The sequence below is a fragment of the Mirounga leonina genome, unplaced genomic scaffold (genome assembly GCF_011800145.1).
Source record: "Mirounga leonina isolate KUSES-001 unplaced genomic scaffold, KU_Mleo_1.0 Mir_127, whole genome shotgun sequence".
Classification (NCBI taxonomy): Eukaryota; Metazoa; Chordata; class Mammalia; order Carnivora; family Phocidae; genus Mirounga; species Mirounga leonina.
Genome location: NW_023270316.1, coordinates 4,260,530 through 4,332,618, shown reverse-complemented (window position 1 = coordinate 4,332,618; position 72,089 = coordinate 4,260,530). Strand labels below are relative to the sequence as shown.

Here is a 72,089-nt window from a genome sequence, read left to right as displayed (position 1 = left end):
AGAGCCATCTGACTTATGGGATCTAAGGCAACTGGAGCAGTGCCTCTGATTTTCTATATATTATGACACCTGCTGGTGTGCTTGCTGTCGAAGCCCGTATCGGGTGGTTCTAATCCTGAGTTCATTCTAGGGCAGTGTCACTCCTTTCATACCAGCCTCAGCCAGGACATCATTTTCCATGGCTTCTAAGGACACCATTTGTCTCTGGTGCCCACCCCCACACAGACGCCCATCAGAGGTCCTCCAGGGGGGCAGACACCCCCTTGCCTCTCCAGTCTCTATTCTGACTACCTGTCTATTGGAAACTGACATGAATGCTGTATAATTTGAAAACCCACATCAACAAAGCGTATGATGGGCACAGACCCTGAAGGGTTAGAGTAGAAAAAAGCTCATCTGCCTTCTGGAAAGAAAAACAAAAGCAAGAGAAAGCATCATTGAAGCTGACACAGTTGTTTAGGTGGACTGTTTTCAAACCAAAAACTCAGGTGCAAACGCAATGCTATAAACAAGAAGTAATGGCTGAATGAAAAATCTGCTTTTTATGTGATGATCAGCTTTGTATCATCATTTTACTTTTGAGAAAAGGATTGTTATGCACATGGACAAAAGACTGAGGTGTGACCTCCAAAGTTTGCTTTTCCTGGAACTTGTAAATAGAAAACGGTGCTTCATCTTTAGTTTCATTTTGGAGAGGTTACAAAATTTTCATTCCTTCTGAGATGTTAAAATAATAATAAAATGAATAAGCATTCACTTGTCACTTAGATTCAGCATTGGGGTATATTTTGCTTTACTTGTGTTACTCTGTTACATCCATTAAGTACCTATCTTTTATGTTGAACTACTGTAAGGTAAGTTGCAGTATGATGACACTTTATCCATTAATACTTCATTGTGCATCACCTAAGAACGAGGATGTCCCCCTGCATAAGCACATTATCAGTAATACACCTACGATGATGAACAATGAAGTAGCCAGTTCGTATTCAACTCTCCTCATCTTCTCCCCATATGCCTTTGAAACTTTTTTGTTTTTGAACTGGGATCTTCATCTGGTTGTACATTGCATTTGGGTTTGTATTTTATATTACAGAACAAACTATAATAAGTTAAAAATATGCAAAATCACCTTAAAAAGTAGAATATCTGTGAGCCAAGACTAACAAATCCAGAGGAAAACAATTCCTCAGTTAGAGAGAAGAGTGGTCAGGCACTAGGGTTTAGAAAGTGGAGTTCAGATTGTCGGCACATCTCCTGAGTGACCAAGGACATGGTGACTTAGAGAGTGTGGGTGTTAGAACAGATGTGCTCTTACAAAGGATGTAGGTTTGTTTTGCTAACACGGGTTGATAACAGTAACTATGAAATCAATCCAACTAAATCCCCTGGTCAACTCAGCAGCCTTGTGTTTCTAATTTTGCTTCACCTGTGTGTTTGCAAATGAATCATCATATTTGAGAAAAGTTGCAGATCAATGATCAAGAACTGTCTCTAGTTTTATTTTACCATGTAAATAAATAAGCACACGTTATTTTTTAAAAGACTTTGGAAATATATATATATATATATATGGGTCTTTGACCCCAGATCCTAAATCCCTTGGGATATTCTAGGTGATACCAGTGTCTTCTGTTCTAATGAGATGACTCTTGGTGGGCTCCTGGATGGGCCTGGTTACTGAAAAGACCAAGCTAGGATTAGAAGCTTGGGATTTTCTGCACCCTATCATCCCCCTTCTCCAGAGAGGAGAGAGGGGCTGGAAATGGAGTCAATGATCCATCATGCCTAAGGAAGCTTTCATAAAAATCCTAATAAGTATGGGGTTTGGAGAGCATAGAGGTGCTTGGAGAGTGGTGTTCCCGGAGAGGGCCTGGAAGCTCTGCACCCCTTCCCACTTACCTTGCCATGTGCACCTCTTCCATCTGGCTATTTCTAGGTATCCTTTATTATAACCTTCTGCAACCAACTGGTAAATAGGAAGTAGACTGTTGTCCGGAATTCTGTGAGCTGCTCTAGCAAATTAACCGAACCAGAGGAGGGGGTCGTAAGGACCTCTGATCTACAGCACCTCCATCAGAAGCACAGATGACAGCCTGGATTTGTGATTGGGACCCTTCCCCAGGTAGAAGGTGTCAGACTGAGTTAAATGGTAGGACACCCTGCTGGTTTTGCGGAGAATTACCGATGGGGGAAAGCACCCACACATCTGATGTCAGAAGTGTTGTGAGTGTGGTAGTCATGTGAGATAAAAGAGATACATGTGAAGAAGACAGAGGTTTTCTTTACAAGCAGATTTGAGCAAACACTATGTGTCTATCTGTAGCTTTATTTCATAGTGTAAACAAGTTAACATGTATGCTGTTTTTTAACGTGGTTTTTTAAAGAGCTTTAAAAATTTTCCATAGTTCTTCACTAATCAGGGAAATGGAAATCAAAACGACAGTGACATATCACCTCTCATCCATTAGGATGGCTACTATCAAAAAATAGAAAGTAACAAGTGTTCGCGGGGATGTGGAGACCTTGGAACCACTTTGCAGTGTTGGTGGGAATGCAAACTGGTGCAGCCACTATGGAAAACAGTATGGAGGGTCCTCAAAAGATTAAAAATAGAAATACCATCTGATTCAGCAATTCCACTTCTGTGTATATATCCAGAAGGATTGAAAGCAGGACCTTCCAAGAAGTATTTGCACAAGAACATTCTAGCAGTATTATACATAATAGCTCAAATGTGGAAGCCATCCAAATCGACCATCCTCCCTCACTGATGGGTGAGTGGATAAACAAAATGTGGTATTGCATCGGCCAGGGTTCTCCAGAGACACACAAACAACGGGATATGTACATGTATGCACAATATTCTAATACAAATCCGAAAGCCCGAGAACCCGGAGAGCTGATGCCGTAAGTTCCAGTCTGAAAGTTAGCAGGCTCCAGACCCCAGAAGAGCCAGGGTGAGTTCAAGTCTGAAAGCAGGAAAAGACCTATGTCCCAGCTCAGCAGTGAGACAGGAGGAGTTCCCTCTTCTTTGAAGGAAGGTCACCTTCTGTTTTATTCGGGTCATCAATGGAGTAGATAAGGGCTCTCTACGTTAATCACAGACATAGATACAATGGAATATTGTCCAGCCTTAAAAAGGAAGGAAATTCTGATATAAGCCATAACATGGATGAACCTTGAGGACATCATGCTCCATGAAATAAGCCAGTCACAAGAAGACAAATCAAATACTATATGATTCCACTTATCTGAGGATCTAGAGTGTCAACATCACAGAGACCGAAAGTAGAATGATGGTTATCAGGGGCTGGGGCAGGGTAGTTGTTAGTTCAACGAGAATAGAGGTTCAGTTTTGCGAAAAGTGCTGGAGATGGATTGTGGTGATGGTTGCCCAACAGAGAGAGATGGTAAATTTTATGCTGTATGTTTTTTGTCACCATAAAAAAAAAAATGGGCGCCTGGGTGGCTCAGTTGGTTAAGCGACTGCCTTCGGCTCAGGTCATGATCCTGGAGTCCCGGGATCGAGTCCCGCATCGGGCTCCCTGCTCAGCAGGGGGTCTGCTTCTCCCTCTGCCCTCTTCCCTCTCGTGCTCTCTGTCTCTCATTCTCTCTCTCTCAAATAAATAAATAAAATATTAAAAAAAAAAATGTAGGGCCAGAGGAGGCATTATAGGCAAAGGACAGTCCTGGGACTCAAAATACCTTTCTCTGTACTAAGTAGAGTGGAGTGGTCCACACACACATTGCCACCTTCTGGAGCCTGAGATGATGTATAAATCCTCTTTGTGCTGCAAAATCCATGACATGCAGAGGTTTCCCAAAGTGAAATAGGTTTCCTTGTCTGAGTTGGGGTGAAAATTATAAATTCAAAAGTCCAGCTATGTTAAAGAGAAATTGAAGAGTGCCTTTATAAAGGGTAAGGTGGTAAATTTTATGTTATTTGTATTTTAATGCAATTTTATGACCTATAGTTAATGATTTAAGGTTAGTGTTCTGAAATGGTGAAGGATTTTTTTAAAAAACTTTTATTTATTAAGAAATCTCTACCCCAATGAGGGGCTCGAACTCACCACCTCAAGATCAAGAGTCACCTACTCTATGGGCTGATCCAGCCAGGTGCCTGAAATGGGGAAGGATTTTAGTAGTCACCAGCAGATACAGTTTATACTTTATTCGCTTTCATTTGTCATCCTTGGTTAATTATCATGAGTACTGCTGGTTGATAAGTGACAATGAGAATTTCACAAGAATTTTGCACTGCATCGTGATTGCTTCTCCTGAGTGTGGAAATACCAACATGGGTCTGGATTGTGTTTAATTTTTGAAACTATTAGAAGCCCATTATTCAGTTTAAAATATGTAAACAGCTGAAGCCGTGAGATAACAGATTATGCTTTTGGTTAAAATTCTGGAAATCACCCTCTTTTTTTTTTTTACCCTAGTGGTAGAACAAACAGACCTATTTTTAAGAGGAATAGACAAAAAAAAATCAGTTCATTTTGAATGCAGAAAATACAGGAGTAATCAACAATAAGGCGAATTTTTACTAATGTATTAGATAAGTTTTATGACTCCCCACAATTATCTAATATAGCTTTTACAAATTTTCTCATAAATTTGTTGGGCAATCAGACTTGGTAATAAAATAGTTTGAGAACATGAGAGTCTTCAGCTTTATATTTTGAGTAGGAAAACAACAAAAGAAGTTGCCAATTGCCGATAAAAGACTAAACATAACGAGATTTAATTTTCCTTGAGACCCTGTCTGTCCGTCCTTTGCTACTCTTTCCTCCCCCCATGAATAAGTTCTCAGTGGCAGGACTGTTGAGTGGAAGTGCGAATGTTACTATGTTACAATGTTACTAGGTATCGCCAGAGTGGTTTCTAAAACAACTTTTTTATTTTGCACTTTTGAAAGAGTTCTTTTCTCACATTCCAACTAGCAATACATAATTAACAACTAACCATCAATGCTTATTACCTTTATTAACTTTCACTTCCTGGGTTATTTTGGCTTATTTTATTCCTTTTCTGATTTCTTCAGAATATTCTTGTGTTTTGATGATAGCTTTGTTTTCAGTGCTCTGATTTCATTAGTGACTAATGCCTTGCTGTTTTAATATAAATTGTTTTCCTTCCCGGTGCTTTCCAGGTAGTTTCTAACTTCAGTTTTGCATACCTCTTTGATTCAGATTTTATCTGATTGTAGTTTTACAGTTTCTAGGCCTTTTTTTTTTTTTTTAAGATTTTATTTATATATTTGAGGGAGTGGGGAGAGAGAGACAGAGAGCACAGAGGGAGAGGGAGAAGCTTATTCCCCACTAAGCAGGGAGCCCAACGTGGGGCTTGATCCCAGGACCCCGGGATCATGACCGGAGCCAAAGGCAGATGCTTAACCCACTGAGCCACCCAGGCGCCCCTGTAGTTTTACATTTTCAAGTAAACAACTCTGATCAGCTTTTTAAATGATTTCTATTACTAAACTATAATCAGTGAATGTGATATTTCAGTTATCTATTGCTAAGTGACAAACCACCCTAATTTATTAGTGGCTTATAACAGTGATGATTTATTATTTTTGTGATTCTGTGGCTTTCTGGCAGATGCATCTGCTGGTCCCACCTCAGCTCATTACTGTGGCTGCTTGTATCTGGGCTGCAAGGCTCAAGCTGGCCTCCCTCACACATTGGACACTAGATGCTGACTCTTGGCTGGGACACTGGGGTGCTTCTCCATGTGTCTGCCCATCCCCCAGTAGACACACTGACTCTCTTACATGGGGGTCTCAGGAAGGCAGCCCAAGAGAGTATAAACTGGAACTGGGTCGCATCTGCCATATTCTGCTGGTCAAAGCAACTCACAAGGTCAGCTCAGATTCAGGGGGCAAGGAAATAGAGAAACCTTTTGATAGGAAGAGCTAGAGTCTCATGGCAAATGGACTTTCACCAGAGGATTTGTTCTCACAGTTTTCCAAAGCTACCCATCACAGCAGCTTTTTAAAAACTCTACCTTTGGAGCACCTGGGTGGCTCAGTCAGTTAAGTATCTGCCTTTGGCTCAGGCCATGATCCCAGTGCCCTGGAATCTAGCCCCGCATCCGGCTCCCTGCTCAGCAGAGAGCCTGCTTCTCCCTCTCCCTCTGGCTGCCGTTCTGCCTACTTGGGCGCGCGCTCTCTCTGTCAAATGAATAAATAAAATCTTTAAAAAAAATAAATTTAAAAAAACTCTACCTTTTTGAAAGTTGTCAATGTTGACTAAATTTTGTGTTTCTTGTATGTTGGGAAAAAAAATCTCTTTTTCATAGATATGAGTCATTATCTTCCTGTTTTTTTGAATATCTTTACACTAATAATGTAATGTTAAATAATATAATGTTAAATAATATAAAAAAAGAAAAAGAAACTGTAAAATAATAAATATTATAGCATCAGTACTCATAAACCTAAACCACAGGAGGAACAACTGGAAATACACAAATAAAACATTCGTTGTAGGAGACTTTAATCCATCTCAGTTAGTCTGTAACAGATTACATAAACAAACAAACAAAGGATATTGTGGACTTTAATAAAAGTATGTGTGTTATAGTCACACAAATGAAAGTATTAATCTACAAAGAAACTTTAATTTTTAGAAACAGGAAGAGGAAATGATCATAATGCAGTACAATAAGTGAGAAATTAGTAAGAAAAATGAAAAAGAAACTCTGGCAAATTAAGACAAATTACCAAATATCTCTTTTTTGTTTTGTTTTGTTTTAAATTTTAAAGTGTGGGGTTTTTTTTAAATTTTTTTTACTAACATAATGTGTTATATGACAGGTCTGTGAGTCATCAGTCTTACACAATTCACAGTGCTCGCCATAGCACATACCCTCCCCAATGTCCATCACCCAGTCACATACCTCTTAAATGACTTCTGAATCAAAGTAGAAATCCAAACCAAGTTGTGAGATTTTCTTGAAAATAGTAATAATAAAAACATTGCTTATCAAATACGATTGAATTTTGCTAAGCAATGCTTTTAGGAAATTTAATAGCCTGTTTGTTTATATCAAATAAGAAAGGAAATGAATGATTTAAGCATTCAACTGAAGAAGTTAGAACAACAAAACAAACTTAAGAAAAGCAGAACGAAGCAAATCCTAAAGATAATAAGTAAAACCATCTGTTGATTACTTAGATAACAGTAACCAAATAAGTTTTAGCTATCTTTTCATGAAATAAAGGGAGAAATCATAAGTAGACAATTTAAAAAAATAGTAAAAAAAAACAACCACAGATACTAACGTTGAAAACCAGATAGAAACTATTTTGTATAAATCTATTATAGGGGCGCCTGGGTGGCTCAGTCGGTAAGCGTCTGCCTTCAGCTCGGGTCATGATCCCAGGGTGCTGGGATCGAGCCCCACATCGGGCTCCCTGCTCGGCGGGAGGCCTGCTTCTCTCTCTCCCACTCCCCCTGCTGGTGTTCCCTCTCTAGCTATGTCTCTCTCTGTCAAATAAATAAATAAAATCTTTAAAAAAAATCTATTATAATTTGAAATTGTTTGAAAAGGATTATCTCGCACAGCAGAATTTAACCTCCAGGAAACAGGAGTTTTCAGCCTTTCTTTTTAAATTTCTTTCTTTTCTTTTTTCTACCTTCTCTTTCTTCCTTTCCTTCTCATCCCTGGCACCTGGAGCATTAATGACGGACTGAATGGTATTTCATCCGCCGTGCTTTCCCTGCTTTATTATTTCATTTTTCTTGTACAGACAAAATATATACAAACTCCCATTTCCCCTTTTCATTACTGCAAAAATTTGTTCATCAAACCCTCTTACTATCTTTTTGGCATCTGCAGTTGCTCTAGAAATGTCCCATTTGTCATTTTTGTTAGTGTGAATTTGTACTTTCTTTTTTTCTTTGTCTTCCTAAAATTTACTCATTTTTTGTTTCACATAACCAGATTCTTTTATCCTCTCTGTTGTGTGGTTACTTGCTATCTATTCCTTTTTAAAAATATTTTATTTATTTATTTGAGAGAAAGAGAGCACACAAGCAGGGGGGAGAGGCAGAGGGAGAGGGAGAAGCAGACTCCCAGCTGAGCAGGGAGCCCTATGCGGGGCTCGATCCCAGGACCCCGGGATCATGACCTGAGCCAAAGGCAGAAGCTTAACTGACTGAGCCACCCAGGCGCCCCTATTTTATTCATATCTTATCTTCCTTTTATCTTCTATTTTTAAGCTTAATTTGCTGTGGGTTGTTTTTTTTTATTATTTTTTTATTTTTCAGGACTTTGGGAACTGTATGCTTATTTGCCATTATTTGCCATTGTATCATTATTTGCCATTCTTCTTTGCCACAGTGCTCAACCGGAATACTCTGCTTTCTCTTTAGATCACATAAATCTTCCACCTCTTACTAAAATACACAGTCGAAGCTGTCATTTCCCCGTAAAAAGAGTTTGAAGTGCATCTTCCAGGGTTTGCCGTATTTCCTGCAGGCCCCACAGACTTCGTTTGTGCAGGGATTTCAATAGGCTTCCTTGGGTCCGTTTTTCTTGGAGCTACCACTTGGTACACACTTTCACACTGGCGTTAGGTCTTTATTGGATTAAGAAAGGTTTTTTTTCCCCCTTCATGGTTTCACATCACTGTGTCTTTAATCCACCATGTTACGTCTCCTATCTTTTGTACTCCGTGTTCTGAGGTGTGACGTCCCCTCGGGCCTGCAGGCCAGTAATTCAGAGCTCCGAAGTGACCATCCTTGCCTTGGATTCATCTCTTAAACTGTTTTACTGGAAAATTACGGGAATCTTTCTCGGTTCCAAAAAAAAAGTTACCTGCAGTTGAATCTTCTATCAATTTTAAAAATTTCATGTTGTCTGCCCCTATCCCCTTTGTATATGTGCAGGGGGATTTCTGTGTCCTCTTTCTTTCTGGGACCGTTCACCTTTCCTAAACATGTCCTCGGATCCTTTAAAGGCATGGCATGGCTTCAGTCTCGTAGGCCCCGCTGGTGGGAAGCCAGCCAGCGCTGTACCTGCAGAGAAACTGCAGTCTGCCCCCGAGGCACAAGGGCAGGCTCGCCTTTCCTCTCATCTGCTTCCATTCTCCCAGCCCCAGGCCAGGAGGACTAAGTGTCCCCATCTAGTTCCTTCACACATGCTCAGAGGCCAGGAAACGTGGCCAGCTCCTGTGAGCTCTCTGCTCACCCTTCACGCACAGACCACTGAGCCTCCCGTCTCACATGGAGACTGTAAACCATCACTTGCAAGGAAAGCCTCATACCGTCTTTCTGTCTCAGACCAGTTAGAGCCCCAGGCATCACGACCATCCAGCTGCCTCTGGGACCCCTGCCCTTTGGCTCCCGAAACAGGTCCTGGGAGCTAGTAGGAAGGACAGAAGGATGGATTCACACTGTGTTTCCCTTTGTGGCTCCCCTTTGTGTGTTTGAGTTGCTCCCCTCCCCACCCAGAAACCTACAATTCTGATTTCATATTTTCCCTTCGGAACAGGTGACTGAATGTCTTCTGGTTCCACACAGAAAAGACAATCTGTGACCTACATCTCCACACGGTAGCACTTGTAAAGGTCTTGTTTTCTTAAGTTTCCTAACACTATGAAATAACAGAAGTTATCAAAAAATAACTTTAAGTAAAACTGGGAAGAAGACTCTTAATGAATGCATCTAGTTTTTTCCAGCTGTGGATGCTGACCTTTTCTCTTTATATTGTAGTTTTTAAAATGTGGACATGTGGAAAAATTCTGAAAGAACATTCAAAACTGTTCTGTACAAAAAGTCTTTAATTGCAGGACTATAAATATCCCCAAGCTAGCAGAATTAGTTAGGACATCTCTGGGAGGCTCAGCATCTAATCATGTAGCAAGTTGGCTTAAAGAAGAAGGAAAATGTATTACTTAATATAAGAAGTCCTCAAATACGGAACATGAAGATTGATTACTTCAGCAGCACAGTCATGGGGTTCAAGACCAGGTCTCTTCCATGACCCTGCTCTCCTACCCTCAGCCTGTCAGCCTAGGCATCCCAGCAATTGCAGACTGCTGGCACCATTCTCTGTTGTCCTGTGAGGACGTGTGACAGAGCGAGTGTTTCTTGTGTTTCTCTTTAAAGATGATGAACTCTTTCTCATGAGCCCACCCCCACCCCATCTGCTTGTAAGAAACCTTGCTAGTACGTCCACGCTTAGCAACCAAAGGCAATGTATGTGGAGTCACCAGAGCTGCCGTTCAATGATTAGGATTTAAGCATGCAATTGGTCAGAATCTCACAAAGACAGACGTCTAAGCAAAATCAGTTTCTACCCTACCACCCGGCAATGCACTCCTAGGTATTTATCCGAAGGATACAAAAATACTGATTCAAAGGGGCACATGCACCCCAATGTTTATAGCAGCACTATCAACAATAGCCAAATTATGCAGTAACCTCTTCGACCTCGGCGACAGCAACTTCTTGCTAGACAAGTCTCTAAAGGCAAGGGAAACAAAAGCCAAATGAACTACTGGGACTCCATCAAGATAAAAAGCTTCTGCACAGCAAAGGAAACAGTCAACAAAACTAAAAGGCAACCCATGCAATGGGAGAAGATATTTGCAAATGACATATCAGATAAAGGGCTGGTATCTGAGATCTATAAAGAACTTATCAAACTCAGCACCCAAAAAACAAATAATCCAGTCAAGAAATGGGCAGAAGACATGAACAGACACTTCTCCAAAGAAGACATACAAATGGCCAACAGGCACATGAGAAAATGCTCCACATCACTAGCCATCAGGGAAATACAAATCAAAACCAATGAGATATCACATCACACTAGTTAGAATGGCTAAAATTAACAAGTCAGGAAGCAACAAATGTTGGCAAGGATGTGGAGAAAGGGGAACCCTCCTACACTGTTGGTGGGGATGCAAGCTGGTACAGCCACTCTGGAAAACCTTATGGTGGCTCCTCAGAAAGTTGAAAATAGAACTACCCTACGATGTGGCAATTGCACTACTGGATATTTACCCCAAAGAGACAGATGTAGTGAAAAGAAGGGGCACCTGCACCCCAATGTTCATAGCAGCAATGTCCAAAATAGCCAAACTGTGGAAGGAGCTGAGGTATCTTTCAACAGATGAATGGATAAAGAAGATGTGGTCCATATATACAGTGGAATATTACTCAGCCATCAGAAAGGATGAATACCCACCATTTGCATTGACATGGTTGAAACTGGAGGGTCTTACACTGAATGAAATAAGTCAAGAAGAGAAAGACAGTTATTATATGGTTTCACTCATATGTGGAAAATAAGGAATAGCATGGAGGACCATAGGGGAAGGGAGGGAAAACTGAATGAGAAGAAATCAGAGAGAGAGACAAACCATGAAAGACTCTTAGACTCCAGGAAACAAACTGAGGGTTACAGAAGGGAGGGGGGGTGGGGGGATGGGGTAACCAGGTGATGGGTATTAAGGAGGGCACGTGATGTGATGAGCACTGAGTGTTATACACAACTAATGAATCGTTGATCATCAAAAACTAATGATGATTACAAACTAAGTTTCAACTCTTTAATATATCAGTATAATATAATCTATATTCCTTTAACCACAATCAAATTAAAGCATTGTGATATATTATTGCTAGCAAATGTTCTTTGCCCTTCAGAAGGGATGATACCTATTGATGCCTTAATTCCAAATTTTGCTATTTGATATGCTTTGGGGAATTAATATAGTATTTCAACTACATGGGAATTTTCTCTTGTATGTACAGAATATTATATAGGTTTTAAATTAACTAGATGAAATCTCACATAACCTTGCTATATTTATACATCACATTCTGAAATGTGTATTAAAATATGACATTCTATGTGGATTTTCCCAATTTATAATGAAATTATGACTTTTTTTGCATTATATACATGTGTATATGTAGAGGTCATATTTGTTGATATATAAAACACAAGAACTTATTTCTCTCATAAAAAAACTAATGATGTACTATATGTTGGCTAATTGAACATAATAAAAATATATATATATATATTTTAAATAGCCAAATTATGGAAAGAGCCCAAATATCCATTGACAGATGAATGGATAAAGAAGATGTATGTGTATATATATATATATATATATATACCCATATATATGTATATATAATATGTATATATGTATATATATAATATGTATATATATCATATATCGTATATATATGAATATTACTATATTGGACTATTACTCAGCCATCAAAAATGAAATCTTGCCATTTGCAACGACGTGAATGGAGCTAGAGGGTATTATGCTGAACAGAATAAATCAGTCAGAAAAAGACAAATACCATATGATTTCACTCATGTGGAATTTAAGAAATTTAAGAAAACAGATGAACATAGGGGAAGGGAAGGAAAAATAAAATAAGATTAAAAACAGACAGGGAGGTAAGCCAGAAGAGACTCTTGAATATAGAGGACAAACTTAGGGTTGCTTGGAGGGGAGGGGGGTGGGGAGATTGGGTAACTGGGTGATGGGCATTAAGGAGGGCACTTGAAGTAATGAGCACTAGGTGTTACATGCAACTGATGAATCACTACATCCTACCCCCCTGAAACCAGTACTACACTGTATGTGAACTAACTTGAATTTATTTATTTATTTATTTATTTATTTATTTATTTGTTTGTTTGTTTATTTATTATGAGAGAGAGCATGAGTGCAGGCATGCAGGCATTGGTGGAGGGGCAGAGGGAGCGGCAGAGGGAGAATTTTAAGCAGGCTCCACGCCCAGAGTGGAGCCCGGCTTGGTGTTTCAATCTCACAGCCCTGAGATCATGACCTGAGCCAAAATCAGGAGTGGAGTCGGATGCTTACCTGACTGTGCCACCCAGGTGCTCCTTGAATTTAAATTAAAAAATAAAAAATGAAGTAGTGCTGAAGTTAGAAAAAAAATCAGTTCCTAGATTTGGGGCAGGAAAGAGTCTATTAAGGTGGTGAAGTAGCCTCAGCTGGGCATGCAGACATGTCTGACCTGCACTCCCCACCTCCATCATTTTACTTCTAACATTTATTGAGCAAAATTTTCAAATAAGTTATTTTAAATGTTTGCGAGTTCTGCCTTACTAATTTTTAGAGGCAGAGAGTAATATTTCTTGCATGGGTAGAATCACTCTATCATTTCTCCCAATGTTTTTGAGGTGGGTTGAATCTGAGCAGCTTTTATTCAAGTGTTCCTAGGTGTCAGTGTGTGTTCTGTGTCTGTGTATGTGACATAGACAAATTCATTCATGTATATGAAATAGGTAGATGATTGCAATGACTGACACATATCCATCTTAATACTAAATAAATTTTTATTCGTGTTGGTGTTATAAAGGTAAAGAGGAGCAGACTATACTGCACTACCACTGAAAATATATTGAAGTCAACAGAAATTTCTTGAAAGCGCACCCTTAAACACTGTTACTCGAGAGCATTACATCTGAAAGCAGTCCCACAACAAACTAAAGAGCCATCTGCAGATGAAAATGAATACTGAACAAAAGTGGATGTTTTTCCCAACAATGACACAATTAAGCTCCAGTAAATGCACATGCTCCTATTTTTAATGTAACTGTTGAGAATTAGGAATCAGTATTGCCAGCTTTTTTTTTTTTTTTTGTATATGAAATGACCAGAAAACTATACCATTACTTCACAGTTAAGTTACCAAGTGATTAGCATTTAGCCTTACAAATCCATTTCACTGGCTGCATATATATTTCCAACAGAAAACAACGTGATTGTTTCTCAAAAGTAATAATTATTTGTATCCAACTGTTTACCATATTTTGAGCACTTTAGGAAGCCGGTTTTACCGAGATCTATTGTTATCTACATCCACATAGTCTAGAAGAGTTGTCTACCTGCTTGAGTGGTCCAAATCCTCAGGAAAGACAATTTGTCCTCAAAGAAGGGGTATAAGAGAGGTGTCCTAAAGGTGCTAACTCTTCACAATACTATAAGCCAGAAGTTTCTAATTAAGCTTTTTGAGTATTTTTGAGGTGTAAAAGCTGCAGGCAGCCAAAGAGTGCATGTTTGTTTTATTCTCTGGTTCACACCCTTGGATAAACTCATAACTTAAATTCTTTTCACATATACTCTCACACGTTCCTATCTGCCCAATCCTGAGTGGATGGGACAAGGAACATGGATTCATTTATTACATCTGGTAGAGCTGTATTACACGGGAATGTTTTCTATGCTAGGTGAGAAAAAGAAGTGGGTAAAAATAGCTCCATCCTGGCCGAGAACACTCTGTGGCTCAGGTACGCTGGCTTCCTTCCCTGAATAAACTTGTGGTATGGCGTGTTATTCAGTGAATGGCATGCTATTTGTTGAACAGAATTTCAGTTAAATTATTGTCAAACCGTTTCCTCAGCAGGAAACAGATCCTTGATTTATGGAGTAATAACTTCCTTTTGTTCCTCTAGTAAGAAACTCGGGAGCACATGACTGCCCCTTGGTTTCTACCCGTCTCCAGAGAAGTTCAGTGGTGGCATCGCTGTGGGCGACACGCACGTGGCCTTGGCCGCGAGCTCACACCTGGGTCGGGGAGGCCGCCGCCCTGCTGTCCTCTCCATGCTTAGGGTTGCCCACTGCTTGGTGCGAGATGAGATGCGAGTTGTACGCCGACCTGCACGAAGGCTGCTCAGTGGCTCTCTCGGGAGCCAGTCGGCCATGAAGGTCTCTGCCCCGAAGGGCGACGGAGGCAGGGCTAATTCTCTAACACAGTCAAATTAGTCCCTGTCCTTGGACTTTTTACAGCAGAATGTGGAGAAGCGTGCCCCCCCCCGGAAGTGGAAGAGGGTCGGCTCACAGGAAGAAGCAGCTGCAAGTGTCCTGAGTGAAAGAAGAGAGCGATGGGTTTCTAGCTCTGCCTTGAATTCTTTTATTTCTGTATGTATGTAGGTGATACTGATACACACACGGAACCTGAGTGAGTCTCCCTTACTTTCACACAGAGGGTCTGATATAGTCCCCAAACGAATTCTATTTTTTTCTGGAACGTTACCTACTGGGTGTCACCAAGATGGGCCTGCTGTCAGGGGCTGGGACAGAAGATGCGGTCATCTGATGTCTGGCACACACAGAAGACGTCCTTCCACCTCAGAGACTGGAGAACGGCTGATGTGGGGGAGCAAGGTCATCTCTGAAAGAACTTTGTGAAGTTTTTCTAAAGTTCTTTAAAAGTCATTTAAAAAGGTCTTAGCACTCACAGACAGAAAGAAAAAAAATAACAGTCCTAATAGGTAAAAATGAGTGTCTGATCGAACCATGAGAGACGATGGACTCTGAAAAACAAACAGGGTTCTAGAGGGGAGGGGCGTGGGGGGATGGGTTAGCCTGGTGGTGGGTATTGAGGAGGGCACATTCTGCATGGAGCACGGGGTGTTGTGCACAAACAATGAATCATGGAACACTTCATCTAGAACTAATGATGTAAGGTATGGGGATTAACATAAGAATAAAAAAATGAGTGTCTGATGACGTCACCCGTAGCGTGGGGAACCCCTCGGGGGGGGCTCCGTGGCTCCTGGTGAAGGTGAAGACGTGCCGACTCCCCGCAGGTGTCTGCTGTCAGACCCCTGCAGGCGTTACGGGGGGACACACACAGAGACGTCTGCAATAAAAACACTTGACGTAATGAGTGAACTTGGATGAGAAATGGAAGCAGCTTCAATATAGTTTGTTCTGCGTTCCTGTAAGGCTCGTTAGAATTCTCAGGGACAGCCATCCTCCCATTTCACAGATGAGGAGACATGTATTTTGCCCAGAGAGATTCGCAGCCTGGCTCGGGAGCCCTTCTCCTTGCTCACACGGTTCCTGCAACTTGCCCTTGTGAAGCTGACGCAGGAACGGGAGGGGCGCGGGGCACACAGAGGACTCATGTGTCCGGCCTCGGCTCGTGCCCAGGAATGCTGTGGAGGTGGGAGCTCCTGACCATAGGCCCGTGCTGGGGGCAGAGCAGCCGAGCAACGTCCAGAAGCCCGCCATCGAGACAGGGCAGGGCTGCCGTCTTTGCAGCCAGACCAAGTCCAGCGGCAGAGACTGGAAGCCAAAGTGTCTGTGGGCTGAGTCAGGTTGTTCGCACGCCCATGAGGTTGGGGCAGAGTCAGCCTAACAGGAACCGTAGGGAGAGAGCCGCTCCCGGTGGGGCTGGGCGGAGGCACTGGGAGCCGGAGAGAAGGCTGGGTTTCCCAGACCACGTTGCACTGAGCGGCCACTTGCAGCTCGGTGGGAGGGCTCGTCAGGGTGGCCAGTCCCAGGAGGAAGGGCGCGCACAGGTTTCCCCTCAAAATGCGTCCCCCGCAGAGCAAGAACGCCCCCGATGGACTCTAAATACACCTCCCAGATTCGGTCACATTCTGTGTGTTGCGTTGCCGAGACAATCATAAGGCGACTGTGCCCCAGTGGACTTCCATGCCTCCTCTGAGGACGTCTCGTTCTGTTTCCTACTTCGAGACCGTTCATAAATCATTCTCCAGCTGAGTACAGTTCAGGGCTGCCACTTAGCTTATCTGACCTTCACATTAATTATTTTTATTACAGCACCAGGAACCTCAGTGTTCTTTTCCCCCTGGCGCCCGGAGCCATGTGGCCCCGAGTGGGGCAGCCCTGCCATGCTCGTCCCGCACCTGCACGACCGCAGGGCTCTCCCCGGTGGGCCAGCCCACACCCCGAGTCCCGTCACGTAGGGGGATGCACGGGGCCCGTGTGTGCGTGTGTGTGTGTGTGTGTCTTGAGATGCCATTAAAATTCTTACAAAAACTGAAAGTGAAATGAGGAAATGATTGGGCAATCGGATTGAAGGGCCAGTGCCAGGAAGACCTATCATTACAGTGGGGGCCGGGATGCAGCGGGGCAGACGGCGGGAGGCTCAGGAGAGCTCTCCTGCGGGCGACAGCAGGGCCAGGCCCTGGAGTCAGTGCAGGACACCAGCAAGCACAGCTCACAGGAAATGATCCATTCCCTGCGCTCGCTCACCCGAAAGGCCCGAACCTCCAAAGTTCCAGGAGTGCCATGGATGGCTGCGCAGGCCAGCGGTCATGCCTCTCTCCCGGCCTGCGGAGGGGAGAAGAAATGAAACCGAGGGAGTGTGTCTCCATCCTCCCCCTGAAGGAAAGCCCCTCTGTCCCGTTCTCCAAAGATGGAGCGCTGCTGGCCGTGACCCTGCTGCTGGCCCTGACGGCCAGCTGCCTCTCGGTGCTGGCTTTCTGCAGGGTGGCCGCCCTTCAGGCCGAGCTGGGGAGCCTCCGGGCGGGGCTGCAGCAACACCAGGCAGAGCGGCTGCCAGGCCCCCCCCAGGCCGGAGCCGCAGCCCCCGGGGCAGCCGTGCGGGAGGCTCCAGCTGTCACGTCGGCCCTGAAAGTGAGTTGGCAGCAAGCAGCTGCAGCCCCAGGCGTGGGCTCGCCCCGCACCGCCGCCTCCCGCTCCTCGGATGTCTTTGCAGTAACTTGGGGTTTCTCTCTTCTTAGGGGATCTTCGCGCCGCCCGCTGCAGGAGAGGGCAACTCCAGCCAAAGCAGCAGGAACAAGCGTGCGCTTCAGGGTCCAGAAGAAACAGGTAGGTTCGGGCACAGAGGCATTTATGAGTCAGGGAGCCTGGCGCCCACAGGTGTGGAGGGTGGCCTCCGCTCTGGGGGCCCGAGAGCGGACCGGTGCACGGAGACTGTGAGAGTTGCCTCTAAACCGGAGGGGGCTTCCGGGCGCAGCCCGTGCACAGCACGTTCTGTCCTTCAATGAGCAGAGCCTGAGGGCTGCCCTGTCCCACAAGCAGAGCGGAGGAGGAAGGGGCCACATAGTCTTCCTCATAGATCATGCCTGTGTCAGAAACTTGTCTAGCTTCCAGGAAGAACTTCCTTGTCTAGCCCTCCAGGAAGAAAGCACCGCCTGTCTACCCGAGTCAGAGAAGGCCAGGTAAAGGGAAACGCTTCTCAGGGCGCATGGCGTGCCCTGCCGCCCAGGGAGGCTCATATTGCAGCAGGTGTGCGTTTGGGATTTATTTTGTTTGTTGCCTTCGTTTTTAAAAAGTTCATTTTACACACACACGTACACATGCAGGGGTTTTAATGCTTTTCCGGGAAATCCACAAGTTTAGGATCTTCTGGTAAGAGTTCTTGAGTGATTCCTGCCGTTGTTCATGTCCCACTCATTCCAAAGCGTCTTACAGATTCCTGAAACCTCGGATTGGGCAGGGCCTCCCCAAATGCTCAACTCTAGTTCCTGCATTTCAAAGAAGAAAAGGCGTATTTACATTACATTCCATAGCAACACACCTTAAGAAATCCTTGGGATTGTTTCTCTTTTATTTTGAAGGAACGTGTTTGGAGCCAGAATGTGCCAGGCAGGCACGTGCTGGGATGGTTATTGTCACCGCTACTGTGTCCTTAGCCCTCCCATTGACCGTGAGGTGAGCAGAACAGGTGCAGTTCTGTACATACAGGTTTGCACTTGTGAAGGGAAGTGCATGACTTACTGCCTAGGTGCTCTTCTTTTTTATTTTATTTTATTTTATTTTAAATGTTTTATTTATTTATTCATGAGAGTCAGAGAGAGAGAGAGAGGCAGAGGCAGAGGGAGAAGCAGGCTTCTTGCCGAGCAGGGAGCCCGATGCGGGACTCGATCCCAGGACCCTGGGATCATGACCTGAGCGGAAGGCAGACGCTTAACCATCTGAGCCACCCAGGCGCCCTGACTAGGTGCTCTTCTGTCGGAGAACACACACACACACACACACACACTCACACATATGCTCTCATCAGATGCTCTGGCTGGAAACGTATTTTTCACTAACTGCCTTATTCATGGACAAAATTCTTACCTATTTCATAAAGACCGTGATTGTAACATATGCTTTGTGTCAATTATCAGAAACAGTTGGATTGAAACGTATATAAACTAGGAAACACTAATCCTTTTACTCTACTCTAACACATAAATTATTTTCCTACTTTGCAGTTTGTCATCTGTATTTCCTACATAATTGAAAAAATACAGCATATATATAGTATATTTTTGTGTTCACTTATCCTTATACAATAAGCATTTTCCCTGTTTCTAAGTAATTCCATATTAGTTTGCTATATCATGCAGTTATTTAACGTGACCATTTCCAAAATTTTTGTGCAGATCTCTTGTTTCTGAGGAATTGTATGTTCCATATAAATTCTGTAGATAGACTATCAGAGCTAAAGAGGATGAACATCTTTACCACCCTCGCTGCCTCTTGCCATGTTGCTTTCAAAATGAGTTATAAATGTATGCAGTCAGAAATGCAGTGGACAAGTTCTCCACATTCTTACAGCGTTTTATCTTTTAAAATTTATTTTGGCTAATTTAGTAGTTGTAAAACAGTATCTCAGATGTAATTTGTTGCTTGCTTGCAAATAAGAATTAATTTCTTTCTGCATATTTGGGTAACTTCTAATTTTATGTTCTGCTAATTTTTATTTATAACTTCCCTCATCTGTCCTAATTTTTTTTTGTAATTTTGAAGAAACTATATTAGACATTCTGCCTATCAAAATTCTGCTGTAAATATTTTCGCAATATTTTACTTCTTTTTTTAACTTGTACAGAGATTTTACATCTGTGTATTTAATGTGATAAACTTTTCCTTTTGATCGTCTCTAATACATTACAGCTAAAAATGTATTTGTCCATAATCTCTTATATAGCCTACTCTATTCGCCGCTACTTTGACTTTTTTATAACTTAGTGTTTTAGTTTGGTACTTAACTCCTTAATCCTCCTGGCGTTCATTTGGTAGATCTTGTCTACTAGCTTTAACTTCCCCTTTCTTCTTTTATTTTTTCCTTCCAAATTACTGCTAGACATCTCAGCTAAATTTATTGGATGATTCTTTTTAACTTGTTTGCATTCGAAAGCTTACTGTATTATATTAAGTTTCTCATATATAGTTGAATCTATTTTGGACTGTTTTTGCATTAATTTATTATTCTATTTATCTGTATTAAATAAAATATTTTTAGTATTTTATAATATAATGAGCTTTAATATCCAGTAGGGTCAAAGTGCCTTAATCTTCTTCAACCTCTATGCTAGTATTTCCCAGCCTCTGCACATTAGTTTTACAAATAAACCTTAACTTTACCATCACAAAGAGGATATGGGCTCTTTATAGCAGATTTAAGAAGAAAGGACATTGAGTAAGCAATTAATTAACTCCTGGAGTCCCACGTCCCCAAAATACCCTCTATTATATTTTAAATTTTCCTAACGTGCAAATTTTTACAAATTTATGATTTTATGGCATCCAAAAGTTATATGCTGATTAAAAAGTTTCCCTAAATAATTTGTAACTGTTAGAAAGTTTGGAAAGTAACAAAAAATTCTATCAAGTGAATCAAAATTTACCCACTTTCCAAAGTCCAGATGTAATTGCTCTTGTCATTATCATGGTTTGCCTGAGATTCTTATAGACCTTTTATATAGTACATATATCTATGTAGTATACATAGATACGGTATGTATATGAACTTATCATATATATGTATAGATAACATATATATGCAGTAAACAGTACATCTCTCTCTACACACACACTCGTAACATTCATAGATCTGAGATGGAAGCCTTGAAGAGGAGAACCTCAGTGACAGGTCATATTTACTATTCCTCATTCATGAAACTGGCTTGAATGTTGTTTTAGATGCCATCCTTTTGTGCAAGGAAAATGTATTTTGTTTAGCACTACAAAATTAATGTGTCCATAACCAAGAAGTTTGTCTGAAACTCCTTGATTTTTTTTTTTTTTGTCTGTTTGGTACTGTCCTTTTTTTGGAATTGAGAAAATTACAGTTTGAATCTATGCAGCTTTCTTTGTTTTTTTCGTTTCTATTCTGGTTCTGATTTATTTTTTGAAGATATTTATTTGTGTATTTATTAGAGAGAGAGAGAGAGACCATGAGCTGGGGCGGGGGGGGGCAGAGGGAGAGGAGAAGCAGACTCCCCACTGAGCAGGGAGCCCGACTCTGACTCTGGTTTAATCCCAAGACCCTGAGGTCATGACCTGAGCCGAAACCAAGAGTTGGACGCTTAACCGACTGAGCCACCCTGGCGCCCCTAGTTCTGATTTATTTTAAGTAAGACTCAAAAACTTTAGGTTGTCCCTGTTACTTTCAAAGTGTCCAGCCATTCATGTTCTTATTTATTAATTTTCTATATCCATTCTGGAACCATTGACATTTTTTGTTGGAATTTTATAAAAATTGTAACTCTGAAGAAGAAAATAGAATTTTTACATGGTTTAATTTTATATATCCAGGAACACTTAATATCTTTATTAAATATCAAATTTTAAATTTCCCGATTAGATAGAATTTTCCTTTTATAGGTTTTACTCTTCTTTCATAGTTAAGTGTAAAAAACGTTTTGTTGTGATTTTGGAGTCCTGGGATTTTCAAATAGGCTGTTAAACTGTTTTAAAATGTACAGAATTTTCAACAAATAAGGCAGCATTCAATCAATCTCATGGTTAGTTTTAAGCCACATCAACACACTTACTGGATTTATACTTAATAGAATTATAGTATTGTTTTAGATTTTGTTTTTAGGATACTCTGCTTTCTGCATATCCTGTCATTTTATGTCAAAAAGTTTCAGAGCTAAGTACTGCTGAATAACACTCCAGAATGTTGCCCATTTTTATTTCTCTGTAAATCCAGCCTAAATTTCAGCAGGCACTTCAGTTTTATTGTGTGTTTGTTCAATTTGTAAGTAAACTCCAGTGTGTTGGGCTAGAAAGCCCCACGTCCTCAGCACACAGCACACCTGGTATTACATATATCACCTGGGGGAGGTGTGTACGCGTCCTGTCTGTCAAGCTAAAGAGGAGAGGATTCTGTGCTCTGGGTCCTGTGTCTTTGGCACATTCATCATGATACTTGTACACACTAGGTGTTCTGTGAATGTTTGCTGATCGATTTTGGGCTCACTCTGAAGTAAGATGCAGTGATCTGGCATCATCGGAAGGGGGGTTTTTCCCGTATTTCTTTTTTTTTTATTATTATGTTATGTTAGTCACCATACAATACATCATTAGTTTTTGATGTAGTATTCCACGATCCATTGTTTGCGTATAACACCCAGTGCTCCATGCAGTACGTGCCCTCCTTAATACCCATCACTGGGCTAACCCATACCCCTCCCCCCCTCCCCTCTAAAACCCTGTTTGTTTCTCAGAGTCCATATTCTTTCATGGTTCATCTCTCCCTCCAATCCCCCCCCTCATTTTTCCCTTCCTTCTCCTAATGTCCTCCATGCTATTCCTTATGTTCTTCAAATAAGTGAAACCATATGATAATTGACTTTCTCTGCTCGACTTATTTCACTTAGCATAATCTCCTCCAGTCCCATCCATGTTGATGTAAAAGTTGGGTATTCATCTTTTCTGATGGCTGAGTAATATTCCACTGTATATATGGACCACATCTTCTTTATCCATTCATCTGTTGAAGGGCATCTCGACTCTTTCCACAGTTTGGCTATTGCGGACATTGCTGCCATGAACATTGGGGTGCATATGGCCCTTCTTTTCACTACATCTGTGTCTTTGGGGTAAATACCCAGGAGTGCAATTGCTGGGTCATAGGGTAGCTCTGTTTTTACTTTTTTGAGGAAACGCCACACTGTTTTCCAAAGTGGCTGTACCTCTTCATTTCTCAGGTTTTGATCGGAGGCCGTGTTATGCAATTTTTTAACTTGACATTTAAAACAGCTAATTCACCAAAGAATGAGTTGGATAGCAAGGCTGGACTTGCTGGGAGAATTTGGGGGCCCCTTGCCTCAGACTTTCTTGGTTCATCAGGTAGAGGTACAATTTGGGCTCACTGAAGAGTCACAGAGAAACTGTCATATTCAACAACCTGTCTAATTAATTTTGTGGATTTCTTGTTTTATTTAATGTTTTGGTTTTAACTGAAGTATTATTTACATACGGAAAAGGGCACAGATCGTAAGGGTACGGTTTGGTGAGTATTCACAAAATGAACAGCAGTAGATGAAGGGGCGGACATCACCATCAGCCCACATGCCCACTTGGTGCTTCTCCAGGCCTCCCAAGGGTAAATGCTGCTCTTAAGTAGTTGTACATTTTGGGTATTTGGCTCCAGTTTTGTTTTTCTTAATTGTGTTTCAAATGGAGGTCTTATTAGGGTTCTGTGTTTCATAAGATAATTTCTGATTGTAATATAACAAACAGAAATGTGGGGAAATCCAGGATCAAAGAATTGCCAAATGGCTCATATTAGCCAAAAGTTCACTTTCAGCCCCTAAGTGTATTTGGAGATATTCCCAATTAAAACTAATAACTAAAGTGATCTGGCTTTGAAATATTCTTGTTAAAATTTCTTCACAAATGGAATCATCATGATCCCTACTGTCAGCTCTCAACTAACTATTCCATCCACTTAAAGAACGGAGAGATAACCATACTAAGAGCCCATCAGGAGAATGGGTTCTTTCAGATGGATTCCCACTGAGCTAAAACAAGGTTTTGTTAATAAAATCAAGTAACCTTTATATTTTCCTCTTGTTATTCAGTAGGGAATTTAAAAGTTATTAGAATTGCATGTGTTGTAGATTATAGAAATACAAAAATTACTTTTATTGATAGTGTGTATCATACTCATCTCAATTATAAGACTAAAAAGGTGTTGAAAACATGAACAAAATACAAAAACAAGAGTGGAGGAAAATTATCCATATTTCATCTTCTAAATATTTGTTGTAAGATTTTGGCCAATCTACTTTAAGTTATTTTTCTCCATTTTTAAATAAACGTTCTTGGTTTGGGATTATTTTAGAATTGCGGAAAAGTTGCAGAGGTAATGCAGAGAGTTGCCATATACCCCCCATCCAGTATCTCCTGTTGTCTTATATTACCATACTTTGTCACAACTAAGAAACCAACACTGGTACTTAACAAATAACTGAACTCTATTTTTGAGTGTTCTTTCTTGAAATCCATAGTCCATCTCCTTTGCAAGGAAAGATGGCAGGTCCGATGGGTCTGTAACATCCAGTCTTTGTTCATGGACATTTCTGGCTTTGCTGTATCTTACAAGACTGTAAAATGAGTGTTGAATGCATATGCAATATAAAGCTCAGTCATCCAGTTTGTACCAAAATTAGGTTAACTGGAACCTCCTCCCCAGTAAGGGTGTGTTCCTTCCTAGAACAGAAACAGCCGGTTGTTGTCATGGTGATCTTTGACCAGAATCTTCCCTGAGTGCTATGCCCCCTGCAGCTGCCTCAATAATGACTTCTTTTTCAGTGTTGCAAGAGCTGGCTTCTGTTCAGTTTCCAAAAAAGCAATAAAATAAAATAGGGACCTCACAACCAAATCTCTGAACCCTGTTCTTGTCAAGTTTAAAGTTTTGAGAAGCAGAAGAGCCAGGAAATGAGTCAATCAAAGCAGCCAAAAGTGATGTCGTGTATCTTCCATGTAAGCCACAGGCCCCTTAGGTCTCAAGCACTGTTCTAGGTGTTGGGTGTTGATCAGAAAACACAACAGATAAAAGTTTCCTGCTCACTGGAGATTACATTATAGCAAGGTGGAAAGACACAGAAAGTAGTCAATAAACACAATTAATGAGTAAATTACAGTATACTAGAAAATGGCAGACATCATGAAAAAGTGCAGTATCTCGGGCAGGGGTTCACAGAATGGGCAGCGTGAAGGGCGGGAAAGAGGAAGAGCGTGCGTCAGGGAGGCCGGGGTAAGTCTTTGTTTCTCCTCGAAGGCTCAATAATTCTTTACACTTCCAACTTAAAAAAAAATTTGCAGAAATGGGTTGATATTTTAAAAGTAAATTCATAATGTTGAGAAATGTGTTCTCATTAATAGTCCTATAGGAATGGATAATACTAGTTGTACTGTTTATTATTTTTGTAAGTCAAGTCCTATTTAAAAGAACCGTATTGGGCAGCTGCACTTTCGTTGTGGTTGGATTTTCTTTTAGAAGGTATTCTTGGGGCTCCTGGGTGGCTGTCAGTTAACTTTTGGTTTCCACCCGGGTCATGATTTCAGAGTCCTGAGACTGAGCCCCACATCGGGCTCCGCGCTCAGTGCCAAGTCTGCTTGAGATTCTCTCTCTCCCTCTCCTCTGCCTCTCCCCCGCTCGCGTGCACATGCTCTTTTTCTCTCTCAAATAAAATCTTTTTAAAAATTAAAAAATTAGGGCGCCTGGGTGGCTCAGTTGGTTAAGCGACTGCCTTCGGCTCAGGTCATGATCCTGGAGTCCCGGGATCGAGTCCCGCATCGGGCTCCCTGCTCAGCGGGGGTCTGCTTCTCCCTCTGACCCTCCCCACTCTCATGTGCTCTCTCTCATTCTCTCTGTCTCAAATAAATAAATAAAATCTTTAAAAAAAAATTAAAAAATTAAACAAATAAAAGGTATTCTCATTAAGAGTTAGAGAAGAAACAGATTTTGCTCAAAAATAGAGGAAACATCCAGTGTGCCAAGGTCTGAGGTGGCACTCCAGAATATACAGAAAAGGGGAGAGAGAAACTAAGCTATTGGATACGTGGTACGCACAAGCTCTGGGTTGGGCTCTGTGGGTCCATGATACCATTTACCTTCTCAGCAAGGTAAGAATTGGACACCTATTTTCCCTAAAGCATTAGTTACCTTCTCAGCAAGGTAAATGGTATCATAGACCCACAGAGCCCAACCTAAGGTATTAGGTTAGTGTTATTGTCTCCATTTTAGATGAGAGAATTAAAGCCAAGACATAACCAGTCCCTTACCTCAACAAGCTAAATACTGAGTTGGAGAAATTAAAGAAAATTAATGTAAATTTTAAAATAATAATCAACAAGCTCTTTAGTCTTTACAAAGCATACGTAAATCATGACTTCAGTTAGTCCTCACAATACTATGAAGCAGATATTGTTATTCCTATTATATAGATAAGAAAAAGATATTTTAATATTAATGGTAATCTCATGATTAAACAGCTAAATTGGTTTGAGAACTCATGTTTGGATTCATTATATACTGACTACAAATTCTGAGGTTTTTTTTCCATTGTGCGAGCTGTACGGGCTTAACGTTTGAATAATAATACATCAGATTTGACAAAAACTGTTGGGTCCCCAAGAGGCCTAGACTGTTACTAACATCAATACCAACAGGCCATCTAGCAATGGTATCCTAGGATGTGAGTTCAGATCACAGACTGAAAGATGATTGACACCATGATGGTTAAGAGCTGAGCTGGGTTTTGAGGAGTGAGTCGATTTGGGGAAAAGGAGACAGTATCCCACGGCGTGGCAACAGGGATGCAGCGGGAAGTAGAAAACACGCAAGAAGAGGCCTTATTGTAGTGGGTGGATGGGGCAGAATAAGGCCAACACCTTGACATTGTTCCTTTGCTTGGATTTTTGCAAAGGAGAACTGACGGAAGTGGTTTTACAAGTTCACGCTTCCTCCTCCTCGTCCTAGGGCTGGGCCATTTGGGATAGACGGGAGACCACTGTAAATAGCTACCTAGTGCAGCTTCTGACACCGGCTGAGAAGTCACACTTCACGGCTCAATCTGTTTCTCTTCCATCTGCTGCACTAGAACTTCTGGGAAATAGAGAGTAAGAAATTGTAGAGAAATACTACATAATCATTTGCTTCCAAAAAAAAAATATTATAGTGTGCTTTGGTTCTACAAATGAAAACTCGAAATCCTTCTTGTTGAGGGTTATTTGTTATGGAAAATGTTTTTCATATAACCCTGGGCCCAAGGACTTATTGTTAGAAGGTCCAAATATCAGTGTGTTGTTTTTTTTTATAGAACCTATTTTCCCTAAAGCATTAATTTAGTTTGATTTAACATGTATTATAAAGTTGGATATAAGGATGAGGTTTCTAAGAACCATTTGGAAAAGGTGGATATTGTTATGATGTCTGTTTTTGTTCTAAACTGTTGCACAGGTTTTCTTTCTTCGTTTTTTAGTCTGATGTAAACCAGACACTGTGCAAATTTATAAATGATGGTCCTTAATATCAAGTGACTGAGCCTAGAGAAAGAGACAGTAATAGAAACAATTAGGATGTATAGTGAAATGTTATTTCAGTAGATGTGTGCACAAAGTGTAGTGGGATCCAATATTTAGCTGGAAGGATGAGGGAAACTTGATATTTGGTCTGAGCCCTGAGGGATGGGTGGGTTTCACTAGATGCCAAGGCGGGAATATGTAGCCAAGGGAATGGCAGACATGCGGTCGCGGTTGGAGCTCCCGTTCTGCGAGGGGTGGAGGGGCTGAGGTCCTGGGGTCATGAAGGTAGATTTGGGTTTTGTGTACAGGGGAAACCCACTGAAGGAGTTAGAAACATTAGAAGGACAAGATAAAATTCAGGTTTAGGAAGGTCAATCTGGAGGAAACACAAGCAGTGGAGTAGAAATGGCAGAAAAGAGAAGAGGCACAGCTTGGTGGGCAAGTGCGATTGTCCAGAGCAGTGAGGGTGGAGATCTAAACGTGGCTGCCATGCGCGTCTTGTCCTTGTTTATTATTCTCCCCTGTCTCTGTCTGTCTGTCTGTCTCTCCCTCCGTTAGCCATACTTGCCGTGTCCCTCCAACCTCAGCCTTTGTGTATACTCTTGACACTTTCGTCTGGAATGTTCCTACCCCCTTCTTTCTTCTGACTTTAGTTTAAGCATCCCATTCTGAGAAACCTTCCTGATCTCTCTTGCAACTTCAATTCTGTGTTTGTGATGCTGATTCATACCTGTTCTCCATGGGGGTAGGGATGCTCCAGGGGGTAAGGATTGTGTCCCCTCTGTTTCTTTTCTTTTTTTCTTTTCTATCCGGAGCCAAACACATGACCTAAATTTAGTGTTCAGTAAAATTATTGAATGAGATAAGTGACAGACAGAATCCAAATTGAGCAAAAGTTGAAAGTTCAAACCATTAGAACTGGGTTATTTGCCGGGTTTCAAGATTACAGAGGAAGGAACTGGGCATGTTTACAAAGTTTCTCGGTTGGGCAGCTCAGAGGGTAGTTATAGCCAGTAAGAGAAAACAGAAGAATGAGAGGTGAGTGTGTGTGCGGAAGATAAATAGATTTGGGTCATGTTGAGTTTGAATTATCACTGTGACATTCAGAGAGAAGTGTCCAAGGGGAGGTTGAAGGTGTAAGAGCCAATTGTGCAATTCTCTGGTAGCTTTCTTCAAGCATTCAGATATATTTCTATCTTGGTTTTCACCTTCCTTGACTTCAAGTATGTTTGCATGTTGTGTCATGAAGCTAATTTTCTTCACTGGTAAGTTACTGATATCCAGTGCTTTATGAGTGTATGCCATTAATAATGAGAAATATTCTAAGGTAATGCAAAGAAGTCATGGCAAAAGAAAAAAATAACATGTCCCATGGAGATGGTAATGCAACTACAAAATTAATAATTTTAAATTAAAATAGTTCATCAATTATAAAATGAAATAACTTATGAAGATGGAATTTTGTTTTCCTGGGTTTTGTTTTGTTTGTATTTTTACTCTTGGTGTTTATGAGGCAAGACAAAGGGCTACCATTTTACATATCCTACAGTGCTTTAGACATAAAAGATACATTATGAGTGGTGCGTGACAATATCCAGTTAGTGCTTAGGACTCTGCACAAACTCTCTCTCTCTCTCTTTCTCTCTCTCACACACACACACACACCTTCCAATCAGATATCTTTCTTTACTCCTATTGACTATTGTGATTTCTATATTATTTTATCAACCTCTTTCCAAAACCCCCCAAACCAGCCCCCCTTTGGTACTGCCTCAAGGCCACAGTAATGCTACCATCTTTCTGAATTATCCAGAATTGAAAATTTGTTTTCATTATTAGTTTTTAATTCTTCAGACACATTCATTAGTCACAAACCTTTAATTTTTTTCCCACAATTTACCTTGGATGCTCTATTTATATAATTGCTTCTGGGATCAAATAATCCCTATATTATGTTTACTACCAGTCAACAGCTGAACCTTTGCTTTCATTCTCTCTGCGTGGCAACTGATTCTACACAAGAACACATGTGTGAGCTTTCTAAAGCACAACATGTATCAGGCGGGCCCCTCTCAAGATTAAAAATTCCTAATTTTTAAAAAAATTTCTGGTACATCAAATACATACTTCTCAATTTAGCTCTCTAGAAATACTTTTAAAACTCCATTAACTTGTATTGGCAAACTCTTTATCACTGGTCAAATAAAACTCTATAATCCAGTTTTTGCCCCTAAATTCCTATATTCCCATTCCAGTAGAAATGTTTATCCCAAAATCATGCTTTCTTCAATTTCTTCATAAATCTATGTCCCTCATTAGGTCAATATTTAGATCTTTATGGGATTTCTCCTAGTTAGACTTTTCTAGCCACTGATTATTTATTCAAAACTAGTTCAAGAAAAATCAAACTGTGTTTCTCATGACTTCCATATACTGAATTGTAAGGTATACAGAAATAGGAGATTGGCATCGCCTTCAAAAACTCTGATGCAGTAAAGTAAGAAGACAGAAGGACAAAGAAAGAGACCCAGGAAAATGCAGGAAGGACATCTCATCCAGACTAAAGAGGTTGGGAGTAGCTTGAATGAGATGAGTAGGAAGGACTACCAAGAACGAGTAGGTGTGCATCATATGGATGGGGCAGATGTGTTGAGAAAAGCTCTGTGTTTCCACTGGAGTTACGTGTAATCTGCAATAATTGCATTATTTATGGTAGTTTATATTAGGTTGAGCTTTGTTGAAACAATGTACAATAAACCCAACTCCAGTTTGAAAACGTTTAGTTCCAATTCAGAAAATAATACAGCAGATACTAGCAATCCCATAAACATTCAAATCCCTTTTCCTAATTAAATGGTGTTTGAATGTAATATGTGTCGTACTTCAACAGATGGCTTTCAAACTCAAAATGTTTTTCGTATGGAAAATATTTAAATGCTTTTCTGTGAGGTTGGCTGGATTTTATTATATCAAATATTGAGCAATAGCAAATTATTTTTGTTCTAAAAACTCTTATTTTAGGAATTCTCCTTTGTAAACTATTTTTGCCATCAATATAATATTTTTGTTTTAGAAATATTTTACAGGGGCACCTGGGTGGCTCAGTCAGTTAAGTGTCTGCCTTTGGCTCAGGTCATGATCCTGGGGTCCTGGGATGGAGCCCCACATCGGGCTCCCTGCTCAGCGGGGAGCCTGTCTCTCCCTCTGCCGCTTCCCCTGCTTGTGTTCCCTCTCTCTCTTTCTCTCTCTAATAAAAAAACATAGAAATATTTTATACAAAGTTTAATGTTATGAATAAATATTAAGCTGTAAATTTGTACTTACCAAGATTAATTATCCTTTTTTCACACATTATTATAATATAAAAAAATATATATATAGAAATATGTGTGTCCCCATCAGACACAGAAAGGTTTTAACGCATGTTATCATGTTGTTTAGTTAAAAAGATAAATTATCTCAGACTCTCCAAATTCCCTTCAGTTGTAGTAGAGGGAAGGTTGTACGCAAGACTTTTGAAAACCAAATACAACTGATGAGCATTATAATTGTTACCAGCATTGTGTTTCTTACATTAGACTGTGCATTCTCAAAATTCTCATGGCTGGCTGTCTATGCTACTTGGAGATATGAAAAAGCAGTATTGCTATTTTGACTCACTTTTTGTGAGCAATAATCTATACTTTAAGATCAGATCTGTGTTGAACCGGAAAGTCTTAAAGGATTGTACTAGAGATAAGATGATAACGGACATCGGATTTCCTAAAACGGAAGAAAGTGAAAGAGGTAAACAGCACTGCTGAGGTTGATGGGACCTAAGCAGCATCTCATGAGGCCAGAGTGGGAGTCCTCAAGCTTATTTCCAGCAACACTCCTTCAAAAGCCCAGTGACTTTCTCTGGAATAGGAAAAGTTAATGAATGGCACTGGCTTCAGCAAGTATAATTCAAACACTATGATCGAACGTTTATTTGAATAATCCACTTTCCTTTCTGAAGAGTATTTCTTGAAATGCACTTTTCTCCCCGCAGTGTGTTTTCTTCTAGAAGTTCGATTTCTGCTACTACGTGATGGAATAGATTTATTGTTTTTTTAACATGTAGGTTGTAGCCAACTCCAGTGGGGCTGCAGAGATTAAGATTCGGATGTTTTCTTAGCAGTTTAGTAGTATCAAGGCTCACTCTAGGGACATCTCTTTCTCTAAATAGAATGTGTAAGTCTCCTATGGGGTGTTGGGTAAACGGTCAAGGAAAGGGTTCATTGAAATCGTGAGTAACAAACATCTTACAGTTTTCCTTGTTTCTCTTTATCAGGTTCATCTGGCCTTCACAGCCTTCTAGTGCCCTTCCTTTATGTGCACAGTTTATTGGGTTCAATACTGTGAAGAACAATAATGCTAGCACCTCCCACTATAATGGCCAAGATCGATCTCGCAAGTATTGTGGGCCAGGAATAGTTCTAAATATGCCACATGCATTATCTCATTTAATCTCTGTATGCACGTGCACATACAGCCCAGGAAAGAGGGAACATTTGGAAATTTAACCTTTTTGTCAACATCCTCTTCTGTGTGGAGGGAAGATTCAAGGTTCCCATGCTCTGCTTGAGCCTTGCATCCCTCACAGAGCTTATCACGATGCCCTGTGAGCAGTAATTCCTTAAGAAGTGTTTGCGAGAAGGATAGGAGCACGTTTGAGGTAGGGCTGGTAGCGCTACTCGAGAGACTGCCCCTGCTCTTTAGACTCTCTCTCTGCTGTGGGTGTTTTGTTTCTCCTTTCTTTCACGCCGTCCTTATTCACGACCCTTCTGCCTCTTAATGATGCTTTTACATATTTTTGGTGGCAGAAGGTCTGCCATAGTAACAGAGCTAATGAGTCACATTTTCCCTGTGGCACAGACATGGCCATCGTGGTTTTGCAGATCAACCAAAGAATCACGGGAATGTTCTGCTCCTATTGAAATGATCAGATAAACGTAAAAATATGTTAGAAAAGTTTCAGAGTTATAAAGGAATTGCAGCTTTTTAAAAAAGATCTTGTATGAGAGAGAGAGAGAGATCAAGCGCACGCACAAACGGGGGGCATGGGGCAGAGGCAGAGGGAGGAGCAGACTCCCCACTGAGCAGGGAGCCCCACGCGGGGCTCAATCCCAGGACCCTGGGATCATGACCTGAGCCAAAGACCTACGCTTCACCGACTGAGTCACCCAGGCGCCCCAAGAATGGCAGCTTTTAACATTATATTCCCACTTTGGAATACCAAGGGGGAACTTCTTAACAGATTTTCTGATGTGCTTACTCCCTGCAGCAGTATTCTTCGAAGGCCTGTGTGTCTGCACAGCTTGGGAATAGCTTGTAAGTCTTACATCTGTTATTAGGTGCTGTGCTATTAGGTATTAGAACTCAGAACGTTTTCAATTAATAAGGGAAGCAGGAATTCACTGTGTCAAACTCTTAAAATGTGAACATAGAGAGGCATGTTTTTAAAGTACTTCTTCAACTCTGAATAAAATACTTGCTAGATAATAAGAGATCTCGACTCATATTTTCTTAATTTAAAATAGGCACACTTAAATTGCTTTGTCGTATTTCCCATAGATATTTACTGCTCCTTTCCCCATAGACAGTGTTCTCATTTTGCTTTCACCTGGAGGCATCTGTCCTTATTTAACAGAATAGTTCTCTGTTTCCTTGAATGCTATCTGGAATATCGTACATGTGATATGTGATGCAAATTGATGCTTCCCAGAAGCTTTACTGATTATGCGGTTTCAGGGAAATCTCCCATTTTATTTTTAAAGATGCTCTCTCTCTTCTCTTCTTGGTCCAAAATATTGTACCCAAAGCCTGACTTTGGCTCTGGAGTGAAACAGGCCTGGCTTCAGTTCTGGCCCCATCACTTTCCACCACAGGCCCCGAAATAAGCCGTTTATACTTGCCAGGACTTAGTTTCTCGTATGTAGTTTTGAGGATTTTTGTGAGGTTGCCTGTATTTATATCTGCTCAGTAAATGTTAGCAATTGCTTTTATTTTCAGTAGTGGTAATTTTATTAGCAGTAACCGTGAGTTACTATTTAATGTTGGCTTTTTTTGTTTGTTTCTGTTTTTGTTTTTTTGATAGAGAGTGGGGGTGAGGCGGGGAGGGGCAGAGGGAGAGGGAGAGGAAGAATCTCAAGCTGGGCATGGAGCCTGACGCTCGGCTCAATCTCACGACCCTGAGACCATGACCTGAGCCCAAATCAAGAGTCAGGCGCTTAACCGACTGAGCCACCCAGGCGCCCCTTAATGTTAGGCTTTTTTTAAAAACAAAAAATCACTCTATAGTATTCTGGTAGTTTGGCTTATACGTGTGACAGACTGGAAAGACACATGATAATCACTAAACTCGCTTTCTGTCCAGGCATGACACCTTAAGGCAAGTGAGGTTGAACTCTCAGGATGATATACTTACCATGTTTCAACAGCACATAGAGTTTCTCTAAACCGAATTTCAAGGCCATACCATATTTTAAGTAAAACTTATGATAAAAATCTGTGTGCAGTTGTCATAAAGCAGTTTTAGAACAATGAGCAGGCTCCGGAGGAAGCGTTATTGGTTCCGTGGTTCTGGAAGAACAGCTCTGTAGCTTTGTGCGGTGCGTTCAGGCATCTTACTTCCCTTTCGGTTCCTATTCAAGTAACTAAAAGGATGCATTTTTGCTTTTCAGTCACTCAAGACTGCTTGCAACTGATTGCAGACAATGAAACGCCTACCATACGGAAAGGTAATAAGATCATCTCCCGCAACGTTTCGACTTACAGTTCAATCACGTGTAAGACTGTATTCAGACTTCATCTCACATCAGCTGTCTGCCTCCAAACTTCTCAGAACCAGATGTAAAATAAGAAACTTCAATTTATTCAAAATGATCGGGGAATAAATATTTAGGCTAAGGTAATAATCTAACAAACAAAATTACCTTAGAGACACGAATACTTAGAGATTTAAAATAATTAGCATTTGATAAAACCAATACTAAGCCAACTTCAGGGTTTTTTTTATTTTTTAGAAATCACTTTGGCTTCTCAGTGACTCAGGATCATCTTCACAAATATTAATTGCCCTATTTTATTAGGTTTTAGAAATCATCATAGGGTGAAGGTGAACCTGAATGTACCATAAACATTTTATATTAATTATTAGTAAATATGTGAAAATGAATATAACACTTTTATGATAATCCAATGTGAAATGATTACTTTATATTTTGCATGTATTGGTTAAAGACATACAATGTTCTACTTACTGTGTGGGCCGTGGGACTTAGCAAAGAATAAAATGTGTATTGTTCCTCACTTTCATGGAATTTACCTTTTGTTGAGGGGAAACAGGGGAAAAAAGCTAATGAACAAGTGAAATGTGGAATGATAAAATTAAGTGCTATGGGGAAAACTCCAGCAGGGGGGCAGGCTAGGGAATGTCTGGGCTGTAAACCAGAACAGGGAGTGCACAAGTGTCCGAGGGTTAAGCTAGGGGCCGGGAATGGGGAAACAAGAAGGAGCCCAGAAAATGAATTTGGATGAGCCTTTGTAAGGAGTGCCAAGAGTGTTGTCTTGCATCTGTATTTCTCTAAGTGGCTTTAATTATCCCAAATGTAACATAAGTACTAAACTATTTGAAATTCTGTTATTATTTACCGCTCTACATTTTCCAAAGTCTTACGTTTGCAACTTGAATAGGCAGCAGACTGTTTAGTAAGAATTAAAATGAAGTCAGAAGAAGACCTTGAGGACCAAAGATAAAATTTTTAAAGTATAACTTAGGAAAAGTTTGTTTTACACATTTGGCCAAAACAAAAGTGCTGTCCGTCACACAGAAAGATGAAGCTGCTACTTGATCGTGAATGTGAGTTGCACAGAGGATTGTGTGTGATCTTCCTGGTTGGTGGCTGCCCTACACTGACCTTGGGTGCTTATCTGCGTGCTTTGCTCCTTGGATGCATAGGTTAGCCTGGTGACACCAGCAGGCCTTGAGCAGCACGGAACTGTTAGTGGGCCTGGGCGCATTTTAGCACCACTCCTTGCCTGCACCCCGCAAGGTCGGGTAGGTTGTGTTTCCATTTTCACCTGTCTCACGATATTTTTAATTCCACTTTTTAATTTCATGTGACCTGTTAGTTGAGGAGTGTGTTGCTTAATTTCCATGTAGTTTTGAACTTTCCTATTTTTCTCCTGTTACTGATTTCTAGTTTCATGTCATTGTGGTTGGAAAAGGTACTTGATGTGATTTCAGTCTTCTTAAATCTCTTCAGATTTATTTTGTGCCCTAACACTTTTTTTATTATGTTCAATTAGCCAACTTATAATACATCATTAGTTTTTGATGTAGTGTTCAATGATTCATTAGTTGCGCACTAACATTTTATTTATCCTGGAGAATTTTCTTTGTGCACTTAGGAAGAATGCATATTCTGCTACTGTAGGATAGAATATTCCATGTGTATCTGCTAAGTCCATCTGGTCTGTAGTGTTGTTCAAGCACACTATTCCCTTACTGATTTTCTTTTGGATGACTTATCCATTATTGAAAGTAGGTATTGAATTCCCCTACTCTTATTGTATTGCTATCTATTTCTCCCTTCAAATCTGTTAATATTTTCTGTATACATTTAGGGGCTCCAATGTTGAGTGCATATATATATATATATATATATATATATATATATATATGAACATATACATTTGTTATATCCTCTTGATGAATCGATCCACTTGTCATCATATAATGACTTCTTTGTCCCTTGTGACATTTTTTTACTTGAAGTCTATTTTGTTTAATATAAGAATAGCCACTTCTTATCTCTTTTGTTTACCATTTGGATGAAATATTATTTTCCAGCCTTTCACTATGTGTGTCCTTAATGCTGAAGTGAGTTTTTTGTAGGCAGAATATGGTTGCATTTTGTTTTTCTTTCAATTCATTCAGCCACTCTATGCCTTTTGATTGGGGAATTTAATCCATTTACATTTAAAGTAATTATTGATAGGACTTATTATTTTCCTTTCCTTAATTGTTTTCTGGCTGCTTTATAGTTCCTTTGTTCCTTTCTTCCTCTCTTGATGTCTTCCTTTGTGGCTTGATTATCTTGTGTACTGATATGTTTTGATTCCTTTCTGTGTGTATTTTGGGTATCTGCTTCAGGTTTTTAAATTGGTGTTTACCATGACACTTACATAAAGCAACTTAGTTGTAGTAGTCTCTTTTAAGCTGATAACTTAACTTTGATTTACATCTGCTTTATATAAAATATTGTGTCTATTAACAAACTACTGTAGTTATAATTCTTTTAATACTTTTGTCTTTTACTTTTATACTAGAGTTCAGAGTGATCTATACTCATTATAGCCATTTCTTTCAGGTTTACTGGAGATTTGTCTTATCCCTTTGATTGTGTTGGGTTTTCTTGATCCTTCATGTTCTTTGCAGAGCTGCTTTGTTGCCTATGAAGCTATCTCTCCTACTCCTCATGGACTGATTTTGACTGGGATACAATTTTACTGGTCAGCAGTGCTTGATATTAGCCACTGTAAGGCCTCAAGGAGCAAGGCCCCCTTTGCTTCCTCCCTCCCCTCCTGGAGGAAAAGAATCTGTTCTCTGCTTTTCCTCAATCATGCAAAACAAAACAAAACAAAACAAACTGCTGGCTATAAAAGAATGTCTTCCCCTTTTCTTTGTTTCTAACTGTCACAGGGACCAAGCTCTTTTGGTTGTTCAGCACAAAGTATGGGGCGAGATGGAAAGCAGCTCCACAGAAGGCACTCTGATAGGCCATGTGGCCAGGTGCACACTCAGATCTCACCGTCCCTCCGTGGGGGAATCACAGAACGAGGCTGTCTTCTTGGTGCCGACCGAGGCCTGTCTGGGGGAGGGACTGGTGTGAATAAGTTGAAATTGCTCCTCTTACCTATATAAATGTGACTGCTTCTCAGTTTGTGCTTTACTACTTAGCTTCTACTTCTTAGCTGGATTCTGAATTTCTTTTCAAGGTATTTGGCATTTTTAAGGTATTGTTAAATCAATGTTTCTGTGGAGGGATGATGTGTAAGGCTTACTACACTGCACCTTGCTGAGATAATCCTTCATTCATCCCACTGTCTTTTGCCTACACGGTTTCAAGTGAGAAATAAACTGTTAATATTATTGAGCATCCCTTGTACTGGAAGAATTGCTTCTCTCCTGCTGCTTTCAAGATTTTCTTCTTGTCCTTTCTTTCAACCACTTAATTATAATTCACCTTGGTATGGATCTCTTTGAGTTTATCCTTTTTATTTTTTTAAAGATTTTATTTATTTATTTGTCAGAGAGAGAGAGAGCACAAGCAGGGGGAGCAGCAGAGGGAGAAGCAGGCTCCCCACTGAGCAAGGAGCCCAATGCAGGACTTGATCCCAGGACCCTGAGATCATGACCTGAGCCAAAGGCAGACGCTTAACGGGCTGAGCCACCCAGGCGTCCCTGAGTTTATCCTTTTTAGAATTCATTCAGCTTCTTGGATGTGTAGATGCATTCTTTCTTCAAAGTTAAGAAGAGTTTGGCCCTTATATCTTCAAATAACTCTTTTTGCTCCTTTCCCTCCTCCTTCTGACACTCCCATAATGCAAATGTTAGTCTGATTGAGGGCCCCCTATGTTCAGTTCACTTCCTTTCATTTCTTTTCTTTCTGCTCCTCAGACTGGATAATTTTAATTGTTCTATTTTCAAATTTGTGGATTCTGCCTTCTGCCTGCCTAATTTGCTCTGTAACCTCTCTACTGAATTTTTTAATTTAGCTATTTTACTTTTTAGCTCACAAGTTCTATTTGGTTCCTTTTTTAACAAAATATTTTTTATCTGTTTACTGATAGTGTCTGTTTGTTTATACATAATTCTCCTAGTTTTCCTAGGTCCTTTGTGGTTTCCCTTAGCTCCTTAAGCATATTTAAAAGATATAAATCTTTGTCTAGTAAGTTCAACGTCCTGGTTTCCTCAGAAATGGTTTCTGCCAATTTCTTTTTTTTTCCTGTGAATGGGCCATAATTTTCTGTTGGTTTGTATGCTTTTGTCAGTCTGCTGTCCCTTGTTCCAGAAGGCTACAGGTAGTGTACATCTTTAAAGTTTTTGGTTGACACCAGCCTGGGGACCTACTCCTATCTGAAAGAAATCTCCAGACAGGAGCGCCTGGGGGGCACAATCAGTTAAGCATCCAACTCTTAGTTTCACTCAGGTTGTGACCTCGGGGTCGTGGGATCAAGTCCTGCATCAGGCTCTGCGCTCAGCACAGAGTCTGCTTAAGACTCCCTCCCCCCCTCCTCAACTCTCGCTCTCTAAAATAAATAAATAAATATTTTTTTTTTAAATGAGGAAAAAAAAATCTCCAGACAGGTCAAAATGCATAGCTACAGTGATTTGGGAACAAAGTAAGTATTATACCCACCAGCACCAGCAAGATGCCACCTAGAACCCAGGCCATCATGTCCATAGCTGCTGCCATGCTGGAGAATGGGGGATGGTAAGTGAGGAAGCAAAAATACAATACTTCCTTACTGAAATTTAACAGCCTTTTTCTTTTTTTATTAAGTACTCTCTTGGTTGCTGTAAGTTTTTTTATTAGATTTCATATATTCAAAGGTGTTGATTCGGTAAGTTTTGCCAGCTTAAGTGCTATTTTGGTGGAGGAACTTACTCTATAAGCTTTTTACTTTGCCATTTTCCGTGACATCACTCTGACATCTATAATTACCTCTTTTGGGAATATCTATTGACCACTCTAGGCTAGAATAAAATTAATATGATTCCTCTTAATTCTCTATATTCTTCTTGTCCCCCACCATACACTTTTTGGGTGCTAATATTATATTTCTAAATGTCTGTGTATGTACTATTAAAATATTTATGTTTCTGTTCCTGATCTATCAACTTTAATACACAGCCTTGGAGCTCCAGGTATTACAAATGAGGCCATTATCAATATTTTTCCTCCTCTACTTCTCTGTATTTGTAAATTTTATAATTTCTACATTGTCATGACATAAAACTGTTTCCTTCTTTTCTTTCAAACCATTCTCTTTATGTGCTTTTGTCTTGCTTGGTTTTACAGATAAATATATTCAATACCCATTGCAAGTGCTTTTACTGTGCTTTCCTCATTCATGTCTTAATTTCCTGAATTTCACTCTTGACTAGTTTATTCAAAATGGGCTCATGAGAAAAATGGTCACCAAGTTTCTGCATTGATAAAACTCTATCTTTGTAGTTTCTATACTTTAAGGACAGATGGCTAGATGCAAAATCCCATTTCCCCTTTCTTTACTTGAGTTGTAGGAATTTCTCCACTCTTCTTTGGCATTAAATGCACTTTGAAGAGAACTAAGGTAAGAGAAATTTTTCTTCTTATGAGTGGCTTGACTTTCTTGCCTGATTACATAAGGAATTGTTTATTTACCTTAAAAAGTCAGTATTTATTTTACTCTGTATCTCAGGGTTGACTGCTGTGGTAAGTAACATAACAGCTCCCAGAGACATCTGCAGCCTCATCCCTGAGACTTGTGAGTATTGTAGGTCACATGGGAAAGGGCACTTTGCAGATGTGATTAAGAAATGTGGGGCAACTACCCTGGCTGATCTGGGTGAGCCCAGGGTAATGACAAGCATCCTTACAGAGTGAGTTGGTTGGGTCAGAGTCAGAGAGGTGATGTGAGGATGAAAGTGAAGTTGGGAATGATGAGACTGGTGCCTGGGAGATGGAGGAGGCCAGGAATCAAGGAAAGCAGGCAGACTGTAGGAGCCAGAAAAAGGCAAGGGATGGGCTTGGCAGCTTCCAGAAAGAACACAGACTTGCCAACACCTTGATTTTTGCCCAGTGAGACTTGTGATGTTTAGAACCGTGAGATAGTAAATGTGTGTTGTTTTAAGCCACTGAGTTTGTGGTAATTTGTTGCAGGAGCAACACAAAACTAATGAAGTTATATGGAATCGACTTCCCTGGCCCGGGGTGCACCTCCCCGTCTGTGGTTGCTCTGCTTGACTTTTTGTTGTTGCTGGTTTTGTCTACCAGGGTTCCAATGACGTGTATGCTGGTAATTCTTGACCTGTCTTACAGGTCCTATATACTCGATAGTTCTATATATATATATTTTTTTTTTTTTCAAATTCTAAACTCTTTCCACCTTACTTTGTTTTGTGCAAAACCTGTTTCCCATTCTGAAACTTTTATTTTCATTTCAATGATTTTTTTCCTCCTCATCTTCCATGTTCTTTTAGCCAACATGGGCATTTCGTGGACTGTGAGTTTGTTGGAGATTTCTATGTGCATATGAGGGCTTCTTCACCATTAGGGAGTTGATTTTTGCTGGCTCTTTGTGAAGCTGGCCCCTGTCAGGACCTGTCACTGTTTTCCTGGCTTCCCACACCCAGCCCCAGTGCGATCCCAGGGACTTTTGGCAGCCCGTACAGCTACTCTGGAGAACATGCATCTGTCTGCTTCTTTCACATGACTGAACAGGAGGTAAAAAAGGACAGACGTTATTTCCACAGTCGTGTTGATAGCAGAAATCTCTTGTTTATTTCTGCCTTGCTGTCTAATTATTTCGTACAGGCAATAATGAAATTTACTTTTACTCTCCCAATAGAATTTGACACTTGATAACTCCCTTCTTGAAACATAATGCTGCCCTTGGGTTATTTCCCTAATAATTTCCTTACTCTTTTAGCCACTCCTTTTTAAATTTCTTTGCAAATTACTCTGTAATGTATCTCCCAGTATAGATGTTCTTCAGTCCTCTGATACAGTCTTATTCTCTTTTCCTTCTTCTTATTCCTTTGGCGTTCTTAAATACTCCTATGTTGTCCCTTAGCATGTATGTGCTGATGGTTTAAGTGTAAATCTTTAGCCCAAACCACTTAGCTCCAAGCCTATATTCACCTCTATTTAACACCTCTTTCTTTACAACTTGGTGGAATCTCAGCCCGGACTATAGGGCTTGTCCCCAGCTTTCCTCCTATTTCAGTGAGTGTGATGACTGTGTCCCCGGTTGTTTCAGGCAGAATTTGGGGTGTCATTCTTGACTGGTCCCTCTGACTCAGTACATCAGTCTCAAACTCTATCAGTTATTCCCCATGAACGTAACCTGAATTAATCTATCGCCCTTCGTGCCCATCTCACCATCCTGTTACAGATCCCCTTCATATCTCTCCTCTTGGCTGGTTTCCTTGGCCCCCATTCTTGTCTGGTAGACACAGGGTGACATTTCTAAAGCAGAATAATCATTTCTCTCCACTGCTCACAGCCCAGCAGGGGCCTCCAAAGGCCCTTCGTATGGTTCAGCCCCCACAGCCCCGCCTGGCTGCCCGTGCTTCCTCCTGACCCCCCTGCTCTGCCCCAACGACAGAATCAAACCTGTCATAACTGTGGATCTCCATGCCAAGCAGCACTTGTTTTATATAAGAAATTACTGCGGCTGGAACTGGTTGATATAATCTGCCTTTTAAAAAAACATTATCAGTATCTTATCCCCTAAAACTATTTCCAGCAGCTGTGTGATGATAAGATTAAAAAATCAAGAGAAGCAACCAAATACGATAGCTATGATTGACCGCTGCTCTCTGTAGCGAGTTTTCAGTTACCGAGGGAGGTAACACCGGAAGTATGAATGTTTGCAAGGAAATCTATCCATAAAGTAGAATAAAAAACAAGTATTAATGAAATATATCTGATTTTTCTTTCTTTTTTTTTTTTTTGGTTCAAGATTTAATTGGGCATTTTATTTTTTTTCAATTTTTTAAAATTTATATTCAATTTACATCATTAGTTTTTGATGTAGTTTTCAGTGATTCATTAGTTGCGTATAACACCCAGTGCTCATCATATCTGATTTTTCTATAAAATGTTGTCAACAGAAAATTTATGTTTTCACATAAGTCAGATCAGGAAAGAGCTACTCTTTTTAAGAGCAGACACTTTCAAGTATACGTGTAAATTATTTTCGCATGTTTGTTCTGGCATTCTGTTGATTTAATTTCACATATTATGGTACACATTAATTTTAAGTTTTCAGAAACATTTAAATGCATCAAGTATTTACAGCTCAGTGGAGCTGGGAAGTTCAGGCTTTATACACTGCAGCACATCTGTGTTTAGCTGTGGACTAACAAAGATAAGCAGTAATACTCTTGGAGTTTACTTACAAATTCTCAAATATTTATTGGTGGTGATGCGTTCTAGTTTAGAAAAGCATCCTATGGAATAGGCACTTCATGCATATTTTCTTGTCAGCATTTACCCATAGTCTAATTAGCGTGCTAAGAATCTAAGTTTTAAGATGTAGAAACATGTTATAATATTTATGCTTAAGTTTATAATTACTTTAGCTTTTAATGTATTGTTTCGTCGATTTAAGATTCACTCAGCACATACTCACTGAGCACAGATGCTGTGCAGGGCTGTGTTCTTGGCATTTGGCCTCATGCAGTGTAACTTGTGGGCGCATGCACGCACGTACACGTGTGTGTGTGTGTAACGTGTGTGTGCAGGGGGCAGAAATACAGACAGTACCTAAAAACCAGTAACCATGGGCTGTCTCTAGTAAGAATATTTCCAGCAAGATAGGACGAAATGCCAAAAGAAAATGTCAAGAGAACAAAAGAATATATGTCTAGTAACTACTTGTTCTTCTTTCTGTTCTGGCAATGCAGCAGTGAAATTTGGTAAAAACCAGCTCACTAATTTTATAGATGTACGTATGGTGTAAAGAAATAGGAAATCAACTTAAGGTATTGAAAAAAAAGTTTAGTCAATAAACATCTCCAGCCAGAATGTAAGCAAGCAGTTTTGGAAACGTGCGCTTTCCTTTACCTTGCGAGTACATACTACCTCTGTGATGATGTTCCATCTCACACAGTTCCAGCAACCAGCTCATAAAATGCTTTTAAGAATAAATTAATAAATAATACGAAGCTTTGGAAACACAATGGGATGTTTGTGGGCAACTGCTTAGGACACCCCCACTTTGAATTTGTTTATGTTTAAAGTTGAGGTAGTTAATTCATTGACTGTTCAGTCCGCCATTGGCCAGCCATCATTTCAGGCCCTGGGAAATAGCAGGGGACCGGACTTCGGGGGTGCCCAGACCCGGAGAGGTCCAAATCTCAGACGTGTGCTGTTTGGAAGAGAGAAAGGTGCGCCTGGGTCAGAGCATCTGCCCGGTGTCCTCACGAGCACGGGAGCGGCCCTCTTTCCTCATCAATTGTGTTTTACAGTAATAACAACACGATAAATCATTCTTCCTCATATTTTGGTTACTCTGCATTTAAAAGTGCCTTGAGCACATGATCTCCTTTAAACAAATGTCAAACGACGGATGATGAGCTTGCCTCTGTGACGTGTTACTGAGGGAGACCTTTCCTCCAGGGACTGTCCCCTTGCAGTGTGGCCCCGGGGGGCTTTCATCCGAGCCCAGTTTCCTCACAGACCTTCTTGGGAACAGCAGAGCCAGGTGATCAGGCCTGCCGAATCCTGGGGGCCTCCCTCCCCGTAGGAGACAGAGGCACATCCTGGGAGCGCACAAGAAGAGGGACGAGAGCCTTCTGTCCACAGGCACCCGTGGCTCCTTTTGTGGTCTCCCTCACAGCTGCCCACCCTCCACCTGTGGACTTGCCGACTTGGAGGACTGATGTAGGGGACGGAATTCAGATTCATAGTGTCCTTGGGTTCTTTACTTCTCTGAAGTGTCCTGAAAATATGGGGTTCTTGTCTTTACTCTCCCCTCAATCCTATTAGGAAAAAGTTCAGCTATGATGGGTTTGCCTTGGGGGAGCTAGCTGAAGCAGGCACGTTCCCTCAGCAATTGTATTTATGAGTCTGAAAGCGTCACCAACCACCATATCCTACGGTGCTACCCCCTTGCAAAAATCCATGGGGAAATTGCTCTTTAAACTCAGTCCAGGACAAGTTGTTTTGCTCTGAGCTCCTGGCATATTGCCCTGTGGACTCTGAGTTCTATTATTTCCCTTTTTGCTATGACCAAGGTGAAGCCTGGGGACATGTGTGGTCCAGCATTACCAATTATAAGGGAACATTTTTTAGACTATTTTAGACCACAGTTTCATTTCACTATTCTCTCCTTATATTACCACTTCCCTAATCTTTTCACTTGGTTTATGCCATTTTATTTAGAACCCCCGCATTCTTAACCTAGCCTCAGGGTTCACAGTTTACTCCAGTATTTTCACACAATGGTGAGAAATCCAGTGAATTTAACGCTGTGAATTCACAGGAGAGGAGTATATAACCTTCCTCACAGGTGTTTGTCCCAGAGCACGTGTTCAGCGCGGAGACTGGGTCCCCTCCTGCCCAACCATTTCTGTAACCACCAGCAGCTCTGTGCCCCCTTCCTCGGTCTCGTGCGCTCGGCGGCTCCCCCATCACTCCCCAGGGGCATCTGAGGGGTCACGGAGGAGAATTTGTGTGCTGACGAGTAACCACTTCAACTTGAATATCACAGACGAGTCCCGCCGAGTTCCTTGACCCTGTCCAGTAGAGATTGTGTCTTGGTCACTCCTTCGCTGCCTGCCCCTAAGCACTGTTCTGGTGCCTTCTGGGGAGGGGGCTTCTTCCCCTCCTTCCCCTCCTTCCCCTCCTTCCCCCGTGCGCTGCGCTAAACTCTTCCCATCCTAACTCCCTCCTATCCAGGAACCAAAGGAAAACGAGAAAATCTCCGTCATTCAGAGACATTTGGTCCATTTGGTCCTATGCAGACCAGGCTTTCTGGTGAACATGGCTGAAACGCGCACAAGACTGGAAGAAAACACAGACATTTCTTAGGACGTGCTTGCCCTCGGGTTCCCGAGGGGCGCGGGGGGTCATGTGCGAACCACGGCTGAAATACCAGTGGAGAGTCCTGATTGGTCTCCTTTGCCTCTTTTTGTTGAAGATGAAATTCCCTAAGTTTCAGACTCAGGTTTAGCCTCTGAGCAGAGGTGAAAAACTGCTCTTCTCACAAGCCTTCTCTCTGTGTCACAGGAGCATATACGTTCGTTCCGTGGCTGCTGAGCTTTAAAAGAGGAAGGGCCCTGGAGGAGAAGGAAAATAAAATACTGGTGAAAGAAACCGGTTACTTCTTTATATACGGTCAGGTAGGTTCCCCACCCACCTGCTCCCTCTGCCCCGGGTCTCCCTGCCATGCTCCCTTCTGACCAGCATCTTTGTTTGTTCCTCAGGTTTTATACACCGATAACACCTTTGCCATGGGACATCTAATACAGAGGAAAAAAGTCCACGTCTTTGGGGACGAATTGAGTCTGGTGACTTTGTTCCGATGTATTCAAAATATGCCTGAAACACTACCCAATAATTCCTGTTATTCAGCTGGTAAATAACAGTTCTGTATAAATAGAAAGACATTCCTCAATATACTGTGTGGTGTTTATTCTCTGGAAGGATGAGTTAGTTCGTTTGAGTCGAAACGGATAAAATCATTACTAATAGTTTTATTGCTCTTCGGTAGATAATACTGTGTAAGAACACAGGGAATGATTGCCATGTGCCAGGCATCCTTGTCTGCACCTGACCTGGGCTCCTTCGTATGATCCCCCCTGTTTAAGGGAGGCAGCATCTGAGACACAGAGAGGTAGCGCACCTTGTTCCAGATGGCACAGCTTCCAAGTTCCAGAACTTGGATTAAACCAACCGGTCTGACCCCAGAGTGTGAGCCCCCAAAGCTTTTTTTCTTTGTGTTTTTGTTTTACATGCTGCTGAAGACATGCCCTTGACCAGATCGAGGGTCCGGTCAGGTTGCCCAGAGGCTTTCTCCCCTCTCCTTCAGGTGACGCCTGGTGCACATTTGACTTTGAGATGGAAACGAGCAGGAGCAAGGCTCCTTCGGCTCAGGGTCAGTGAAGATGCAGAGAGAAAAGAAAGAGAAAGGGAGGGCTTTGTTCACTTCAGCTCTTTGGGCTATAATTGCCAACATAGTCTTTATTTTATTTTGAGGGTAAATTCATCAAAGCTGCTATTAGGGGGGAAAAAACCCATATTTGCCTATAACACATTTATTCCTCTCTGGTGACTTTGACAAATCCATTGAGAACCCTGAGGAATGTCTTCAGTTCCAGACAGTTCCCTGAAACACAGGCATGGGGCCTGGCCGCCTCCTCTGAAACCCTAAGTTTCGAAGGCATTTGCTACCAAGTGCACAATCACTCAATCAGGAAGGAAGGAAAATCGGAGACGATTGTCACTGTGGGCCCGCGGCCATAAACAGCTGTAAGGGGATAATGAGGAAGTGTGTTGAATTGAAACTCCCTCATTTTCATAAAGAGATGTTCCCCTGCGCCCAGCAATAGCCAGTATCCTGGCGTTGCAGAAAACCCACAGAACGGCGGGGCCACCCCCGTCTGGACTGAGTCCAGACTCAGTGGTACTTACAGGGGCCGTGCTGGTCATTGCCCCTCCGTGCTCACGCTCTCGGCCACACTTCCCAGGGGCCTCGCCTTTTAAGACTAATTCACTAGACCTGAAATCTGTGTTTCAGTGCCGTAGCTCAGTGTTAGGTATGAGAACCGTTCTCCAGGACATTCCAGGTTTGCGATTCTCATCTGTTCTAGCACCAATCTGCTTAAAACCATTAAAAGCTACCTATTAGTACATAAGAGCATGCAGTGCTCCTGTACATAATAACCTGGAAGAAAATGCAAATGGTCCATTTGAGGAGTCCAGCATAACACCAAGCACCGCCCTTACACAAAGCTGGGCCTTACTCACTATTTCACTAACAAATCGAGTGTCTGTCGTAGAGGTTACAGCTGGTTGCTGTAATCTGGAAGAATTGAAATAGCCAAAAACTCAGTGTTAAGAGTTTCAAACAGACCCTACTTGAAAATCGTCGGTTCACACTGACTTTATTTTGAGAGTTAGTATTACTTAATGCTCCGTGATCGATAACCTTTGTCAAAATATTAGATTCTCTTCATTCTTTATGATAACAACTGATTTATCCAACAAGTAAATTCCAGTCTATATTTTTTCATGTAGTCATCAAATGCTTTGCTAATCCTAAAACGTGTGCACATTACCCTTCACGATACCTGAAACTGTTCTTTTGTTTGTTGTCTGTCTTAGTCCATTACAAAAAAAACAAGATCCTTGGAGACAGAATCTTTTGTCATTCTGATCACAGCCCTGTGCGTGTCTAGAAAGGTGTCTGGTACATCGTAAGTTTCGATAAATAAAGACTGACTGGCTGTTGCCTGAGGCGATCTGGGTGCTTTCGGCTTGATGATGGATGTTAACATACATAATATAGTCGTGTAAATACATTTTCACGGCATCTTCACAAAAATGCAACTACTTTTTAAATTGTTGGTTGAAAGTATTAACAACTTCGATGTTATTTTGTTAGTTTCTTTGCTTCTTCTCCCCTGATTGTCCTTTCTTTCCCTTCATGTTTGTCTTTGAAAATGGGGTCCCTACTGATGTACCGAGTGTAGTTCCTGAATTGTATTCTGTGTTCCTGAATCACAGAACACATCATTGTAAATTAGGCACATAAAGATTTATTGGTCAGTTTTGAGAAGCTAAGTATTTTATTGCTTTTGATTACAAGGACAAATATGGTCATTTAAGGACTCATGGAAATATAGAAGGCTATAAAAAATAATCCAAATGACTCCTAACCCCATGGTCTGGACTCCAGAGCAAAACTATGTTAACAGATGGGCTTTGCTAATATGTGGTGTTTTGTTTTTTATTCTTAGTAATATACACACATTCTTAGTAATATACACACACATTTAAGTGTATATTTATGCAGCGTCTATGTGGTAAATACATACTGCATAGTGTGTGTGTACTTTTTATATTTCTATTTTGTATTTTTATTTAACATCCTTATTTTTTGTATTTCTATTTTTTATTTTATTTAACATTTTAAACACTATTATAAACCATTTTGTTAATAAAATGAAGCAAAACCACTTTTAACCAGACAATACCCCAACAAGGGATGTGCTATGATTTACTTAACTTTTTTTTCTTCAAATAAGACATTGGTTTCTGTTCAGAGTCTCCATTTTATAGACAGTAGGTGATAAATACATTTATATCTGTTGTAAATCTTTCTGCTCATTTGCTTTAGCTTTTTGTTTTGTTTTGTTTTTAGGCTGGTAGAATAGTAACTGGACTAGAAGTCCGCTCATGTCACTTGAAGTGTGAATGCCTATGTTAACATTTTTCCAAAATAACATCGTTTTATTTAATGCACCCCCCCACACCCTGCCTCCCATATTGTACAACCACTTAAAGTCCCTGTAAATCATTGTTTTCCAGGCATCGCAAAGCTGGAAGAAGGAGATGAGATCCAGCTTGCAATACCACGTGAGGATGCTAAAATATCACGAGATGGGGACGGCACGTTTTTTGGTGCATTGAAGCTTCTGTGACCTACTTACACCTTGTTTGTGGCTGTGTTCCTTCCCTTCTCTGTACCTCTAAGGAGAAGATACTTAACTGGAAATACCAAAAGGAAGAAAAACAGTAGTTACCATAGCCTTTTCTGGGAGCTACTTGTTTTGATTTGCTGATACTAGACCAAAACAGGAAATTTAACAGACAACCACAGCCAAAGGGTGTCATGTGAATTACAAGAACTAGGGCCCGTTTAGGGAAAGCTAGAAGTAGGCTTCTCACTGTAATGCCATGTTGAACGACTTAGTCATGGCTTCTTGACCTGGACGGAGCACAGGTTGCAAGGGGACAAAAATCATTTCTTCCAAAATGGCATTCCATTATCGGCTGCGGAACTAAGTGTCCATGTCTGTCGGACATGAGGACATTCTTGGGGAATCTCAGGATCCAACCTTTCTCTTTATGTTAAGTATGCCCCTCTCCTTTTGCAGTTAGCATTGTGGAAAGTAAAACAAAACAAAAAAAATTATAGAAATCTTGCATTTGACATATGAAAAAGTAATTAAAAGCTTACATTGAAATATATTAAGCAGTTGGACTTAAAATACAGGTACTATTTAAATTCTTCTGGTTTACTTCAAGTCTGCAGTTTTTATCTGTAATATTATATCACCTGATGGACCACCAGATATTTTTCACAAGAGGGAAGTCATTCTCTCGTGTGTCTATCCCTAACGTGTATTTTTTCCTAGCTAATTTCAGTCACTTCAGAAACTTTACCGGGGGGTAATTCCGACTCTTACGCATATGAGCATGAAGTGAAAAAATAGCTCTAATTGTTCTTGTGTAAAAATAAAATCTCCACTAGAAGTTAATGAATACATTTATAATGAATCTATTTGCCCTTTATTTCCTAGTCTTCTGTTTTAAACTGCTGCTATTATCCCAGCCTTTAAAACATACTCATGTTATTAGCTTTACAGAAGTTGAGGTTTCATTAAAGTTCCTGGCGTCCTGAAGGGTGTTTGGTGCCTTGTGCTTGTTACCTGGCTGAGAATATGCCAGAGACACCACCCTCCTTTCCATCTAATAGAGAATCGTATTCACAAATGCGTCTTTAGGACATCAATCTCCCTTGTTCTGCTTGTCTTTTTTTGTAAATGTCATCGGTTTAAAGAGTTTACTTTATTAAACAGTTTCCTTCTCTAGTTTAAACAGTAGGTGGAAAAAAATAGACCATGGTCTACACTTACTTTCTCCAGTCCACATTGAAATGTGTTTAAGAATATGCTTTTCAAAACGAAACAAGAGATGATTTGTATTTTGTGTCTAAGATTAAACGTTGTTTAAAGCTCTGATGACCACAATTTTGGCTTTCTGGTTAAAATCAAATATATTTTGCAACTTACTGTGTTTTACAAAATTATAATTTAAAAGTATAGGCCGAGTCCTGATCTAGGAGGTGAGTCATAGTCCTAGTGTTGCTGCTAACTTGAATCACCAAATAAAAAAACTTCGTGCCTTCTGCCTGGCCTTTTGATTGAGTTTGGTTAACACCACTCATATTTTGGTTTCTCTCCACGTACCTAAATGCCATTTTAAAGATTCAGTGCGGGGGCGCCCGGATGGTATGGCCAGTTGAGCCTCGGACTCGGTTTCGGCTCAGGTCATGATCTCGGGGTCATGAGATCGAGCCCCGCGTCTGGCTCTGTGCTCAGTGGGGAGTCTGCCTGAGACTCTCTCCCTCTCCCTCTGCCCGCCCCCCCACAGGCACGCTCTCTTTCCCTCTCTATACAATAAATACATCTTTAAAAATAAGTAAATAAGAATTCAGCGCACACTCGTAAAACATTATAAAGTAATACGTGTTAGGGTAGGAAACAAAGCATTTGCAATTGTGAATATCTTACATGTTTCAAAAAGTAAATAAGAATTTAGTGCACACTCGTAAAACATTATAAAGTAATACGTGTTAGGGTGGGAAACAAAGCATTTGCAATTGTGAATACCTTACATGTTTCAAAAAGTAAATAAGAATTCAGTGCACACTCGTAAAACATTATAAAGTAGTATGTGTTAGGGTGGGAAACAAAGCATTTGCAATTGTGAATGTCTTACATGTTTCAAAAAGTAAATAAGAATTCAGTGCACACTCGTAAAACATTATAAAGTAATACGTGTTAGGGTGGGAAACAAAGCATTTGCAATTGTGAATGTCTTACATGTTTCAAAAAGTAAATAAGAATTCAGTGCACACTCGTAAAACATTATAAAGTAGTATGTGTTAGGGTAGGAAACAAAGCATTTGCAATTGTGAATGTCTTACATGTTTCAAAAAGAGTTCGTTCACGTCGACACTCCAGAGACAGGTTCAAAGCAAGGAGTTCTTAGAGCATGTGGGCCGGGAAGATCGTGCTCCCGACCGACAGGCCTGCGCGCCAGGCCCCTGCGGTCTACAGCTGCCTCCCGTTCCCCTTCCACGACTCAGCGCAGTTTATCAGCAGGTGATGCATTCCGCCACATCACGTATTCCTGACGTGCCTTTTGCTTTGAGTTTAACCAGCGATAAAAGTGAATCCCGTCTTGCTCGAGGGTGCAACCGTGAGGGAAGTCGGAGTGGTTCAGGAGGGGTTTATTTAGCAGTGAGGAGACGGGCGAAGAGGGGGTAACCCCGTGGTGGAGGGTGGGGGTCTCCACGGGGGCAGCGGCGCTCCCGCGTCCCCTTCCCTAGCTTTCTCCCAGTTGGCTCTGGGGGAGATGATGTGGCCGTGGGATCTCCTGTAAGGGATCGTTCCTAAGGTTAAGTGTAGGGGCCCGGACGCAGGCGCCTGTCTTACTCGCAACCTCGGGAAGGGTGCTGATAACTGGGTCCTCGAGGGTGTTGGCTGGCTCGCCTGCGGGACGGACGGACGGACGGACGAGCCAGCAAGCCCCCGGCCGAGTGACCGGCCGCCCCGCCGGGCCCCGGAGAGATGGGCGCCCCTTCTCCGCCCTGTGCCGAGCGGGGCTCTTCCCCGCCTGGCTGCGAGCGTGCGGGGCGCGCAGCGTCTCGTTACAAGACCTTCGCGACTCGCCTCGTAACGAGCCCGGGTCGGGCTCGCCGGTCCCGGGAGAGGCTGTAACCGGAGCCCCGCTCCCACCGGCAGCTGCCCGCTCGCTTGGCTCCCGCGTGGCTTCCCGGGGAAGAGAAATACCAACATACATCTAGATGCATGTAGGCCCATTACATGAAACAGCGCATCTAAACTTCGTGCGAGCCTTCTCTGGAAGCATCCGGGAAGACCTGCGTGCACATCTCTGCGGCACGGACCCCCGGGAGCCCGACTGCCCCGGCCTAGGCTGTGCCTAGGGTCGACTGCAGCAAATACGCCGGGACGCTCCCCGAAGGGCACACCGCGGAAAACCGCGCGGAACCAGGCTCCTGGAGGCGACCCCCGGGCTGGTTCCTGTCCGCCCACTGCAGCCACGCGGGCGAGCGCTGGGCTGCGGACCCCACGCGGCTCTCGGGGCACCTGTCCCCGGTCGGGCCCCCACGAGGATGCCGGCGCTTACCAGACACACTCCACTGCCGATCATCTGCAGTCGCTTCCACAAATCAGGTCTGTAACCTCGCATACATTGGGTTAACTTTTACAAACTGATCACGGTTAAAAGGGAGGGGCCCAAGATCCTGGTCTTGCTGATATCCTTTGGGGCTCCCCGTCTTCCGGGGGCGATGCACGGCAGTGAGGGGCCCGTGCGAGGTCAGCGATGCCACGCAGTGGGGCCGTGGTCCCTGCTCAACTGTGGCCAGACCAACTCTCAGGCTTGGTTTGAGGTCCTCACCTTCACCACCGTCCTTACTCAAGCCAGCTAAGTCTTGGGTTGTTTTAAAAATGATGCAATGAGGGGCACCTGGGTGGCTCAGTCGTTAAGCGTCTGCCTTCGGCTCAGGTCATGATCCCGGGGTCCTGGGATCGAGTCCCGCATCGGGCTCCCTGCTCAGCGGGGAGCCTGCTTCTCCCTCTCCCACTCCCCCTGCTTGTGTTCCCTCTCTCGCTGTGTCTCTCTCTGTCAAATAAATAAAATCTTTAAAAAATAAAAAAAAATAAAAAATAAAATAAAAATGATGCAATGAAATTATGTTTAAGATCACTTAAAAATAAAGACAATCAAATAAAATCATATACGCATATTAATAATGTAGCACCAGTATGGATTTCTTGCTTATGTAGATTTATTTTTACAATCTTATGCTGGTATGATCCTTACCAATACTTAGAACGATTTATCTAGAAGATAGCCTACCTTCTCTGCTCACGTAATTCCATGCATGTGGAAAGTGTGGGGCAGTTGTTCTTTTTTGTTGTTTAATCTTTTTTTTTTTTTTTTTAATGTCCTCCTGCAGTCACACACTGTTTTTAAAGCTAATCACAAAGATGGGAACTAATGGGCTTTCAGGAAGGAGAGGGGAGCTGCATCTGATCCAGAAATGGTTGATACGACACTTTGGATATTGAACTGTCCATTGAGACCACCCAATGGTTACTTAACTTGTCATTTTAGAGGAATAAACAAAGGAGAACTACAATTCAAAAACAGTGATACACCTCATATGCAACAGAACAATTTCTGTGTCTCACTTTTTCCCTCTATATAAAACTAGCAATTTTTTTCACAAATGCACACACACACACACACACACTGGAAAGCAGCCCTTGAAGATGGAGCTGCTTCTTGGCCACTCCGGAGGCTCCTAATCTTGGTTTAATCCTCTGCTGCCCCGTCTTGAGATTTGTAATAATTTTTGAGCAAGGGGTCCTGCATTTTTGTTTTGCACTGGGCCCTGGAAATTAGGGAGTGGTCCTGCTTGAAGCTCTTGGAGAAGGAGTACAGGATGCTAAGTAAGGGCACATCTCTAGGGCTGTGCCCCTGGAGTTCACGTCCCTGTTGGGCTGTTCTCTGGGTGTATCGTTTGGGATTCGGGGATTGCAGTACCGCTGAACTCCCGCAGCTGCTGGGAGAGATAAAGGAACATGTGAAAACACCTAGAATAGTGCCTGGCATATTATACGTGCAGAATGTTGTTGCTTGAAAGATACACACATACACACAGAGAGAAGGGATTGCAATTGGAATTCAAAAGAAGTAAAGAGACGTGCACTGTTTGGTTTTATTTTAGCAGAAGATCCGAAAGCTAAATTGGCAGGAAATTGAAGAAATCTGGTTTTGTCGTTTGGTTTTCAGATATCTTGAATAGACCAAAAATAAAAAGAGAAGAAAGAAAGAAATGAGAAAGAGAAAGCAGCCCCCACCGTCCCCAGGGTTGGGAACACCATGCCGGCCCTTCTTCAGGTCCCAGAAGGACACCTGCTTCTACCCCACGGTGCCGATGGGACAGAAAATGGTTCTGACTACATCCTGCCCTGGAGGTTAAGCATTTCCAGGATTTAGGGGACAGGTGGGGCAAGAGTGTCAGTGTGGGAGCCAAGGCTGCCCTAAATTTAATCCGATAGGAGTAAAGAACCAGGATCCAGGGGAGCAGGTGGGAGTGGCAAGAAAACGGGGTGGGGGGTTGATGAGAAGGAAAACGTCCACAGGAAAGAGTCTCCTGGGCCCTGGGGGTGCCCATACGAGCCCAGCTTGCAGGTGTGAGCAGGGACAAGGGGCGTAGACAAGGGGACTCTGCTCACCACCCCCTGCACATGGCTCTCTCCAAACGCTGAGGGCCAGTTGGTCCTCCTTAAGAGGTCTCATCGGTGAGGGAGGCCCCGTTGGGGTCCGCAGTCACCAGCTGGAGCAGGAGTGAGTCACATGGGGATGAAAACAGCCACACTTTGATTTGCATTTCGGATACGTTTACTGCATCATACATGAGATTTGACTCCCTTGGAAGTTAAGACAAACTGATGGTTTTGTTAAGTGTAAACCTCTGAGCTGATAGGACTGCCAAGTGAGAGTGCAAAAATCACAGCAAAAACGAACAGGATGTTTGCTGAACAGCATCGCTTGCTGAGGACTCCTCTCGGCCGCCTTGGAGGCTGTCCTCCAGCCTCGGAGCAAACTCCCCCGGAGAAGGCAGCCTGCTTCCATGTCGCCCTCCGTGTATCCGTGTGTCCTGCGCTTGGGACACCTGCCTCACCACGTGCGCACACCGACGCTCACCAGGCGCTCACCTGCACCCCTCGTGCAAGTCTGGGAAGCTGCAGGCGGTTTCATTTCCGAAACTGCAGACTGATTGGCATCCTGGCTGCTGGCCGATGTTGTCCCGGGGAGTGGGTCCCACAGCTGCTCAAGAAAGTAGAGCCCCCACCTCCGCATATGCGGTGAAAGAGACCCCGCACTTCCCAACGCAGCACCTGGGTGTGAACAATACGGACGCTCCCAAGTAAGGAAGCGTAAAGAGAGTAGACATTTCTATACAAGAGGGAAAAATAAAAAATAAAGACACCCCTCCCACACACACACACGAAATCCGAGAAAAAGGAGACTAAGAGAAAGAGGGAGGAAGGAAAAAAAAAGAACGAAGAAACATTTTCAATATGCAAGGAGCTAGAGGATAAAATCAATCAATGGATAGAACTTACAGAATTTTTTTCTTTTTTAAAAAATTTTATTAAGGTACAAATTACATACTATAAAATTTACTCGTATAAAGTGCAAAATTCAATATTTTTTTAAATGAATTTGAAAAGCTGTGCAGAAAGTTACAGAATTTAGTTAAAAACATTAGGAACTTGAGATTATATTTCCAGGAAGGAAGGGGAGGGGCTCCGAGGAAGATTAAAACAACAACAACAGCCTTTTAAAGAAAATATGCGAACCATCCTTTTTTATTTTAGAGTAGGTTTAGGTTTAGGAAAGTTTACAAAGGGAGCACAGAAGGTTCTAGATATGCCTCACCCAGGTTCCCGTACTCTTCATGTCCTGTTCCTTACATCTTCACAACCAAGAAAGGACCCCTACATATTACTATTCACTGAACTTCACACTAGGATTTCACTATGTTTCCACTGCTGTCCCTTTTATTTCCAGAATCCAGCCCAGGGCACGTCCTTGCCTTCAGGGCTCACGTCTCCTTTGCCTCCTCTGGTCCAAGTTTCTCAAATTTTCCTTGGTTTCATGGCCCGCGCAGTTTGGAGGAGTATTGGCCAGCTGTTTTGCAGGAGGTCCCTCAGTCTGGATTTGTCTGATCTTTTTCTCAGGTCGGAATCGAGCTGATATGCGTTTGGGGGAAGAATCCCAAAGAGGTGGAGTATAAAATAAATCCTATAAAATCAGAAATACACGATCGTCTGGCCAGGTCGTGTTTGCCAAGCTCCCAAGGGACTACTTTTAAATTCACGTATTTCCGGGCGCCTGGGTGGCTCAGTCGTTAAGCGTCTGCCTTCGGCTCAGGTCATGATCCCAGGATCCTGGGATCGAGTCCCACATCGGGGTCCCTGCTCGGCAAGAAGCCTGCTTCTCCCTCTCCCATTCCCCCTGCTTGGGTTACTGCTCTCGCTCTCTCTCTCTCTGTCAAATAAATAAATAAAATCTTTAAAAAAATAAAAAAATAAATTCACATATTTCCTCTAGTATGAAACTATTAACTATACATGCTACATTTATTTGGAAACAAACCCACAAAATGTTCATTGTGGGCAATGAACCGCCCTGCCTTTGCCTTGCTGAGGTGTTATACCCAGTGCAACCACTAGAGGGAAGCACTAGAACAACGAACGGGAGGGTCTGCATCAGACTCCAGTGTGATTTAACCTACAGAGCCACCCAGGCACTCCAGACTCCAGTGTGATTTAAAGAGAGAAGTATTAAGAATGATAAAACCAGAAGCTGGAAGAACGTTAAAATACAAGCCAGACCCTGTTAGTGTTTCCTCAAATCATATTCAACTTTTTAAAAAAGATTTTATTTTATTTATTTGACAGAGAGAGAGACAGCGAGAGGGAACTCAAGCAGGGGGAGTGGGAGAGGGAGAAGCAGGCTTCCTGCAGAGCAGGGAGCTCGATGTGGGGGCTCGATCCCAGGACCCTGGGACCATGACCCCAGCCGAAGGCAGACGCTTAATGACGGAGCCACCCAGGCGCCCCTCATATTCAACTTTTAAGGAAAAGATGCAGGATCACAACTTCGGCTCTGTTCCTGCATGATGGACATGATTCTTGCTGAGTTGTAGGAAATGGTTTGCAAACCTGGCAAAGGTTACTTATACTTTGCAAACCTGGCAAAGGTTACTTATACTTTGGCAAAGGTATAGTCCCGGAAAGTCAGGGCAGAGGGAAAGAATAATGGCAGGGAGAGACGGGGGAGGGAGGCTGTAGGACAGACTCTCCTAAGTTGGCCCAGGCTTTGTAGAAATCTCTTTGCATCTCTGACTTCTTACTAGGAGATGGTTAGTGATATATTCTGATGCGAACACATTGCAGACAGCTCCCGTTAAATTTTTAAACTACTTATACATTCACTGCAGTAGGCCAGTTTGCACGCATTATCTCATTTTAATTAAAAAAATCAATAGACCATTTGTAGAGCAGTTTTAGAGTTACAGAAAATTCAGCAGAAAGCAGAGTTCCCATACACCCACCCAATCACCACCACCCTAATCCCCCCTATTTTTAACTGATTGTATTAATGTGGTGAATTTGCTACAATTAATCAACAGACACTGATACACGATTATTAGCTAAAGTGCACAGTTTACCTTAGGGTTCACCCTTGGTATTGTGCAATCCTTGGGTTCTGACAAATTCATGATGTCATGTGTCCACCACTGCAGTGTGGTACAGAATCTTTCACTGCCCTGAAAGTCCCCTGGGCTCCACCTTTTCACCCCTCCACACCCCAAACCCCTGACAACCACTGATTTTTTTTTTCTCTCTGCCTTTTCCAGAATGTGAGAGAGTTTGGATCACACCATATGTAGCCTCTTGAGACCAGCTTCTTTCACGTAGTAATGTGCCTTTAAGGTTCTCTAGGCCTTTCTGCAGTTGGATGGCTTGTTTCTTTTTACTGCTGAATAATATTCCACTGTCTGAATGATCCAGTTTATCTGTTTGCCTATTGAGGGACATCTGAGTTGCTTCCAAATTTGGGCAACTGTGAATAAAGCAGCTATAAACATTTGTGTGCGGACTTCTGTGTGGATCTATGTTTTAAACTCATTTGGGCAAATAGCAAGGAACACGATTTCTGGAACATACAGGTAAGAGTATGCTTAGCTTTGTAAGAAACCACCAAACTGTCTTCCAAAGTGGCAGCACCATTTTGCATTCCCAACGGCCATGAAGGAGCATTCTTGTTGCTCCACTTCCTCACAGTATTTGCTGTGAGTAGAGTTATTTCATTTGCAATTAATTTGCAGTTCCCTCATGTCAGAGGACGTGGAGCATCTTTCATACGGTTGTTTGCCATCTGGTTATCTTCTTTGGCGAGGTGTCTGTTGAGCTTTTTTGCCCACTGTCCAATTGGTACGTTCCTTTTCTAATAGTTGAGTTTTAAAAGCTCTGTGTATACTTTTGATGCAAGTCCTTTATCAGATGTGTGTTTTGCTAAGATTTTGTTCTAGGCTGTGATTTCTCTTCTTATTCTCTTATCTATTTTAGTTTTTGCAACAACTCTGTGATGAAGGGGTTATGGTCATTAACTGGGGAAATCGGGTCCTGGAGAAGTTATGTATATCATCCAAGCTCTCAAACACTACAGTACAGTGGATCTGGAATGTGAACCCCGATGGGGCACTTCTTTGCCCAGTGTTCAGTGCTCATTAGCTTTGCACACAGGCCATTGGTGCTTGACTGAGGTCAATTGTGATGTGGGGACCTTAATACTTGTCCATTTGCCATCCACATTATGCTAGATCCTAAAGCTTACTTAGAAATGCAGTGAGTTAGCAATAGCAGGTGCTTAAAAATAGACTTTTAAATGCTGTAAAATCAAATCCAGCCTCAAAAGAGTTGCATTCAGACCGACAGTGGGGATTTTTCAATGTCAGAGAAGAGAATGGTTTCTGGAAAGATCGCATAAAATTCCACTAAAACTTAAACAAGGGGATTTTAGTGGTTTTCTTGGAGGAAATGAAAGTGAATCTTCAGGAGTGGAGGCATGGGGTTAACCGGCCTTATTTTAGATCCCTTTGGCCTGGAAATTTCCAGGCAGAGAGCTATAAACTTCACTTAATCAAACACAGAAGAAAATGTGCATGAGCTACATTGTGAATGCATTATCAACTGGACCAATTTTTCTAAAAACCAAACAAACAGAAGGAGAGAGCAAGAGAGAAGAGGACCTGGAAAGCGAGGTGGGGGTGGAGGGAGATGGTGTTACCTCAAATATTTGAAATGTTTTCTTGAAGAAAGAGCATGAGTTCCTTTGTCCGGCGTTAACTCCAAAGTGCACAATGAGACTCCGTGTGAGATAAATTTTTCTTTCAACACAAGGAAATTTTTTTTTTTCTGGAAATACAGCTGCCCCTGCCTAGAATCAGCTACCTTACCATCAGTCAGAAGAGTCTGGGTGGATGAGCATTTCCCATACTCCCCGTGTGCAGAGCTCACCATCTAATCTGTGGGCCTCCGGGCAGGGCCAGCATCGGAGGGCAGAGGCCCAGGGGAGGAGGCCTGGCCTCCACAGGCGCCCATGGCTGAACTAGTGCCTCTGACCATGGAGCCTGGAGTCACCTGTCAGCGGGTAGAGTCACGGGTGGGAGTTGGGAAAAACAGAGAGAAGACATACAATTGGCGAGCAGTTCTGATGACAAAAGAGAATCCTTTTCGAGCAATCTGCTGAGGAGAGGGAAGGAGCATCCCGCAAGCGCCTGGCCCAAGTCCTGGATCCAGGAGAGGAGCTGGTATGAGGATCGAGAGGAGGGTGGGAGGTGAGGACCAGGCTGGAGACGGTGGGATCCAGCATCACAGCGGAGAGATAGCTTTAGATTCACTTCACCTGAGGACTCTGGGAACAATCTAAGGACCGAGCAATGCAGGAGGCAGGAGAGAGAAGGAAAGGCAGCGCTGTGCCCAGAGAGAGAGAGAGCGAGAGAAAGAGAGCTTTCTCTGCTTGTCAGGTAAGAGATGAGGGTGCTGACGGCACTGAGCGTGTGGGCTTGGGGCGGGGGCTCTCATCCTCCCGGGTCCCTCTTCATGGGACCCCCTCACCCTCTGGGGACAAGCTGCCCACACTCCACCTGCTGGTGGCTACCTGCAGGGGGTGGTCCTCCTGTCTCCCGGCTCTCCACCCTCCTCCCCGCCCTTCCTCTAGCAGCACAGCCAGGAGGATTAGAATTCCTTTGCTCCCCTGTCCATCAAATCAATGTGAAGGTGCCGAGTGCCTGTGGCCTTCCTTGCTTTATGAAGCACCCAGTGGGTCTATTTTCAAGCAGTTACATAAAAGCAATGGCAAGATCGCTTTCAGCAAGTGTTTTCATGAACGGCTTCATGAGCTGTCCACAGTGAGCTGTAGAAACTGTGGGAGGCAGGTGGGCCCTTCCTCCTCCAGGCCCAGCCCCCCACCCCGGCCGACACCCCCACTGCTGGTCTGCAAGTCACTCAAGAGCTGACAATCTCCCCCTGAGTGCTGACAAAGCAGGTCCTGTTGATGGGATTCTTGCAAGTCCCGTTGAAGTTCCTGATGTCAACTCCATTCAAGCTCCAGTGATCGTAACGTGCACATCATTTCCTGAAACGCATTGCCTACTTCATGGCACAGAAGGCATCTCCGTCCCTGCCTCCTTTCACTTCTAATTAGCTTTTCAGATTCATAATGAATTAAGTTTAATAGGCCCTGAGCCTAGAGGCAGCCTCGTTACATTTCACTCTCTTTAGTGTGAACTGGCCTAGCCACGCATCACTAGGAGTGAACGGATTTATCCGTATTGTGAATTGTATGAATAATATACTATCAAATATGAGAATTTTAATGGTTGTATTATTAATATCTGAAATAGTATAATTTTAATGATTGGGTTATTCATATCAATCTCGGAGTTCCAAATCATCAGTTTTCTTTTAAATTAATGCACCGGACCAAAACAATGAGACAATATGGGGCATATTTGGTATTTCAAGGACCATTTCCATTTTACACTTTAACTAAAGAAGCCCTCGGTAAATCTTCACCCACACACTTTTCTTTGAACTTACCATCTATGAATTAATCATGGTGGAATGGTATGTGTACATATCTGAAATAGCTTTGGGATGGAATCCCTTCTATTTTGCTGTGTTTCATTCAACATTAAGTACCAGTATGTCCGTTTGACTAGGAAGTCACTTTCTTTGCCATGAAGATTTCACATCTCTCTCCATTTAAGATTGCTTACGCCTTCCTCTGAAATGAGACAGAACTTCATTTCCACATTTTTGATGCATCATATTACATTAACTTGAAAAGCGACATGGAACTGTGGCTTACTAAGACACGCGGCTCCGTCCTGCTCACGGTGGCTGTGGCGTCATCTACACCCACATGTCCTCTGTCACTAGGCTGGTGCTGATCAGGGAGGGCAAAGGCAATCCCTACCTTACCTTTCTACCACCATCGCTTAGCTCGGTGTTTTGTTTATAGAAGTTGCCAGTTTATGTTTCTTGATTGAGGAAACTAATTATTAAAGGAATGAAGTGTCTTATAAACTCTAACTTAGGGGAAACCAGGAAAGCCATGTTCTTGACCCGTGTCCATTTCTTTCTATATGTTAATGTCAGTTTGTAAAGAGATACGGCACTTTCATTGTGCATCATCTAAGGTCTTATTGGGAGGAATAACATATTTTTTACATTTCAAGTAAATAGAGGGGATTAAGAGCACATGCAGTGTTGTCTCCTGTATCCACAAGTATCCAGGGGTCAACAGAGCGGGTCGACATCACTTGGCATTGAGCTAGTAATAAAAATGACTCCAGACAAGTCACCGTTCAGATAACAAAGATTTGCTGTAAAGATTTGATAATGCTGTTTTTGTTCCTTATGGATAAACTTTATGAGAGGTTGTGACAATTATTTCTCTCATCTCTGTTCTTGTCCTAGAAAAGGCTAACTGGTGAAGTACTATAACCATCAATATGGTTGAATTAGGAAGCTTAGGGTGTATGCACTTGGCTTACTCTCCCCTCTTCATTGTGCATACCCCGTCCTTCTGCGGTTTCTGGTAAGGATGGGAATGACGGTCAGAAGTAGTCGTAGTCGGGGGGCTTCTGCCACAGGATCTCTATGACATCCCCACTAAAGGACTAAGTCTCCGCTAGACAAAACCCCAGAAGAAAACAGTTATAGAACCTGGACATGCCCAAAACCGTTACCTGGAGGCTGGTGACAGGTAAGGAGGAGCTGACAGATGCCCACGGGGATGGGGGGCGGTGCACATTTTCTTGGAGAAGGGGAGATGGACTATATCGGGAACTTTCTCTGGAGGGTTGTGGGGCACATGTGGAAAAAGCCAGTCTTATTCTCTAGGAAGTCAGAAAAGAGCTGGTAAAATGTAGCTGTTGAGGAGAGCTGGGAATGTTGAAAGGAAAAGGTCTGGGAATGGATGTCTGAAGCCGACCTGCCCACTTCTCTCTCTGACCCCTGACACACTCATGCAAACTCAAAGCACAGAGCTAAAAAGAAAATACCTGAACGGAGACCAGACCTCTGTCCAAGACATAGTTCAAACTCAGCAAACACCATTTTGTGCCACTCCCGAAATTCACCAACCCACATGCATAAAGATTTGAATGGCATGGAAGGATTTCCTGATAGAAAAGAAACATGGGGGTAAATGAGGGTCAGAAAAGCCTGATTTGACAGTAACTGAGTATTTCATCTATTTTCTAGGCTCATCTATTTTCAACTCGCTTGCTTTTTTTTTTTTAATAAGCAATTTCAAAAGAAAAGTGCCCTATCAAATTATCTTTTAAGATTTTCATGGCAGGTTGTTGGTGGATTCACAATTTGTGAAATCACTTTTATTCCCTCTACATAATTACTTTTTCATGTATTTATTTATTATTATTATTTTTTTAGAGAGGAGAGTGAGTGAGAGAGAAGGAGAGAGGGAATCCTAAGCAGAGTCCACACCTAGTTTAGAGCCCAACGTGGAGCTCGATCCCACAACCCTGAGATCATGACCTGAGCCGAAATCAAGGGTCAGATGATTAACCGACTGAACCACCCAGGCACCCCGCATTCATTTATTACTAGCATGTTTTTGTTTTTATTTTTGTTTGCTGGAAAACACTTAATCTTTACTTATTCGCTTAGATTTTGGTTTCCTTGCATTCAGTGTCTTGTGTTGGCACATCCAGTCACATCTTTCATTGCTTCATGAGTTAGACTTTTCCTGAGACAGATATACATCTGTTAAAATCTCACACAAGTCAATCTGGTGATTCATAATCACCATATCCTTTTTGGTGGACATCAGTAGTTTCTAACGATTGGAGGAATCCCCCCACCCCACCCCCCAGCAAACTGTCTACCAGGAGATATGCTGCAGAGAGAGAGTATTGAATTCTGCCACACAATCTGACGACCAGTTCTCTGTACTTCAGTGAGTGGTTTGCATGAAAGCTTTACTCAGTTTCAAAATCAACCGTGTTCTGAAGGTAGATATACCAGAGTTTTTGAAGCTGTTTGTCACAGGATCAACCAGAGGGTTGGACCTTTGGCGCCATTTGGAAAGTTAAGCGACTCAGTCACCAGATTTTTGTGCATGATCTTGTAAAGGCAGAGATGCCTAAAACTATGGTCAGCAACCAGATAGCGTGAACACCACACATTTCTCCAACGGAATGTTATGCTAATTCATAATCCTCCAGTGCAGATGTAGATGGTGTTACACGTGGAGCTGGACATTCTAGCCTCTGGACTCTGGAGTCCCAATGAGGGTCTTCAGTCTCCCACCCACATGGAGCATGTTGCATGCGTCGTCCATCATTGCCTCTCATCCCTCCAGCATGAGTGAGGCCACTTGCCACACAGACCCGTCGCCACGTCTGTGCTGAAATCTATAAACAAATTACAGATCACATCACAGCATCCAGTGAAGTTATGTGACAATAGCTCTTTTAAAGCACTGCAAAATGTTGTAGAGTGCAGGCAGCTTGGTCCTGGAGCAACTGAGGTAGAGGAAGTGAGGTGGCTACGGGAACCACGGGAGGAGAGGGGACATTGGAAAGCAGCTCCCGAGGACGGAGGTGACCGGCCAGAGCCGAGCAGCGGGCCCGGCAGGTGCGGGAGAGCAGAAGCGCTGATGTTGCTATGAGTGCTAGTGGGAGCAGACAGGAGGGCGGGGGGCGGACAGAGGGGGTGGCAAATAGAAAGTACACCGAGAGTTTCATTGTGCCTGTTCAAAATAAAGGAAGAGACAACTCCCCTCTTTTTCCTTAGAAAACGTATAGGTTCTTTCTCTGTACCTCGGAATATATGCCAATCTTTTAAAAGCTAATTCACCAGTTTCCCAACCCTGGCCAATCTTTCTCAAGGACCGGGGAGCCTTCTCTAGGGACGTAGCAGCAAGGAAGACAGCCACCCTGTCTCTTGACGCAGAGATGGCTTATTTTCCTTTGTATGAACCCATTTCACTAACTCGGATGGTCACCCTAATGACCAGGCGGATGTAGGATGGACGGTGAGCATGCTGGCAAGCCCGGTCCCTTGAGGACCAGTTACCATGTACCCTGGGAACACGGACGTGGTGGGTTGCACCCGCTCAGCCACACAGAGGGTGAGATTTTCTTCTCTCTTTGCAGTCTCTTAGCAGACTACCTGTTATATGAATCACATTCTGATTTAATGCTTATTCGATAATAACAGTTTTCTTTCTGTACTGACTTCGTGGAGAAGATATCTGAGTTGGCAGATTTTGTTTTAAGTTATATTTCCCCACTAAAGGCTAAAGCTTGGGGCAACTTGATTCTTTGATTTCTTTGTTATTTTACCTGCAGCAGGATGATGACATGTTCTCCAAACATTTTCTCTTTGTTTATAGAAATATGGTTTATTTTCCAGTGGGTGAGCATGTTGACCCTCTTGCTTCTGGCTGACCACTGTAACTTAGATGCTCTTTCAGTAACTGCTGACACCTCTGATCAATCTAATTGTTCTCCCTGGCTGAGCCCTGAGGCTTTCAGTCCATCCTTATGTGCCCATTGGTGATGTAATCAATATCGTTTGGCCAAGGGCAAACTCGCCCCCGGGATAATTTAGTCAGAATAATAATGTTAGAGACAATAACGGACACACATAAATTCTTTGAAAAGTGATATTTTTGGTGCACCGTTGGAGTTTTGCAACTCTGTCTTTGAATAGTTTCATCAAATTCTCAGATCTTTATCAATATCTTCAATTTCTTTTTCATAATTTTTCTAATTGATTTAGCTCTATTTTTTAATAGATTGAGAGAAAAAAAATAAAATCATCCCCCCTCCAGAGAACACATCACAATATTAATGACCCAGAGATAAGCACTATGAAGACGTCACAATTCTCAGTGTGTCCGTATCTGGGGATTTCCACACTTCTGCTATTGCAAAGCAAGCAAAGCAGCACAAAGGAATATAGATTTTAAAAAAGTAAATTAGAAAATAATAAAGTAGGGGCGCCTGGATGGCTCAGTTGTTAAGCATCTGCCTTCGGCTCAGGTCATGATCCCAGGGTCCTGGGATCGAGCCCCGCATCGGGCTCCCTGCTCAGTGGGAAGCCTGCTTCTCCCTCTCCCACTCCCCCTGCTTGTGTTCCCTCTCTCTATCAAATAAATAAATAAAATCTTTTAAAAACCAGAATAAGGTAGAAATCCCTTCCCCCCCAAATTCATAATAGCACCTAGATATTTTAAGAAGCACCATACTTAAAAGACAAATACATCACTGGAAGAATATTCATTTTCAGTGAGGCTTTCATGTTGAACATCATACTTTCGGTTCTATCACAGTAACCCAAATTGCTTTGGCTAAATTGTTTTCAGCCTAATCACACACCGTTTCTCAACACAGTGCTCTGTGTAGCTGTTACCAATTAATTGAAGTGATCTTACAGCATTCTTTTTCATTAGAGAGATTGTCTTTAGGGATGCATCAATCATTTGCTTGGAGTTTGGAGGAAAAAAAATTCAGGATCGAAAAGCAGTTTCCAAATTGCAAGTCATCCCCACTCTCTGTTGCTTGTTTAATAGAGTGTAAGCCTTGAACAGCACCAACACACACACACGGGCCCCTTAGGACAAACACTGGCCAGAAATCTAACTTCTTGCGTTAGAAAAATCACCTTAAATGCACCTTCTTCTGAGAAGAGGGAAGGGGCACAACCAAAGTCAGGGTGATTTCTGGAAGCTCACTGTGGGCTATCATGACCTTTGAAAATTATCCCCTTTAATCCGAGTATTTGAAGAAATCCTTTTCTTCATTAAGCACCAGTCTCAAGTGTCACTGGCCAATACTCTCATGGCTTGAAAAAATTACTTCTCCAGGTGGTTTAATTTCCAACAGGGAGCCCTTGAAGGCACAGGAAAACTTGGCTTCGTCCCAGCCTGGTCCTCACTTGGGAGGACAAAAGGCAGCTTCTGTGTCTGGTGGCGGCCACTAGATGGGGCACGATGACAGTTCTTCAGTGACTCATCCTGGACCGCCTTCCTTCTCAGGAGCTGCAAAAGCTGTAAGCGCAAATATTCCTATAATTTACACATTGTCTTCCCCAAATGAGCACTCAATCGTTTAATATCTGTTGGGCGACCTCATGCCTTACCGGTTCTGTGTTTCCGGGCCTTCCAGCACCTTCCGAGGAACAGCTGGAAATGCCCACGGTGCTGAGGGAACCAGTGGGCACGACCTGCAGTGACTTGTGCGCGTCGGCGATTTGGGGAATCGAGACCAGGAGGACCTGGAATACTAATATCCTAATATTTTCCCTAAAGCCTCGAGAAGGGAGACGTGAGCCTTCCACTCGCTAAAGCAATGATCCCCTGGGAGGCCTTGTCTTTGCTGCCAAGGACAGAAGAGGGAAACTGGAAGTGCAGGCCCGCGTGAAGGCTCTGATGCTGTTGGCTGATCGCAAAAGCAAGAGGGGGACGCTCTGCTCTCACGGGCAAGAACGCAAATGCCTCACAGCCAGAAACAACAAACCCAAACAAAACTCTGCTCCTTGGGGAGAAAAGGAAAGTAGCAGGTCATCCTGGGGAGTTGCCATCCCCAGAATGATGAAACCTTGACTCTGTTGCCAAGATCGGAACTCGGACGCCTGAGAAAGTGAGTCTGAAGGCCGGTGGCTTTGAGCTCCAGGAGGACTCGTATGCTGACCTCAGCTACCTGTGTGGTCTAGGTGATCGGACTTTCCTCCAACTATACCCAAACCCAGTCCACGTACTAGATCCACTCAAAATTAGGTGGTCCGTCCTCACCGCGAGTCCTTTGAGCAGTATTTGCAAAGTGGAACTATGGAGTCAGTTTCAAAAGTATGCTGTATATTCTTCTCCTTGAAGGGCAGGCTGTGGATGCAGCCACATTCGGGGTTACCTTCTAGATGCTCTGTTTCCCAGCTGCACGACATGGGACCTCCACCTGGGCTTTCTACCGGGGCCAGTCACACTAGGCACCTTCAATCATCTTGAGGAGTCACTGAAATAAAATATGTAAAATGCCTTTCAGCTTGGCCCATCACAGTGTTCAGTAAGTGTTAGATATGTTTCATTATTGTGCTTATGTACTTCAGTTGGAAATTAGTTACTCACATACAGGTGGGACTGTTGAGACCTAATGGTCAAGGGTCTCATGTCTTCTATCTTCTACCAGCGAGCAGCATAGAATCTAAGACTCAGGGCTTGTTAAAAATTGTCGTCATTCCTCTCAAATGACAGCTACAATTCTGAAGTTTTTCGAGAGGTCTTAAATTAATTCAACCAACAATCCATCGATAATTTTGGGGTTAAGCCTGCAGACCTTCTAACATTCCCTCGAACACCTGAATTCCGGTATTTTTTTTTTTCCTATAGGCAAAGAGATTGATGGTACCAAGTGGTGGGACTTTCTCAAAAGGCTTAAGGTTGGGGTGGATTGGGGGGAGGCATCCTGTAACAGGGGTGTCTGACTCCACCCAGGAAACAGGAGGACACTGTTAGTGAGTACTTCCTACGAGGATATGTTAAGGAGTCTAACGTTCATCTTGGGGGCAATGGGAACTAAATGGCCGGTTTATTTTTGAACAGGAAGTGACACCATTATTTGTTAAGATGGCGTTGGCGGCTCTGTGGTAGCTGGTTTGTCACAGTGAGAGAGGAAACAAGAAAATCGGTGAAGACGGCCCGCACCCCAGCAGTCATGCAGAGGAAGTGACTTGTGGGCAGAGGGGATACCTGGGAGGTAGAGCCATCCCGATGATGGGCCTTGGCCTGGCATTGCAGCCCCTCCAGCTCAGAAAGAAAGAACCAAGGGAGGCGTGTCCTGGTGGTCCTGGCAGCCTCTGAGCCTCTAATGGGAAAAGGGGTGAGGCTGTAGTTCGGGCCCTCTCTGGCTGCAGAAGAGAAAGCATTGACCATGAACTCTTGCAGGCTTCCGAGAGCCCCGCAGGGTGAGAGGACACATGTCCACCTCAAGCCTTGGCCCTGTTTCTATCTAGTCTGTGGCTTACTCACAGTTGGGTAGTGGAGGCAAATGGAAGCGTTCATCCTGCCCTGAGTCCCCGCCAGCCTTGTGTTTCCCACACGAGATCGACCAAGATAAGAACCAACATTTCCAATTAGGAGATCTTTGCTGCCCTTGGTGAGAACAGTTTCAATCCTTCCAGAGCATCAGGGGATGGAGAAATTGGGCTACATAAGGATGTGGGGACGTGAAGTACATTTCATTTCATTCAATAAGCTTGTCTGTGAAAGGAAAGAGAGAGATAAGGAGAAGCAGCCTGAAAACGTGTTGTAAATTGAAGTGTTCTTTATATTCGGTTAGATAGATGGCACTTTATTTTAATGTTTTGCTATAAAATAAGCCATTGATTATGTGACTAAGTATGAGAGGCCAGTAAAAATGGCCTTCAATTCTGTTATTTTCCAAGTCACCGAATTGCTCCCTTGCGGCCAATAATCAAAAATCTGTTCTCGCCAACAATAACAAAACGTTTATTTAAGACATGTCCTCACATGAGGCCAGCCTTTTTAAGAAAGTGAACACTTGGGCGCCTGGGTGGCTCAGTTGGTTAAACAACTGCCTTCGGCTCAGGTCATGATCCTGGAGTCCCGGGATCGAGTCCCGCATCGGGCTCCCTGCTCGGCAGGGAGCCTGCTTCTCCCTCTGACCCTCCCCCCTCTCATGTACTCTCTCTCATTCTCACTCTCTCAAATAAATAAATAAAATCTTTAAAAAAAAAAAAAAAGAAAGAAAGCGAACACTTAACATGCTGTGCTCTGGGGGTCCTGTTTCAAAATATCCCTCCTACCTCGTCTACCGTGGACCAAAAAAATCCCCCAAACAGAAAACACCTGAGCATATTTCACCAGCAGCAAATCCTGAAAAACACCCCCGTGGAGACAGAGCAACACCATGTGGGATTCCAAATCTAACTCTTCAGTAGTTCAAACTCACTGCATTTTTTTTTTCTTTCTGGTAGACTTTCTGAGAATAGTCCTAGATTTACAGAAAAAAATGGGCAGTTAGTATAGAGTTCTCACATACTCTGTACCATGTGTCGCCATTAATGAACTGTACTGATACCTGATTAGTGACAATGTTGCACAGTTTGTTTATATTTTCTTAGTTTTTACCTGATGTCCTTTTCCTGTTTCTTATTCCTATTCCCATTTCCTGTTCCTTAACTGATGGTCCCACCTAGGGTACCATATCACATCCAGTTGTCATGTCTCCTTTGGCTTCTCTCGGCTGTGAAGGATGCTCACACTTCCCTCCTATGTAAGAAGGACCCTGATGGTTCTGGAGAATACCCCTTGGGCATTCTGCAGCATGCTTTTCTATCGGGATTTGTCTGATGTTTTTTTCATGATGAGACCGGAGCTATGGATTCTTGGGAGGAAGACTGCAGACATAAAGCGCCTTTGTTGTTCCCTCTTCTTGAGTGTATGTGTTATCAACACAATTTATGACTTGATGTTGGCCTTGAGCACCTGTCTGAGGTAGTGTGTCAGATTTCTCCACTGTTTGCTTTGGAAGGAGAGCGCCATGTTCAGCCCACACCTAAGTGAGAAGACACCTTCAGTTGAGGGTAGAGTACCTACTCAAATTATCTGAAACTCTTCTGCATGGCAGATCTGTTTCTTCTTCCATATCTATTAATATAGTCAATCATTTATTTATGTCATATGGATTCGTGGATGTTTATTTGACATTTTGGGTTGTAATCCAAGACTACTTTTTTGTTGTTGCTCCAACTATTACAGCTTTGGCGACTGGGGGCCCTTTCAATTGGCCCCTGTACTCCTTTGAAATGCTCCTATCACTGTGGGATTTCCATACCTTCTGCTCATTGTGGGTGGTTTTTTGTTTTTGTTTTTTTTAATAGGTGGAAAGTGCATCTGGTTATAAGGGAAATCTACCTAGAATTGTGCTTGGGGTCTTTCATATTCTTCTTTATTTTTGTCCACTGGGTATCTCCTGCACCGAGAGTATGTTTCCAGTAATCCCTCACCTCCCATAGTTTCTGCCTTATGAAGGAGTAGATGTGTTATTTAGTGCATAAGTATTCATACCTTCTATATCTTAATATAAGATATTTAAAATGATGAAATGGCATTGAATTTGTTTCACGGAAGGTTTTTGATTCAAATTCTACTTTGTCTCTATCAGGATCGACATTCCAACATTCTCCTATTTCCATGGGCCTTGTGTATGTTGTATATTCTCTCATGTTTGTCTCATGCTGAATACTGTTCTGAGTATGTCTCTTGTGTGTGGCATGTAGAAAACTAGGGCTTCCTGGGTTCCTCAGTTGGTTAAGCACCTACCTTCGGCTCAGGTCATGATCCCAGGGCCCTGGGATCAAGCCCCGCATCAGGCTCCCTGCTCAGCGGGGAGTCTGCTTCTCCCTCTGCCTCTGACTGCTGCTTCCCCTGCTTGTGCTCTCTTGGCTTGCTGTCTCTCTCAAATTAATAAATAAAAATCTTAAAAAAAAAGAAAGAAAGAAAAAGAAAGTTCTTGCTACTGATGGGACTGAGATGATTGGTCTCCACTCGCTCCCGTTATTTTTGTTGAATGTGTTGTGTTTTCCATTACATAATTTTGCTAAAGGCATAATATTTGGGGGGGTCTATTTGTTCTTCTCAGTGATGTTTACAGAGTTTTGGAGGATATGCAAAGTGATTCAGACATAAGTGACTGCCGTTACCTCTGTCATCCAGAAGTTCCTTTTAACACCCACCAATATTTCCTTTTAACATTTATCACTCCTTCCTTATGCTCATAAAAGCTATTAATGCCAAAATGCCTTTGGGACGTCCGTAACTGCTACTTTGATTTGGCATGTCCTTTTTGTACAATAATTAATAAGGCCTTTTATAAAGAAATTAAAATGTATCTGACATTGTCAAAAAGCCCATCATCATAGAGAACATTACTTATACCACGAAGTCAATTCTTCCAATAATTTTTGGTAATTTCCTTTCAATAAAATTTACAATTAAGAAATCGGATGACATGATCTTAAAATTCAGATGAAGATGCAAATGTTTGAGAATAGCCAAGAAAACTTTTTTTAATTAAAGATTTTATTCATTTATTTGTTCAAGAGAGAGCAAGAGCACAAGCAGGGGGAGTGAGAGAGGGAGAAGCAGACTCCCTGCTGGGCAGGGAGCCCAACGCGGGGCTCAATCCCAGGACCCTGGATCATGACCTGAACCGAAGGCAGACGCTTAACCGACTGAGCCACCCAGGGGCCCCAAGAAAACTTTTTTAAAAGCCTGTCAGATGTCAACAGACACTACAAAGCTAGTGGAGTCAACTCAATATGGTGTTGGCATGGGGATAGATAAATAGATTAGTTTAACCAAATAGTAAACCAAATAATTTTGGCCATATAAAATCCAGGAATTCCGCCCAGTATACATGAGCTAAAACAGCAGACAAAAGTGGTATTTAGTTCAGCGGGACAGGGCGGCTTATGTGACAGGAAGTGCTGGCCCGACTGCCCATCGGTATGAATGAGAGGATCTCAGGCCCCAGAGCGGCAAGTCCCAGCACTGGTGCCTGCATCCATGGGCATGTGGCCAGAGAGAAGGGCGGTGGCAGGGCCTGCAGGTGGCATGGCTTTGAGACTGTAGAAGTCTTCACAAGTCACAGAAGGAGTGAAATTCAACCTTGTAGGAAAACGGGGGCCATTTTTTCTATGAAGCGGAAGGAAGACAGTCAGACATATGTTTTAGGACAGAGTTGGTAGACATGTGAAGGATCTATGGGAGGGCAGAGACTCTGCGCGGCAGGTAGCTGGGCAAAAAGGTCGGGGGAGGCAAGACGTGGGAATGCAGGGTTTCAGGACTCAGGTGAGGACCTCAGATAGCTGCGGAACAAACCCGTGAGGCCAACTTGCCTGCTTGATCCTTTCGCCAAGAGAGTCAAGAGAGTCAAGAGTCAAGAGAGCATTGCAAGCATGCTCCTGGTCTCAAGGTCTTTTCTCTCCTGGTCGACAGCTGTAGGGGTCCAAAGGGCACAGAATGTGTGCTTAGCCACCAGCAGTTTCCCT

General features: G+C 42.4%; 1 protein-coding gene across 1 annotated transcript; it reads left to right on the top strand.

The window, feature by feature from the left end:
• The first annotated feature begins 16,721 nt into the window (after positions 1-16,721).
• On the top strand, positions 16,722-49,991 carry TNFSF13B (TNF superfamily member 13b). The gene is made up of 6 exons (XM_035003058.1): positions 16,722-17,413; positions 17,521-17,608; positions 33,763-33,819; positions 45,088-45,200; positions 45,285-45,435; positions 48,391-49,991. The coding sequence occupies exons 1-6, from the start codon at positions 17,066-17,068 to the stop codon at positions 48,501-48,503; spliced, it is 870 nt and encodes a 289-aa protein (XP_034858949.1). The 5' UTR covers positions 16,722-17,065; the 3' UTR covers positions 48,504-49,991.
• The last annotated feature ends 22,098 nt before the right edge of the window (positions 49,992-72,089 follow it).

Bases quoted from the DNA above. Each gene is read 5' to 3' on its own strand.
- TNFSF13B (XM_035003058.1), top strand. From the start codon at position 17,066: ATGGATGGCTGCGCAGGCCAGCGGTCATGCCTCTCTCCCGGCCTGCGG. The intron at 17,414-17,520 runs GTGAGTTGGCAG...CTCTCTTCTTAG, and splicing joins CTGTCACGTCGGCCCTGAAA to GGGATCTTCGCGCCGCCCGC. The intron at 33,820-45,087 runs GTAATAAGATCA...TCTGTGTCACAG, and splicing joins AACGCCTACCATACGGAAAG to GAGCATATACGTTCGTTCCG.